Here is a 52,431-nt window from a genome sequence, read left to right as displayed (position 1 = left end):
AGGTTGCGGCTCTTCACCTACAAACCTTATTTTTACAGCTGGGAACTTTGCTCTCGCTAACTATTTTAGAGGCTACGGCTCTTCGCCTGCGAACCTTATTTTTACCGATGATAATTTTGTTGGAATGGAATTTTATTCATGGGATAGGAATTCATACATAGTACTTCTTGAGGTGTTAGGCATTCCAGGTTCGTGGTATCATCGTGCCTTCTATTCTTGCCAATTTATATGATCAGTAGCCTATTTTCTTTACCACTTTATACGGTCTCTCCCAATTCGGATCCATTTTCCTGCATTCGAAAGTAGGTAGGCTAGTTTCAGTGTTTCTCAACATAATGTCGCCTACTTGAAACTATTTTCTTCTGACCTTGAAGTTATAGTAGTGAGCTACTTATTCAACGAGAGCTACATTTTTAATTTCAGTTATTTCTCTGAGCTCATCGATTAGGTCCAGGTTGAGTCTCAATGCCTCATGGTTAGCTTCTTCATTGAAGTGTAGCGTTCTATTTGATCTTAAGCCTATCTCCGCGGGGAGTACGACTTTTATGCCATAAACAAGTGAGAAGGTTATTTTTCCTATTGCAGTGTGAGGTGTGGTTCGCAATGCCCACAAGATTCTTAGCAACTCTTCCAACCAAGCCCCTTTTAGTTCTCTTACCTTTTTCTTGAGAGCTATTAGAATTTTCTTGTTTATAGCTTCCACCTGGCCATTAGTTTGTGAAGTCTTCACCGAGCTTCGGGCCAAGGATATCTAAAGGTCTGTGCAAAACTTCTTAAGTTTCACTTGAAATTGTGTATCTTTGTCCGTGATAACAATGTGAGGAGTTCTAAATCTACACATAATTGACTTCCACATAAACGACTCCATTTACTTTTCTATGATAGTTGCCAAGGTTTCTACCTCGATCCACTTGGTGAAGTAGTCTACAACTACTATAATGAATTTTTTTTTCATTGTGGCTATGGGGAATGTTCCGAGGATATCGACCCCCAGGTCACAAAAGGCTAAGGTCCTATCATGATCTAGAGGGGTTTTATTGGTTGTCATTGTATTCTTTTGGGGTGCATCTCCCAGATGATGGCCTAGATTTTTTTTAGATTCACCTCTATTCTTCTTTCTGAGATCATGAAACCCATGAACTTACTGGCTTGCACACCAAAAGCATATTTATCTGGATTAAGCTTCATGTTGTGGACCCTCAATGTTGTGAATGCTTAGAAGAGGTTTCACACATGTTTTTTCATGGATTCACTTTACTAGCATGTCATCTACGTACACCTCCAAGTCGTGGCTTATTTGCTCGTATAATATATTGTTTACCAACCTTTGGTAAGTTGCAATCATGTTCTTGAACCCAAATAGCCAGTAAAAAAATAGATCTTCAATGATGAATTTTTTCTTAGTGGTCGTGGTTTAATAGGACCTGATTGTAGCTTGAAAATGTGATCATGAAGCTCATAAATTTGTGCCCAGCGGATGTGTCAACTAGACAATCTATTGACGGTAAGGGAAGTTATCCTTGAGGTATGCCTTGTTTAGGTTGGTCAAGTCGATGCATATCCTCCACTTGTCTATCGCATTTTTAACCATTACCACATTCGAGATCCAATCTGGGTACTCTACTTCCCTAATAAATCCGACGACCAACAATTTAAAGACCTTTTACCTCACTGCCTCTATTATTCGTAGTGTGAATTCTTTTTTTTCTGCTTTACAAACTTCACCTTTAAGAGCACATTCAACCTATAGACAATTACCCGCGGATCTACGCTTGGCATATCCGTCGCGGACTATGCGAAAACATCTGAATTCCCCCTCAAGTATTAGACCAATATAATTTTTTCTTCCTCATTTAGTGCTAACGAGATCTTAACTATTCTTCTTTGGTGTCGCAGAATAGCTATATGGTTTCAGTGTACTCCGTTACTTTGGGTTTTTTTATCTTGATGCTCCTCTCTTACATCTAGATCATCGAAGTTGATGACTTGGCTAGTTAATTTTTTCCTTTTGTAAACATTGCCTCTTGGTTAGAGGCTCATTTGCCTGTCTGACAGACAGCATGTGACATTACCTCGTCATGCATTGGTCAGATCGCAAGAAGTCGACGCTGGTACTTGTTAGGAATTTGATCTTTATGCAAAAGTTCGTCATCATTATATTCGCCATCCTCATGATTGGTTTTCCAAAGATGGCGTTGTATACTATCGGGTGGTCGACCACATAGAATTAGACACACTTTGTGGTCATATGCTCGCTGTCACCTAAGGTGACCGATAGCATGATCGCGCTTTTTTGCCTCGATAGGGTGGTTCGCAAAGTCATACAGGACACTTCTCAAGATATGACTTCCATCGTACTACTGCTATCGATAAGTATCATTTCAACTTCGAAGCCTGCGACCACAGTTGAAACTACCATTAGGTCGTTTCTCTCATCGTTACAAATTAGCTCCTCATCGTCACTCCCAAACTCCACATCTATTTTTCCTAGTGTCGCAGCCTCTTCGGAGCACTGAGTGACATCACACTTCTCATTTGTGCACACCGTTTTGTGCTTGACTGCACCAAATCATTATTGGTGCCTACAATTACATGAATAGTGCCTCGCACCCTTTGCTTACCCTTAGGATCCGGTCCTTGTAAGTTTTAGCCTTGCTGCGGACCTCCCTGATTTATAAACTCAACAAGTTTGCCATTCCGAATCACTTTTTTTATAGTGTCCTTTAGCGTGAAATAGTATTCTGTCTTTTACCTTATTTCACCGCGGAAAGCACATTAGCCCCTAGAGTTCATCTTTCTACCGATACTTTTCATCAGGGTGGTTTGGGAAGGAAGCTCAAGCTCTTTACTTGGTTGAGGATGTAGGCTCGCATGACATTTAATGAAGTGTAAGCCTCAAACCTTCCTTCGGGAGGGTAACGCTCAGCATGTTCTTACTAGGGCCTCTGCGAGTTTCTAAGTATGTTACATTGGGCTAAGGTCCGGTGCGGCCTACCAATCTTGACATGTAAGGATTGGTTGATGGGAGTTTGCCTACTGCGCTATCCCTCTCTACTCTTGGGTTATCGGTCCTCCATTTAAAAATTGGCTCATGACGCTCTATTAATTTCTTCTACCTCTACGAACTTATGATCCTGCTCGTACAGGTCGGCTAGGCTCTGCAACTTGTTGTCTGTGAATGAATACTGTGCATGGTCGTTCTGCACTCCTATAATAAAGGCGTTTATCACCCACTGGTCTTCCAAGTTTTTTGTGTTAAGTACAGCTGCATGGGACCTCTTTACGTAGTCTTGAAGGGACTCACCCTCCTGCTGCTTTACTGACATCAGCCCGATAGGTGTGTTCATAATCGTTCGATAGGCTCTGAACCTACCGAATAATATTTGCCCCAATTGTAAACCGAGCCTTATGGGAGGGAGGCATACCAGTCATTGGCACTTACTTTCAGCGTTGTAGAGAATGCCTTGCATTTGGCTGCGTTTGACACTCCTAACATGTTCACATAGTCATTTTATTGCATCAAGTGGGCTCATGGGTCTTTTCTTCCTTCAAACATATCTTTAGGTACCTTGAAATCTCGGGGCAAACTTACTGCTGCGGTTTCTAAGGCGAGTGGGCTGTTGGAGCAGAATAACCAGTCCATATCTTGTGACTCAGATTGCAATGCTCTAATGTTGCGATGAAACTTGTCCATCTAGTTTAGCCATTCCTTTACCTGGGTACTCGGGGCTTTATCTTGGTGTTGGTGTTTCCTTTGGACCCCGAGTTGTCAGCATATGCTTTTCTACGCAGTTTCTTATTTTGCCTTAGTAACTCTTGCTGAAAGGTTTGCAATTCCATAAACCGTGCTTCTTGTGTAGCCATCTATTCCCTCATGAACTTTATCATCTCTTAGAGGGTTAGGAACTGCAGTGGGAGTAGTTCCTAGTTGAGAGAAGAGGGCATTCCCTAACCCAATGAGAGATTAAGGTCCAGCGAAGGGGAAGGCCATTGGTAGACTGCATTGTCAAAGTTTTTGGGTTTGTCTTGCCATGTCGAGGGCCAGAACTCGACGCTCCTACTTGACAAGAAGAAGGGATAAAAGGAAAAGTCCCATTTGGGTGAGTCATTTGGCTTTTTAAGGTTCAAGAGAACTGAATCAAACTGGAGAAAATCTGCCAGTAAAAAATTGTTCACGTTCACCGTATCAATTGTTGAGTAATATTGTCTTGTGTCGTATTAAGAGAAATGTAAGGGGTACTTATACATGTTCTTTTTGCTACTATTACAACTCACAATAGGGCCCACTATTTTGTCTCGGTCTTGGGGTTGATGGCACTGACATTCTTTGTCTCTAGTGTTGACATGCATTGGGCATCCCTTGCCTTATTGGACACGTGTCTGTGGAGCACGTGGCCTGTTTTGATCATTGGACTGACACCTCCAGCGAGCTCCGTACCTGCTGGTCACAAGTGGGGGTCCCTTGTAGGGCTCGCGATCCCTTCTGCGAACATAGCTCGCGACCCCGTTCCTGTAAAGCTTATGCGAGCTCTCCTTGCTAACTATATTTGTGAACATCCAACATCCCAGCGGGGTCCCCAACGAACTATCTCTATGGTGAACATTCTTTTTTCGGGTTGGAAACCCGGGCCCTATTGGGTCATTTAGGCTGACGGTTACCAAATCCTAACAAATATAAATTCATTATTCATGGTTAAACACTCATATTAGTGAAGTTCTTCTTTTTTACTAAAATATTTTTTTCATTATCTCAAAAATATAAGATAGAGTAAGTAACAAAAGTTAGTTAGAAAATAAGGTTTAGAAATTAACGAGACTAAGTAGATAATCTAAGCAGCAAAATGAAAATGGAAAATAGTACACCATAAACTCTCTCATCTTCAACCTTTCTCTTCAATTTGTTGAGCAATGTATGTAGTGTAACAACCTGATTTTAATAGGTGTTGAAAAACGTAATTTCATAATCAAATTTGGTAAAATAGAGTCAGTAAAATTATGAATATAATAATTTGTGTATTTAATTTGAAAATATATATTTACGGACAGTTGAATAGTTAAACAGAAAAAGCGGATAAATTTAACATAGAGTCTAAATTGAAAAAGTACAATCGTTATTAAATTTTAAGCTAAATCAAAGCATGTGGCTTATTTAACAATTATGCAAGAACCTAATGGTTATTTGACCATTAATAAATAATGTTAGTGGGTTGATATGATTATATTCATCTATTATCACTAAATTGTTTTTATTGAAGTTAACTTTACATTAATAATTAGTTAATGGTGATTAATTAAGCTTAATTGAGTTACTAGTCTAAGTATAAATATCAAATGTTAGTGGGAAATAGACATGCTCTCTCTCTCTCCAAACCGTAGCAATTTTAAGAGATAAAGAAAAGTCTTTCATTTTCCATTCGTTCACCAAATTAATTAAGGTAAATGAATTTTCTCTTTATGAGTTTTACAAATTCTTAATCATATAAGCTTGGTTTAACATGCCTATGAGTTAGAATTTTGAATTGATTAATGTTTATCAAGTTGTCATTAAAGAGTTGTTAGGATTAAAGCTTGAAGATGATGGATGTTTAATTGTCAAGCTTAGATTTTGTTAGGATTGTATCTGAAGATAGTGAAATTAGATTGGAATTAAAAGTCTAACCATATAGTTAATTTTTTATATTAGGGACTAAATTAAATAAATTAAAAGTTGTTAATAAATTATGCTATAGATTAAAAGTACAAGGTCCCTAGTGAATAAATATAAAATCGAATTTTGATTCAATGCTAAATATCAAGATATATGAACATTTCGAATATAGGAACTAAAATGAATAAAATACAAATTATGCTAAATTGTTGTGTTTTCATGTGTTTGTGCGAAACTAATATTATTTCTATTATCAAATTTATCATATGTAACTAAAGATGACGTCGGGCTATTTCAAGATAAAGGAAAGGCAATTGTCGTAGACAAGTAGTCTATTCCGATTTATGCTTTCATGATTTGATTTTAATATATAAACTTGATAGGTGTAAAATTGAGCAAAGTAATATTTAGATGCTTGTCTTATGATTTGGTAAGTACATGCATTATGGCTAATTGATGAATATATGTATGTATAATGATATGAATAAGATGTTTTGGTGCAAAGATTTGAGTAGGAAATATTAAGTGATTTTACGCAATGGTATATAATGGTTTGAGTGTGATTTGAAATTGTTACATAATGTCCTTTTAACATGAGAATTATATATGCTTTGAAACATTGAATACCCTATTAACGGTCTTGGATAGAGTCAGGTATAGTTGGCATGTCATATGATTTAGTGTATGGGGTTTTACTTCGGCTTATATTGATGAGGTGCGGAGCACACATTTTACTTCAGACATACTGATAAGGTGCTAGGCACATTTATATATTACTTCAGTTTATACAGATGAGGTGCGAAGCGTATTATACTTCAAACGTACCGATGAGGCACTGAGTGCCAAATATATTGGTTTGATGGTTGGTTGATTCATGTATCCGTCTTGAGTTTGTGTCTGGTTAATAGGGATTATAAATATGAAAATTGATAAATGATAATAAATATTGAATGATGACGTTGAATTTGTAAATGAACATCGTAGTATTGGTAATATCATATAAAGGACCATGCGATATGATTATTACAAGCCTTGAGCACCGATATAAATATAAAACGAATCACTAGATTTGAGTATGAAATGAGAAAGTGAAATTGTTGATATGATATTCTTTAATTTACTTGCAATTGAGATGTAATTATAGTTGAATTCAAATATTGATATATAATAATAATAATAATAATAAGAAAAAAACATGATATTAAAAGCATGAGACAAGAAATGTATACATGATATAATTTATGGTTGAATTTCATATGAAATGTATACGAGCCTTGTTGCTTAGCGTATGATTTTATTTGTTTTTGTGTGTAGGTCTTATATGAGAGCTTAGTAGATCCAAGGTCAAGTATCCAATTTCTCCCACTCAACTTAGAAATCATCTTATGTTATTTTATATGTATGCAAGTGTCTTGGGTCTTATGGCATATACCTGGTTTAGTTGGTATGTTTTAAGTTTATATTTGGTACTTTTGGCATTATGACATATAAAATTTTTAAGGTTAAGTTTTATCACTTGAATTGTGATTATCTATGCTTGTTTAAATAAGTTTGAATGTGTTAATTAGTAGTCTAAGTCTTAATGCTTTGGATACTAAGATTTGATGATGTTTAATTGTGTTCACATGTGTTAAATTGATGATTTTGTATTGGTATAATATTCGGGGTACGTTTAGGTACAAATTGGTGAGGTTTGAATATTTAAATATGTGCATTTTTGTCCATTTGACCATTAAGTCTCGAGACAGAAAGAACATGTCTTAAGATCGTTGAAACAAATTTCATTTAAATTTTGCATTCAAGAACTTGAGGTCTCGAGATATATTTGTATAGTTTCAAGACATTTGATCTTAGGTTTTGAGACAAGTGGCATTTGTCTAGAGACAGATGAACATCAAAGTTATGTAGATTTTGTCCTGCTTCAAGTCTTGAGATAAAAACCCCTTGTCTTGAGACAATCAAACATTTTAGCAAAAATAGAAAAACATGAGAGGTTAGTCTCGAGACATAAATGACCTTACCTTGAGACACAATGTGTAGTGTCTCAAGACTGTTGTAGTCACATTAGTAAAACAAAAAGTAATATAAAATATTTATTTAAATCACAAGATCGGACGAGAACAAAAATATGTGTATATATATAATAATAAAAGAACAGAAATAAAGACTAGATACTCGTAGGTAGGTAGGAAAAACGGACTGGTAGTTGAGGCCTATTTTCACAGTTTCCTTAAGACAGATTCGGCCTCTCCTTTAGTGCTGGAGAAACGTTGGTCGACTGTCTCCCAGGATATAACAACAAGATGAGCACAGCAGTAGCATGGCTACAGTGATCAACGAACAGTAGCCTTGCCTTCGTCTATCACCAAAAACAGTTTGAAAAATATGTAGGGAAAAGATCTCTCGAAATTTTGGATAATCCAGTGCATCTCTTTTCCTGCAGATTATTTGGTTTTAAATGAAGAACTTTTGAAAATTTTTGACTAATTGAGCATGAATTTGAAATTTGGTATTTGAGTTTGGATTTAAGTCCTAACTCTGATATTAACCCATATAATTTCGTAAATTGATGAAATGAAGTCATTGAGTTTATAAATACATGTATATGGATTATATGATGATTAAATTGAATGTATTTTTGTTATAGTAGCTTGAGTTGCTTCGAAAACATAAAGCGACATTACGCGTTCGAATCAGACGATTGGGTCGGGTGTGAGTGTTACCTAAGAATGATAATCGTTGAAGGAGGATCCATCCTGAGTAAGACGATGCATGATCTAATTTGCTTCTTTACAAACAATATGAAGTGAAAAAGAATGGAAGATTATAAAGAAAAAACATAGCTATTTAGTAAATCAGTAAAAAATCAATTACTGATGAGAATACAAAATGTGACTGCACACACGATTCCCCTCTCCCCCATCTTTTTTAATTTTGGATGCCAATGAAGCCTTGGTTTCCTATTAAGGTTGAGGTTGAGGCTTTAGAAACTTTGAATATTATTTTAGTTGCAATGGTTAATTTTTGTCACAGTTATTCGGATGTATATTATTTAACTTGTAATTGTGATTATATTTATATTTGTAACTTAGAAAAATAATATTTTATTATGTGATTTACTAGTAGTGTATAATTTCAAACACAAGAAAATGCGAAAAACATTTTCTGTAAGTCATTTCCAGTGAAACAAACTTACCTTGAGAGTACAAATTATGATCAGACATGTTACCTATACCACCGCATGATTTCTCCCTTCTAAACATAAAGAGTTGGATGCCAACGAAGCATTGGTTTAATGATAAGGTTGAAGCTCTAGAAACTTTGGATATTATTCTAGTTATCATTCTGATCATACTTTGCAATGATTGATTCTTGTAAATTATTTGACTTGTAATTGTGATTATACTTGTACTTGTAACTTTTAAAGAGATGATGTTTCATCATATGATTTACGGACAGTGTATAAATATGCACTATCAGTGTATCAAATATAATTTCATATAACTTAAAAGGACTAACACTCATTAATTACGATGGTTGTTTTACTAAAAACAATTTTTTGTCATTTCAGAAAGATTTTAATAATCTAAACAACCAAACAAGAAAAGAAAAGAGTTTCAAGTCTTTTTCTTCAATCTCTTGAACAATGTATATAAAGCTTTATTCCACCCAAAAATGAAGGCTGAAGGAGAGTAGGCACTAAGTAAGAAGAAGCACAAGTTATTTTGCTTCTCTTTGAAATCCAAGAAGTAGCATTTATGTTTTATGCTGGACCACTTTTAATTACTGCATCCAACACACACTCACATGATGTCAATGCTCAACTCAGCTTTATGATTTGTTCCCAAAAATTTCAAAACCCCAACTTGTAAAACCCTAAATTCACTAAAATCGAAATAACTTAGAATTCAAAAATTCAAAATCCAGCCTGCCTGCCTGCCACCTCTACTTATATGCCTATCCTTTTGATGTATTAATATATGTATATTAAGTTTTTTACTTTTTTGGGTTTATATCATGATTTTACTTTTATATTACATCCCTTTCTCCATTTTGGTATTTACAATTTTTTTTTTGTGCAATTTTAATATTTAAACTATACATTCGTTGTAGATTTTAGTTTTGTTTATATAATTTTATTTTTTTGACATTTTTATATTTTTAAAATTTTAATTAATTTTGTCACTTTTAGTATATATTTTACTTTTATAATTTTACCTTCTATTCTTTTTTGAATTATTTATATTTTATATGAGGTTTTATAATTTATAATTTATGTAATTTGTATATTATAAAAATAAATTTAATGAAATTTTATAATTTATATAAATTTAAATATTATATATTTCAATTTTAATTTTTTAATGGATGCGAGATCATCAATTGTCATATGTAAAAGAATGACATGTGATGTATTTTCATAAATTAAGTATATCACAAACTTAAATATAAATAGTACATAAAAAATTAAAATAAGATTAAAAATAATTTAAATATCAAAGTTAAAAAAAAAAAACAAGTATAGTTTAAAATAGTCACGTAAACCGACTTATGTTTTTTCGTTTATGGGCGCTTGCCTTGATGTTCTTATTCTACACCATGTTAGATTGTTTATTATTTTTATTGGACATTTATATGCACGTATACCTATTAGATTAATACACTAAAAATAAAGTAAAACATATTTAAGAAAAACAATACATAACCAAAAATTATAAAATAATTTTTTTATATATTGAAAGTGCTTTTATTATTTTACATTTTTATATATTTGTAACATAATTTTATTTTATATTCAGAGGAGAATTTAGGGATTGGCAAGGGTCGGCCTAAAATGAAAAAAAATACTATTTAGTTTTTTTTTAAATTTTTAAATTTTAATTTAGTAAAGATAAAATTATACTTTACCCCCTTAAAATTATAAAAATTTGATTTAATCATTTAAAAATTATAAAAATTTAGACTATTAAAAATTAAAATTTCATTTCGATTCCCTCTAAAAAAATTTTCTGGCTTCGCCCCTATTTACAATAACATTGTAAATGTGACAATAATTTAATTATAATAATCGTAGTTATAAAAATAGTTGATGTGTTATATATATATAAGAATTAGTTCATATTATTCTTTTTTAATGTTAATGTCTAAACTTGTTAAATCTAAGTAATATTTACAAAACTTGATAGATAATATTAAAATAAATAGGTAAACTATAAAATTAATCACTTTTATTTGTCTTAGCTTACTTTTTAGTCACTTATGTTTGAAATGTAACGTTTTAGTCACTTACGTTATTGTTTTGTTACAAAATGATCACTCAACTGTTAAACTCCGTTACCTCCCTAATGACAGTCCTACGTGGCAATCCAAATAGATTTTAAATGTCGTCAAGTTGTTGGGATGAAAGTAGGTTTTTAATTAAATAAATTTAATTTGGACTGTCGTTAGAAAGGTAACGAAGTTTAACGGTTGAGTGACCACTTCGTAATAAAACAATAACGTAAGTGACTAAAATATAATATTTTAAACATAAATAACTAAAATATAATATGAAGTAAACAAAAATGACTTTTTTTATAGTTTACATTAAAATAATCTTATATAAATGGATAATGATAATATTAGTAATAGTTGCGTGTAGAATTTATGCTTAGACTTGCGTTCTGATTTTCTTGTCAAAAGGATTAGCTAAATATCTCTATATTATTAAATTAATAATTATCATTAAACCAATATTACAATTATATAACAATTAAAACTTAATTTAGCACTATAATTTTGAAGTAGTATCTTTAATTTTAGTATTCCTTGTTAGATTTCGATGGTCATTTTTAACATTAATAAATTAAAAGTATGTCAAAAAATTGAGTATTAAAGAAATTGGTTATTGCTATAAAATAAAGAGAGATGGAGAGAATAAAGAACAAAAAAAAAAAATAGAATACACTTTATTGATCAAAAGGAATAATTTACAATGCTTCGTCAGAGTCTCTATTTATAAGCATAAGAGTATAAAAGAAGTAGATATCTAATTCTAATTTAAAGTACATCAAAACTTTATCTTGATCATGATGGACATCCACTTAATAAGATATTCATAACAATTATTCTTTCTTTTCTTTTTTTTTTTTGTTCATTTGCTATTCTTAGGGACTGTGATGAGGTATAATACTATATTTATATTTTAAAATTGGATTAGTATTTGGTACACTGATAATATATATATTTTTATTTCACAAGTAATATTAAAAAAATTGTCAAGTATTTTTTTAAAAAAATATATATTTTAAAAATTTGACTATTCACTTATAAGACATTTGTCAACTCTTTAACCCTGTTTGTGGAGTCTAAAAACTCTACTGATAGCGTACTAAATATTTTTTCATTAAAATTTATTTATATTTAAATTATTTTATTTTTAAAATTTGAAGAAAGTAAAATTTAAACAAGGAAATCTAATGATGTTATGGCAAAACTCAAAAGATGTTTTTCACAAAAAAAATCACTTATACCTTAGAATAAAGATCGAAGAATAAAAATTATGTATCTACAAACTCTAAACATACATAATTTTTTAAATATTACATAATTACTTAAATTATCATTTGAAATTTATTTACTTCTAGAATATTATATAATTAACCATATTAATTGCACAAAATAAAAAAATTAAATGTATATATTCATGTTGAATGCACTCAACGAGAAAACTAGCATTTGATAACATTGACATTGTATAATTCTATACCTTCTTAATGAACCAAATAATGAGACATCATTTAAAGTAAAAGTTAGTTGATTTATATATTTTTTAAAATGGATGCGAATAACGTTTTGATTTAATGATAAAGTTGAGAGTTCAAAAATTTTAAATATTATTTTTTATCTTTTAATTTTGGATACCAATGAATAGGAGCGAAACGATAAACATTTGATTTAAGGAAAAGAAAGGTAAGATAAGAATATAAATTGTGGGAAAACCTTAAAAATTTCATGCTAAAAGGGTCCAAATGTATTACAACAATAATATAAGAATCTAAAACTTTATCCAAGGGGAGATGGAACTTACTTGCCTCCCTTTCAATTAGGGGCTGGAGAGGACCCTGCTTGCTACTATTAGATTCACCCATGCTCATTTGCGTCCAAAATTAAAATGAAAAATAAATAAATTCAAATTCATGGTATCACGGCCAATGAGACATTAGTTTAATGTTAAGGTTGGATATTATTCTGATTATAATTATGCTTGTTATAGTTTTTTGAAGGTATAGGTATATTATTTGATTTGTAATTCTAATTATATTTGTACTCACAACTTCAAAAAACAAGATGTGTCATAATGTATTTTATTGACAGTGAATAATTATGATGGATTCTAAGTACATTAAATATAATTTCATTATTTATATTAATATACCTATCACATATGTATGTATGTAGAAATCATATCTTTAAAATATAAGTGTGCGTTTGGATATAACATGCAATAAATAATTAAAGCTAATGTTTAAAACTAATTAATAATAACACATGCAATATGTACAACATTAAAATGAAAAGGATTGGATTAAATTATGAGTAAAAAGAAATTTAAACACGTAAATAAATCAAATTAAGAACATTAAATACATTACAATTGTTGATAATGGCGTTGTCATTAATCTTAAGTTAATATCAAGTTAACTTGTGACACCAACTCAATCAATAACATTATCAATATATATACAATTGATGGAATCAAATATTCATAATATAATTAAAAGATTAAAATAAAACTTTAATTTAGTGGTGAAGTTAAGGATTTATTAATGTAAATGGCATGGATTTAAATCTCACTATGTAATTTTTATTGGTTTTTATAAAAATTAAAAAAATTAAAATACCCTTGAATTTCGCGACACCAACTCAAGATACACAATGTAGGTGAGAGACAACATTTTATGTAAAATATTATTTTTTAAATATTTACTTAGTAATTATTATTGTTTATAATTTTTTTGAACACGTATTCATAAATTAAATATGTTAATTTGGGTTAGTTTATTCAAGACGCGAGGCACATGAATGTGAATTTGTGTTTGCCTTTGGAGAAGGAAACAATTTGATGCACCAATTAGCAAAAGCAAGAAGACGACTTGAAGGAGATAAATATTGGGTCGAGGACTTACTTGGGGCTTTGATGTCGGTTGCCTTTTGAGGAAGAATGGTGATCGACAACTGTACGCTTGATGAATTGAGGGGTGACATGGCGTATTGGCTTTTGGGTCACGATGGCCTCCATCGAACGGTGTGGAAATGTGAGTGAGTCTGTGGGAGCTGAGAGGGCCCCTTGATTTCTTTCAGCTAGTTATTTTTTGCCCCTGTTTTGTTTTTGTTTTTTTTAGCGGGCTTTTTCGCTGGTTTTCTGGTTACTTTTCTAATATACCAACAGGGCTTCATTCATGAATAACAATAGGTTTTCTATAAAAAATATAAATTCATGAAAAAGATAAAAACGTCATCAAAATAATAATTGTAATAATTTAATAGACATGATAAGTTAATCTTTTTCCAACTGAGTTGATACATGCTTAACTCGTGACACTAACTCAGTCAGAGACTTAAATAATACTATAGACTTTTAGTAATCTAAATGAAAACGTGAGAAAAGAAAAGACTATCCCACAAACTCGTTCAGTCTTTTGCCTTTCTCTTCAACCTGTTGAGCAACGCATGCATGGCTTTCTTCCACCCAAAAATATCATTTTTGAGGAAGAGTCCATGTTGATTAACAAGATGTGCAACTTAATTTACTTCTATGTGAACATGACAAAAAAAAAACAGTAATTAATTACAAGAATACAAATTATGACCTCACACTGCATGATTCTACCCCGAGATCAACTGATTTAATTCCCATTGCCAACAATCCCCATTATGTGATTGTTTTACTCAAGTAAAAAAGAAAAAAGATTTTTTGATCTTTTTTAAACTTTAGATGTCAAAGAGTAGGGGCAAAGCAATGAAATTTTGGTGAGGGGATGGAATAAGAATATAAATGGAGGGACTTGAAAATTTCATGAAAAATGGATTAAAATGTATTAAAAAAACAATATGAAAACGTAAAATTACAATAAATCCACTTTATCCAAAGGTAGCCCTTGCTTGGCCCTTTTGGATTCACCCTCCAAAATTAAAAAAAAAAATCAAAATAATATCTAGGGGTTAGGCCCCTGCCTACCTCCTTTTGGATTCTCTTTGCTAATAAGACATTGGTAGACAGTAATACCATCCCACGAACTTTTACGGTTTTCTATTTTTCTCTTCAATCTGTTGAACAATTGCATGCAGGGTTTTTATGTTGTGTAACTTAATTTACTTTACTATGAATATTGTAGAATAAACAAGAACAAAAGATGATACAGAAAAAAAAAAGCATAACTATTTAAAAAATAATTAATTACGAGGATACAATTTATGATAACCACATTATTCTGCCCTTAGATCAACGCTTTAATTCCCATTGCCAATAATCCCTTAATGCAAGTAAAAAATATGATTATTTTCGGCAATAATAATATCAATCTATGGCATGTTTAAGTTCAAATCTTATTACACATATTATATAAAATATAAAAAAGATAAAAACATTTTTATTGTAATATTTCTTACTTTGTAAAAGGAATGAGTTGAATTGAGACCTAGTTAATGGGTGATATTAACTTAACCAAATACACCCCCACCGAATGAGTAAAAAACTATAGTAAAGCTTAGATACTAATGTGGTGCGTTAAGTTCAAATTTACATATTTTAAAATTGGTTTAAAGGTAAAATTAAGATATTAAAAATCATAAATATTTATTTATTCTATAAAAAAATAATATTTTAATAATTTCAGGTGACAGAGGGTGAATGAAATGTGTAATATTTATAAAATAAATATATTGAGACAAACTTTGATTTAAAATGAAAAGAGAAGAAAAAGCATGATTAAATAGCTATGATAAGAAATCAGAATTGAGAAACCAATTTCATTTGTGCATTAGTACTAGGAAGGAACATAGACCTCTTTGTAACCAAACATCAAAACATTTTATCTCTCTCTCGCTCTGTGTATTGTTTTGTCGTGATGACGCGTTTTAATGGCGGCTAAACCTTCAATTCTTCTTCTTCTTCTGCCATAGTTTTCCTTTCTTTTAAACAGACAAAAAAAAAGTTTATATATAACATTCCTTTTCCTTTCTTTTCCTTCCATATTTTTACTTTGCTTTGCTCCTATCCTTTCCCAATGTTTTTCTTCTTCTTTCTCCTTTCTTTCGTCCTCTCTTTCTTATTCTTATTCTTTTCTTTTCACTATAAAAAACTCCATAAACAACAACTACAAGAAGAAGGCAACCCCCAGAATGAATCTGCCCTTTTGAACTGCTGTTTTCCCGATATTGTTGATACGAGGGCACAAACCCGGGGAAACGACTCTACTCATTTGCCCCATACTCTTCTTCTACAGATTATGCCTTCCGATTCTGCAAAATGGGCTGGTTTGTTTACCGGGGAAAACCAACAAAAAGGGGATGCCAGTCGGGTCGGGTCGGATCGAGATGGGGAGCGGTGTGAATCAGGTGGTGAGGATCAGAGGACGAAGAAGAAGAAGAGAAGAGGGAAGAAGAAGAGATTGGATTCCAAAAGTGAAGAAGGAAATGGTGACGGAAGGTGTAGTTGTTCAGCGCAAGAGAAGAAGGAAAAGGAAGAATCGGGTCGGGGGGATCCGGGTTGTCGGATCAAACCGGAGCTGGTTTGCTTGTACCCATTTACATCAACTGGTAGTGCTACGCAGAGGAAGATTAAGCAACATTATGACCAGCTTGTTAAGTGTCATCAAAACAAAGGATTAACATTAGCTCAGGTATTCTTTTTTTGCCTTCTTATTATCACCTTAATTTTTTTTAAAGTTTTGATGTTTTTCATTTATCTGTTTTTTTAGCTAGTAATAATCAAATCTTGTGTAGTTTGTTGCTTAAATATATGGCTTATCTTGATACTAAAGCAAGTCTCATTGTTGCTTCATATTTTAATTAATGCTTTTTTAGTTCTCTAACTATCATTAAGCCATCTGGAGAATAATTTGGTCAGGTCTTTTCTCATTTCAATCAATATTTTAAAGTTTAAATATTTGTTTTCTTTGCTTAGGAGGTAAGACTATCCCATTTGTAATTTTATGAACTTGTGTTATATCTTTTCTGCAATAAAATGTTAATAAAGAAAGAGAAGAGAGGGAGGAGAATCTGAAAACTTTTGCTTGAATTAAGTGAGGAAATCTAGGCCACATTTGGGCATTACTTGCAAACAAGGGCTTATTGTAACCGTTATTTAAGACGGTCCTCTAACTATATTGTCGGTTCTAAGTGAAATGAGCTTGAAACCGATGCTTACGTAGGGAAGGAATCAGTGAATTGAAATCTAGGCCACACTTGTACATAACTTGCAAACAAGGGCTTAATGTAACCATTACTTAAGATGTTCCTCGAACTATATTGTCGGTTCTAAGTGAAATGAACTTGAAACCGATGCTTACGTAGGGAAGGAATCAGTGAATTGAAATCTAGGCCACACTTGGATATAACTTGCAAACAAGGTTTTATTGTAACTGTTACTTAAGATAGTCCTCGAACTATATTGTCGCTTCTAAATGAAATGAACTTGAAACCGATGCTTACGTAGGGAAGGAATCAGTGAATTGAAATCTAGGCCACATTTGGACATAACTTGCAAACAGGGGTTTACTGTAACCATTACTTAAGACAGTCCTTAAACTATGTGGTCGGTTCTAAATGAAATGAACTTGAAACCAATGCTTACGTAGGGAAGGAATTGGTGAATTCCCATAAAGAACCAACCAAAGTTCGAGGGCGGTCTTAACTAACCATTACAAGAAACCCTTTTTTGCAAGGTCTTTTCATTTACATAGCTTTGATGCGCTGGTTTCAAGTTCTTTTCATTTACATATGAAAATAGCTTTGATGCTGTTACAGATACATTGAATGTGAGATGTTGGCTTTCTTTCTTTCTGGCATTTGACGGGCAGACAGACATATGTTCTTATTTTGATTACAGAAGTTTAGAAGATAGATTCTGAATTAGTCCCGAAACTTCTAGATTATGCATGAGTTAATCCTATGAGTATACTTTAAAAGTTATAGTATCAAAGAAAGTTGCTTGTACATGGTGATCATAGTTTATCCTATGAGTATACCTTACAAATGAAAGTTGATTTTAAATAACTTCTCCAAGGCAAATTCTTAGGCTCACTTTCTTTATTTAATCTCCCCTGCCCTTTCTTTATAAGGAAAATAAAATTCTGAATTCTGATACCTTCTATGGAATTTATTGTAGTTCTAATACCCACAATTGTAACATGCCATCCACCCTTTATGTAGGTTGGAGAATTTGCTAATTGCTTGATGGAGGCTAGGAATGAGTTGCAGCACAAGTAAGTTCATAGTTATTGTCATGTTTTACTAAGCTACATCTTTATTTTGGCTTTTTGAGTGTTTCCTTTTAGTTTTATTGTTATTGTTTCTGGAAAACATGCTGCTCGATTTTAATCTAATGTAATTAGCTTGCGCACTTTTTTTTTTAATTTTTTCCAAGTCCTTAACTACTTTTGTTCTGTTTATTCTCAGAATATTGAAATGCTTTCTATTTCGTTCTTCACTCCTTTAAGCTCGAACATTTTCTTAATGTTTTACCCTCGGCACCGGTTCCTATTCCTTGCCTCAAATTTCTACCATTAATCTGTTCTTTTAATGTTGGCTATCCTATTTAATTTACTGCTACGATCTTACTGCAGGTCTGAGGTGGTCAAACGTAGGTTCACAATAACAAAGGCTCTACTATTCAAAGCAGATCGATCATCATTTGATCGCCTGAGACAGCAAGTGAGTAACCATATGGAGATTAACTTATGCTTTTGGTGTGAGCTGGTTGTTATCATTAATCTTGATTCCCTCTAATAAAGATTTGCATGTTTAGATATACAAGCTAGAAATGGAACAGAAGAGATTAGAAGAGGATGCATTTGTCTATAACTGGCTCCAACAGCAACTTAAACTATCTCCGGCTTATAAGAGGGTACAATTCAGAGCTTTATTTGTTCTGTCATAGCTTCGTACCGCTTCTGCAACTAGATGAGTAAAAAGGATTATTGAAATCTTTTTCTGCTCCCCTATTATGTTAATTCAGTCTCTTATTGCAATCAGAACAGACATTATCATGGTTCTAATCTCTCTCCTTGTCTTCCAGATGCTAGAAGTTTGTACTTGCATGGAGTCAAAGGGCAAGTCCAGTGAGCCAATGGAAGACCCGGATCCTGAATTTGCTGACATTTCTTTTGAGGAGTTACTAGCTCAGGAAAAGAAGGATTCGTTTTGGTTGATTTCTCATCTTTTTAACTCCTGGTTTGTAAATTTTGTTTTCACCACTTACGATTTGACCTTTCTTCGAATGTTCCGTGCAGGCAGAAAAATGGGAAATCAAAATTAAGCTCAAACTGATGACTTCATTTGTTTAGCTAACTTGACTTTAAACCACACCACTTTTTGTAGTATGTACCTTCAAATACCTAACACTATTATTTTTCCCCAAGTTTTTGTAGCAAATCATTGTCATGACTTTTGTTTTTAACAGGCTCTCTCATGGAAGCTATTAAATGACAAAGCTCTCATCATTCTCCACCATGTTTAGCAGCCAACACTACCTTTCGAGATCGAGACATTGGCTTATTCTGTAGCTTAAAACTTTATATAGCATCAATGTGCGGGGGCTTTAGTTGATATGGTTGAGGAGTTGAGGTGTGAGTAAAGCTAATTATATATATAGCTTAAACATCTGCATCAGCTATGAATAGAGGGGTTGGTGTTATTGTAGATTATACAGAACTTGAAGATGTATCCTACTCTTTAATATCAAGTTTACTGTTTTAACGTAGTTGATAAATGCCTTCGGTAGCTATTGTGTCTAACTGCAGACTCATGTATATTGTGTGTTCTCATGTCATATTATGTTCAAGGTATTATATAATTTACAACCTTGAGATAAAAAATAAGAGGACCGATAATGGAGCAAGTAATGAACACCTAAAAATTAAAGGGGCCGATACTCAGCAATACAAGACTTTAGAGACTTTTATTAATTTAAATCACATTCTACATCTCTGAGTCTTTCGTTGTTCTCTTTAATCTATTGAGCAACACATGCATGGTTTTTTTCCACTCAAAATGGAATTGGCTAGTTCCCAACGTTAGAAGACTCTAAAGACTTTTAATAATCTAAATGACAAAATGAGAATAGACAAACTATCCACACATTCTCTGTGTCTTTTTTCTTCAATCTGCAGTGCAACACATGTAGGGCTTTCTTCCACCCAAAATTAATCATCGTCAAGGGAGGTAACATGTTGAGTAAGAAGATGCATGACCTGATTTGCTTCTCTACAAATATGGCGAACAAACAAGAATGGAGCCATAACTATTTTAGAAATCAATTAGTTATGAGAATGCAAATTATCACCATACATGTTACCACCATATGGTTTCCCCTCTCTTTTTTAAAAATTGTTGGATGCAAATAAATTCATAGAAACTTTGGACATTATTTTGGATATTATTCTGATTATGCTCTAGAATAATTAATTCTTACCATACTTATTTAGATGTGTATTAATCGACTTAAAATTGTGATTATATTTGTATTTGTGACTTAAAAAAAGTGATTTATCCATAGTGTATACTTTTGCACAATAAATGCATCAAATATAACTTCATTATTTATATAATAAAAAATTAACATTAATAAACGACTAAGATATTTTTTTACTGAAATAAATTTTCATTCCCTCATAAAGATAATAGTACAATCAATATAATGTAGTAAGTAGTAAAAGTCAGTTAAAAAGTAACGCCTAGAAATTAAATAGATCAACAATTTTGCAACAACAAAAGAAAGAAAGAGAAGAGACTATCATACAAACTTTCTCGGTCTTCAATCTGAAGATGGCACAACCTAATTTACTTCTATGTGAACATGGCAAAACAACAAAAATGAAAGATAACACAGAAAAAATATAATTATTTAAGAAACCAATTAATTAGGAGAAGAATACAAATTATGACCCTATATGTTGACACCATATGATTCCCCCCACTAGCTTCTTAAATTTTGGATGCCAATGAGACCTTGGTTTTATACTGGTTATGCTATGCAATCGTTAAATCTTGTTATAGTTATTTAAATGAGTAGTCATCGTGAGATTTATTGATGGTATATAAGTATGCACTCTATTTGCATCAAATACAGATTCATTATTTATATAATTAAAAAAGATAATATGGAAATTAAGATATGGAATAAGTAACAAAAGCAACACCTAGAAATTAAAGGGATCAATTAGCTTCTAGCAATAGAAAAGTTTAGAAACTTTTAATAATATAAACGTCAAAATAAGAAAAGAAAAGGCCGTCCTACAAAATTAAGCCACGGTTAGACACAACTTGCAAACAATGGTTGATTGTAACGGTTACATAAGATTGTCCTCGAACTATGTAGTAATCTTGTGGTTGGTTCTTTATGAGCATTGGTTTCTATTGCAGTAAATGGAATGCATTTCATAAGCTGGTCATTTAATTCTTTAGAGAATACCTACAATGAGAGGATTAATCAATGTTGGTGGTGGTTGATACCTTGATTACGACAAAAGAAAAAAGGGTTTGTTAGTTAAGCTCAACATTAGTAACTTGTTATCTTCAAATTGTGCTCAGCCTTCTGCCCTCATATTTCCACCAACTTAAGACCCAAACCCCTTTCCTCTTTTCTTTCGAAGCCTCTGTTTCTCTTTCTTTCAAGGTTTTTTTCCTCCCAGGCCATTGATGCCTCACCCCAAGGTGTTCCCTTCCCGGCTACTTCTTCCTTTACTTGTTTTCATGTTATATTGTGTGTTTTTGTACAATTTGTTTCCTTTCGTCTTTGGTGGGTGTTTCTTCTTTGAATTGTCATCTCCATAAGTGCCTAGGGTCATAGGTTATTATACAAAATGCATTAAGAAGTATTGGGTGTCTTTCCAACAAGGAAAAAGAACAACTAGAGGAATTATTTGGAAATTGAAATTCATGGATTTGGTAAGGGTTGAGTTTGTGTTGGATTAAGGTCCTAAGGATTCTCATTAAATTTTGAATTGCATGTTTTCATTTCATGAGTACTTTAATACAGTGATGGATCGTGAGATTAAGTTTTAAGGAGCCTAGTAAAATATTTAAAAAATTTAAGAGTTCAATGAGAATTTTTTTAAAAAAAATTGGGGGTTTAATTGAAGTTTTTGTGAGATTAATGAGAATTTTCAAAAATTCTTAGAGAACTTAATTGAAATTTTAAGTAATATTAGAAAGTATAATGAAAATTTTTAAAAACTTGAAAAATTATCTTAAAACTTTGACGGAAAATGAAATTTTTCTAAAAAAAATTGAGAGGTCTAATTAAAATTTTCTAAAACTTTTTTAAAAAAGAATCAAAATTTTCCAAAATTTGCGTCTAGGCCCGAAAAGGATCTGCCTCTGCTCACACGGCAGGCCTTTGATATTGATGCTAACGTGGGCATGATACAACTGCCAACAAGTTCTTACAAAGATGATGTTGAATTTTGAGGCGGAGTTGGTGTGGCACAAAGTCTCATCTTCCTATTTAGTACTGCTAGAACCATCAATCTGAATGAATTTGTGTATTCCATTCGCAACAGTAACATATAGAGATTTTACAGACTTTTAATAATCTAAAAAGGTAAAGTATTATATATGTGTTCCTGTTTTGGTCATTCAATTTAAAAAATTTTACTTTAAGCACTAACGTTTCATATTTTCCTCACTCATCATTAAATTGATAACGGAAAATCTTTTTTCAATTGGTATAATAACACATTTACTCCTTAATACTTACATATTCTATCAATCTAGAATTGATCCTAATTCTAAATAATTCAATAAATTTAACCTTTCATATTTACAAGTTCTAACAATTTGATCCTTAAACTTCCTGACCAAAGTTTTCAGCTTTTAAAACATTAGCATTCCACGTCTATAAATTTGTAAAACCCAAAAATAAAAAGAAAGAAAAAGAACAGATTTAATTGATAGACACACATCTAGCTCGTGCAATTTATCCTAATAATTAATTGATTCACGAATTTGATTGTATATATTAATTAATATATATTTTATGATTTTGTATAAATTGTATAATCAATATTATAATTAAGTTTAAATCATTTTATATATTTTGTGTTTCAATATATTATTTGATAAAATTAATGTCTTAAATCATTATTATATATATATGGTATATATAATTTCCTAGATTAAACATACATGGAAAGGTGTTTATAAAATCTACTTGTAAAAAATATTTTATTTTAAAAAAATGTTTCTAAAATTTGTTTAATTTTCTAAGAAACCTGTTTTCAATTTTTTAAAAGTTTAATTTTTATTAATCTATTTAATAGTTTAAATTTTAAATTCAAGTATGCTTTTGGCAAAAAAAAAAATCTAAGTGTGCTAGCTAAAAGATTAAATTATTTTTAGTTTATTTGTAGTTGGATGGTTACCAATGTAGTTTATCCTAAAAAGAACACTAGAAACTCACATCTATAAATTACAAAATGATTAAATATATTTTAATAAGATATACACACATTTAGCCTGTGCATTGTACAAGTCTATTTTATTGCATGGGATATAAAAGGGTGTCTTTGTTTTCTTAGGATGTCCCTTGTATTGCTTACAAATCATATACTTATTGGGCTAAGTGATAAAAATTATAGGTAGCATTCTAAATTGATAGAATAGGTAAGTATTGAGGATTAAATGTGTTATTATACCAATTAGAAAAAGACTTTACGTTATCAATTTAACGGAACAAATTCAAATGCTAGTACTTAAATTGAAAAAATTTAAAGTTGGGTGACTAAAACAGGAACGCAGACATAGTTGAGTGACCATTTGCCTAAATGACAATGTGAAAAGAAAAAAAGAAAGGAAAAGGCTATCCTACAAATTCTCTCATTCTTCTGCTATTCTCTTTAATATATTTAAGCAATGCATGCATGGATTTTTTCCACTAAAAAATGATCGGTTGGGAGAGAGTCCATGTTGAGTAAGAAGATTTAAGAAATCAATTATGACCCACATGATTCCCCCTCTCATTTTTTTTTTCTTTAATTTGGATGTCAACGAGACTTTAGTTTGATGCTGATTATGCTATGTAATGGCTAACATTTGTCATAGTTATCCGAATGTATATTATTTGAATTGTAATTATGATTATAATTTTTAAAAAATTGATGTATGATCATGCACTATAAATGCTTCTGGATCATCATATGGCGGAGTGTTTCTTGAAAATCGCTTGAAACGATCCTATTGGTTGAGGAAGAAACACCATTTTTGAGGTTGAAAGACTTTTCATTTCTTTTTCTTCTGGTTTTTAATATCATGGTTTGTTGCGAGATGTTTCCGTTTATTTGTAATCTTTGTGGAGATGTTTTTGCCCCCAACTTAATAAATCTTTCCACCGTTTATTTCAAAATAAAATCTTGTTCATAGGGATACTATTTAACTTGTACTTGTATTTGTACTTGTAACTTAATTGATTGATAATGTAATTAAAAAGAAATAAGATTCAAAGATTCTATCAACTTCTTATGATCTTGGACAGTAACAAAAATGAATTAAAAAGTAACACCAACTAGTTTGCAGCAACAAAAGACTCTAGAAATTTTTAATAATCTAAATGGCAAAAGCAAGTAAAGAAAGAAAAGACTATCCTACAAATTCTTTCTTGAATTTGAAAATTTTTGCCTAAATCAAGTGCGGAAATGTAGGCCAGAGTTGGACACAACTTGCAAACAAAAATTGATTGTGACGGTACTTGTTTCTATTGAAGTGAAAGGAGACTTATGAAAGGGTTCCACTTAATTTGTTAACAGATATCTCTAGACAATCACATTTAAAATGGAAATAAAATAAAATAATAACAACTTCATTTGAATTTAGAATTGAAAAATTAGATGGATGCAGCTACAGAAAGGGTGAATGTGAGATGATGAACTAAAATTTTCCAGCACTGGAAAAGAACTAGATTGCTGGCTTTCATTTGGCAAGATATAATCCAAAGTTATTCATATGTATACAGAACTTCAACTCAATTGGTGTTTTAACTGAGTTGATAAATACATCTCGATTGAAATAACAAAAGAAGATACTATTCTACTAATTCTCCCGGTGAGCATGGACCTTTTTCCACTAAAATTAATCAGTTGAGAGAGAGTTTATCTTGAGCAAGAACATGTACAACTTAATTTACTTCGGACATGACGGAATAAATAAGAATGAAAGATAACATGAAAAAATATATAACTATTCAAGAAATCAATTCGTTATGAAAATGCAAATTATGACACCACAATATGTTGACCACCACATGATTCTGGTGTATAATTATGCATGTTAAGTGTATCAAATATAAATTCATTATCTATGATTCATGTTCAGAGTTTGCGACTGTACTTCTTAATAATATTGTCTCTAAGATTCAAATCCGCATTCTCCCTTTAAAAATGTAATATGTCTTATTATTGCATCCAACTTATTATTATTTCAAAAAATTAATTTTCATCTTAATTAGTTAAATTTTAAATTTACATATCAATTTTGAGTACAACACTTTAGAAAACAAGATGTGCAGAATAATTAAATGGCATTGAAATGCAGCCAATATTACCATAATTTAAAAAAGGAATATTTGTAACTTGTTTTGAAAAAGCAAGGGTCAGCTGAGCTCTGATTCTTTATCTGTTTATCCCAACACTTGCAGACAAAAGCAAAGCATGGCATTCAAAATGCGAACTTCTCACTCGGACTTTGGATTAAATTTTAAATTTTCCCAAAGATAAAAAAGGGGCTGAATGCCGTCCACTTTGTTAGCTAAGCCCAACATCAACTACTTGTTATCTTCAACAGCCATGGCATTGTGCTCAGCTTTCTGCCCTCGTATTTCCGCCAACTTCCGACCCAAACCCTTCTCTTCTTTTCCTTCAAAGCCTCTGCTTTCTCTTTCTTTCAAGGTTTTTTCTTCTCAGGCCACTGATGCTTCATCCCAAGGTATTCCTTTTGGGGGTTACCTCTTCCTTTACTTCTTTTCACGTTGTTTTGTGTGTTTTTGTACAGTTTGTTTCCTTTCTTCTTTGAATTGTCCTCCGTAAGTGCCTAGACTCATAGATTATTATACAAAATGCATTAAAGGGTATTTTGTGTCTTTCCAACAAGGAAAAAAAAACAACTTGAGGAATTATTTGGAATTTGAAATACATGGATTTGGTAATGGTTGAGTTCATAGATTATTATACAAAATGCATTAAAAGGTATTGGGTGCTAAGGATTCTCACTAAATTTTGAATTGTATGTTTCCATGAGTACTCTCATGGCAGGTCCTTTGATATTGATGCTAAAGTCGGAAAGTAATACTGGCTTAACTTGTTTCATATCTGTGTATGGTACAATTGCCACTAGGTGCTACCTAACTCTTACAATGATTATGTTGAATGTAACAGATAAATTTTCAGGCAGAGTTGGTTTTCTGGGTCTTGGAATTATGGGATCGCCAATGGCACAGAATCTCATAAAAGCTGGGTATGACCTGGTTCATCTTCCTAATTACTACTGCTAGAACCATCAAACTGAAATGAAATTGTCTTAAAAGATGCTGCTTTTATTCACAACAGCAGACTATGTAATTTTCAGTTCTTAAGCACCAGAGTTGATTCGACTCTAAAATCGATCCTCTAACATGTTGCAGATGTGATGTGATAGTATGGAATAGAACGAAGAGCAAATGTGATCCTCTCATCAGCCTTGGTGCAAAGTGAGTTTTGAATATCCCTGCTCTGAAATTAGGTTTTCATAGCATTACCATGTTGTTATCCTTAACATTTTCCCTCTTCTTCACAACATATTGACATGCATTCTTATATAACATGAGCCAATACTAAGTTAAGTAGGCAGATTGGTCATTCTGTTGACTGTTGGTAGACGTGCTTATAGGGTCAGTCACTTCCCTTACAAGACAACCACTTTATATTCTTTAGTGGATATGACTGCGGTCTATGTTTTCTTTTTCTGTCTCTTTTCTCAATGCATTTGCAAGCTGAATGAAAAGAGGCTAAAGAGGATACCTGACTTTATATATCCTCTACAAAAGAAACAAATGCATTCTATAATTCTTGTCTGAATCTTTCAGCCTTTGTGCTTCATCTGCAGAAGCAGCTTTGTGTTGTTATTGGTGTTTCTGACTAGAGCTTTTCAAGATAATCAGATTTAATCTTAAAAGTTATTGAATAAAAGGTTTTTTTTTTTCCTGGTGTGCAGGTATAGGTCCTCTCCTGAGGAAGTAGCTGCAAACTGTGATGTCACTTTTGCCATGCTTGCCGATCCTGAAAGTGCAGTGCGTATGTTTCTGTTATAAATTTCATTGCTACATATTTTTTGCTTGACCTATTATTAAGATCTGGCAACTCATTGTTGCTTTGTACCAGATTGATGTTGCCTGTGGAAAGAACGGAGCTGTGAGAGGAATGGGTCCAGGAAAAGGGTAACCTTTCTCCCATATTCTCATATGAAAGCATTTTAGTGTAAAACCGTCTTCTTCCTTTAGTTAGTTGAAAGGTTTCCAGACTTGAATTGATGACATATGGAATGGCATTGGCATTGACAGCTATGTAGACATTTCAACGGTTGATGTTGCCACTTCTAAATTGATCAATGAACATATCAAAGCAAGGGGGGCATTATTTTTGGAGGTAAAAGTTACAATCAGGCTTTCTGCTTTCTATATTTCTTGCAACTCATCCTAAACACAAATAAATTGAGTATGCTTCAGCAGTTTGATAATGTTAAAATTTCTATTAACTAAGCTTCATTTGCTTCCTTTACAGGCTCCAGTTTCAGGTTCAAAAAAGCCAGCGGAAGATGGACAACTGATATTCCTTACTGCAGGTAAAAAGTCTTGCATTATCTTTTAGTATGTTAAGTATGATGTTGAATCCGATATGAAATAAATCCCAACAATGTAGCAAGATGCTAAATTACTTGCAACATTTGATGTTTGATTGTTATATCATAGGTTAGCTTAGCTTCAGATGTATTCCTCTTAAAACTGAGGCAATAGCTTCCTCTTTCAGGTGACAGATCTTTATATGAGTTAGTTTCTCCACTGTTGGATATATTGGGCAAGGTATTTTGTCTCGTCTCGTCTCTCACAACACACAAATATTCATAGGTGGCATCTTGAAACCTGTAATTGAACTAGTCATTGCAAGTAATTCTTGATATATTTGTTTCTTCCCCAGTCAAGATTTTACCTTGGGGAGGTCGGAAATGGAGCTGCTATGAAACTTGTTGTTAACATGATCATGGGAAGGTAACGTGTAGTTCTTTAACCTTTAAAGTCCTTTGTTTTGATGCTTGGGATAGCTAGTATGGTGACAATGCTTTTCTTTTGCCACTTTGTAGTATGATGGCATCGTTTTCCGAAGGAATACTTCTTAGCAAGAAAGTAGGACTCGACCCAAGTGTTCTAGTTGAGGTATTCCTGAGATCCAAATGCATAATTGGATGATTGAATGTTCTCTGTTGTTTTTTTTTGGGGGGTTACATTATCTTGTTGTATTGCAGGTGGTTTCGCAGGGTGCAATTAGTGCACCAATGTACTCGCTTAAAGGTCCATCAATGGTTAAATCTCAATATCCCACAGCCTTTCCCTTAAAGCATCAACAGAAGGTATGTGAGTAACCCAAATAATCCAACATATTTCGAAAGGCATGCTGTTAATATTTCATGTTGTAACAGAAGCTAATGTTGACACAGGACCTTAGACTTGCATTGGGATTGGCAGAATCTGTTTCTCAGTCCACTCCAATTGCAGCTGCTGCAAATGAACTGTACAAGGTTGCAAAATCATATGGCCTCAGTGATGAAGATTTTTCAGCAGTTATTGAAGCATTAAAAGCTAAATCTCAGGACACTGCCTGACCGTATGTTTTTTGTTTGTCATTCTTGGGGTACAAAGCTGATTTAGACATGCTTTTTCATGTATCCACCTATTGATGAACTCGTATCCAAGATTCTTACCCTATATAGTTGATTTTAAAATAAAACGTTTTTGCATTTGCTGGAATTCAACCATCCAAAGTAAGTCACAATATTACATTCCAAAACCAGCAATAACCCCCACTTTGCCAAGACAAAGCCAATGAACATAAAGCATTAACTACAGAGACTAATAAACAAGGGAAAATAACCATCCAAGGCTCTCAATTTCACATAGTTGAGAAAAATGGAAAGTAGAAGCTAAAATGGAGAAAGGAACTTGTCTCCAAAAGGCTCTTAGTTATTTACTGCAAAAATAGTAAATAAAGGTAACAGTACTTATAGTTGTACCAGGGCATTTCTACATCAGGTTCTCTGATAGTGTCATGAAGATGCATTGCAACGGTAATGGTTTTCTTGGGAGTAGATATCTGGAGTATCGAAATATCTACAGGCTAGATCACCAATTTTACTCCTTGCAGAGACTACTTAAAGAGTTAACAGTACTGGACTTCTAACAGTGTAGGGAAACTAACAAGCCAAGCCTACCTTCAATGACAAACAATAAAGTGATTGTAGATGGGAAATAAAAGTTTCGGTAGCAAGTATCTTTGACTTGACATAGTCCACATCAAGGTTTTCCCCTCATCCAGTCTGTAATTCGCATAGGTCTTGTGTTCTTTCTATATACTCATCTTAGTCGATTTTGACGGATGAGTAGATCCTCCTAACAAACCAAAAGCACGCATAGAAGCCAATTGTCCCAGTCAGGACGAAGAAGGCATATGAAACTATTACCATGTAGCCAAAATAAAGGAGGCCTGAGACAAGCTTTGTGATCTCCAACTTGGTAAAGAAGTAGAAAATAGAGTATAGGAAAAGGTAGAGAGCAGAGGAGCCAGCTGTCAAGTAAGATCTCCACCACCAATGGTAATCTTCACTGCACAACTGGAAGTAGCATAGCACAATTGTTATCTCGGCGCAAGTGATTATTAGAATAACAAACACTATGAAAAGGAAGCCAAAGATGTAATAGAACTGGTTCAGCCAAATTGACGTTAAGATGAAGAAGAGCTCAATAAAAACGGCCCCAAATGGAAGAATGCCTCCAATGAGTATAGCAAAGACTGGCTTCATATACCATGCCTGCTCTGGTACCTGCTTGGGAATTTTGTTGGTCTTCACAGGGTCTTCGATGGCTGGCCTTTTGAAACCCAAGTAACTGCCAACAAAGACTAATGGAACTGATATACCAAACCATAAGCAAACAAGAGCAAACATTGTCCCAAATGGCACTGCCCCAGAGGATTGCTCTCCCCAAATTAGTGCATTCAATACAAAGAATACAACAAAGAGGATACCGGGAAACATAAATGCAGTTTTCAAAGTATTTCTCTTCCACTCTGTGCCCTTAAACATTTTGTATAGACGTGCTGAAGAGTAACCGGCAAATATTCCCATGAAAACCCACAAGAGAACCATAGCAGTCATAAGTCCTCCACGATTGGAAGGAGATAAGAAACCCAGCAATGCAAATATCATTGTCACAAGCGTCATTGAGAAGACCTGGACACCTGTACCAACATAAACACAGAGTAAACCATAATTGATTGGAGCCCTAAAGATATCCCCATGTACAAGTTTCCATCCTGTTTCTTCCTGCGCCTCATCTTGGGTTTCCAACTGATTATAGTTTGAAATATCTTTATACAATGTTCTCATCATGATCATGGCTACCATGCCAGAGAGGAAGAGAACAATCATCAGAGAGTTTACGATGGAGAACCAGTGAATCTGATCATCATTCATCAGAAGGTATGTGTCCCAGCGAGAAGCCCATTTGATATCACTCTCCTACAAAAAGCCACAAGTTAACCTATACACTAAGACCAGCACTGAGAAAATACAGACTGGATAGGCCGGTAACTTGTTCAACTGAAAACCGGGGTCCATCCAGTCCAGCACATCCCCAGAAACCAGGATCTAATGAACCGCTAGAAAACAGTTCAATCGGTAACAGAGGACAAAAAACAGAATTAAACCTGTAACACTGGTTTTTGTTATTTTTTGCTTTCTATTAAAATTATTTTTGAAAATAATAGGATTTGAATTTTTAACATCTTAATAACATATTAATGGCAATATTATTAAGCCAAATAAGCATTTATGTTAACCAGTTATTATATTCAACACTTAATTTATAAACGACATATTTAATATTTATTTTACATTTTAATTGAATAATCCAATCGGACTAGCTGGATGTCACACCGGTTTGATATGAGGTCTGGCTTTTCATTTCATTGATAAGAAATACAGTGGAAAGAAAACAATGAAAGAAAGATAAAGGAAATGCAAATACCTTGAAAGTTATATCATATGTAAACACAACCTCCTTGCCTGCGTCAACTTCTTGAGGAACAGTACTACCTGGAATTAGATTTTTGGTGTCCTTATTGCATGTTGCTATCTGGGGATTCTTCTCATCCCATTCTTTGTATTCATGGTTAATGCTGTAAATAAGAGCCACACAATGAACAAATTGTGGCATACATAAGCCAGTTATTTGACAACAAACAGAAAATGACTCTGATACTAACTAGTTTCTTATATTCCGTTACACAAATGTAACATAGTTCCAATACCTCTTTTTCAATAGCATATTTCAAAAGAAAAATGCAAATTACTAATTTAACTATATTTTAAAGAAAAACTCTCAAGTAGTTAAGAACTTTCAGTGAGTACAAGTATTCAGAATACCTATTATGATGAGTTTTGAAATTATGAAACAAAGAAATAATGGACGTAGAAGAACACAAATTACATGGTTTGGCATATGTTGTATATTTATTAAATCTTGAGGTATGATTCAATTGATCTTCATCAAGAATATCCAAGTAAAGCATACAACCAAAATATCTCGAAAGAACATTATATTTCGTGCAATATTAAACAGAAAACCTACATAGAACAATGCTTATGGCTAGTTCAAAATCCAAATCCACAAAAGCTACTAATTAACAAAGTTTGACTAAATGTCAAAACAAATGCAAAATGAACAAAAATAGACTCAAGACATTGGTAGAAAACCTGTTAGGGGTAACCTCAAACCCAACAATTCGAGCAGCATCGGTCTCAGTATCCCTATGAAACATGACTCTCAAGCTCAAGTGGTTGTTGATAAAATACTTCTCCTCCTTGCTCTGTAAAGGCAAAATGGTTAAGATTAAGGTAAAGAAAACATAAAACTTTGGAATAATGCTACGGCCCCTGACCATACCCCAGCATAATTCCCTTTGAATCCAACACGGAAACCATGTTCATATGTTGTTGACTGACTTCCATCTCTCCTTTGTCTAAGAACAGCAACTGGAAGATTGTCAAGAATCCTATGCATCAAGTTCAGATAGTTCAGTATAAACAGGCAGCACAAACTTGTTAGCAGCGAAGGAGAGGGAGAAGTGTCGCAAAGCAACAAACAACAAAGGTAATAGAGGTTAAAAAAACACCATAAAGAATCTCCATGAAGAGAAAGGAGCAAGGAAACTGAATCATAGTCATCATCTTTGTTACTTACATATTAACTCGATATTCATCATCAATTTTTTCCTTGAAATTCTTCGCAGATTCAGCATCAAGTTTTTTTCGACAGACTACTTTGCAAGGCTGATCCTCCCTCATTTCAAACTAAAGGAAAAGGCAGGATGAACAACAAAATAAGAATTACGGATATAATCTATTAAGCTTTTCATTATATACCACTTGTCACCAACAGCAAGTACATAACACCAAAAAAGGTTACAGAGGCTCACGGTGTAGACTGAATTCTCTATGCGGTCACCACGTAGTACCTCCCCCAAATTTTCGGCACTGTTCACAATCTTGGCTGGTTTACAGTAGTCTAAGTAGTAATGATCATATGGTAGTTGTGTCTTTGTAGATGACAATTTGTTCACCTTAACATACAGGGGATCACCCTGTTCAGAATCAGACAAAGGACAATTTAAGGCATGATACAATTAATAAGCTAAAAGTGAATTACAGTGTTAAGGCATGATAAAATTATAAGCTATAAGCCATGTTAAAAACTAATCATAGCATCAAAATTAATTACACAACGAATTTAAAACTAGATCACTTTTAAGAATTCAAGCAATGATTAAACCATAAGATCCTTGCAAGAAAGCAATACTGGCCTTGCACTTAAGGCAAAATAAGTTGCACATTGTTTATGAAAAAATGATATAGTAGCCAAAACAAGCAAGGCTATTACAGCGAAAGGAAAATCAAATCTACTTCCAAAAGGAAGAAAAAAAAAGAAAGAGAAATGAAAACCCAAAAGAATAAAGAGCACAACACAGATCTGAACAGAAAAAATGAAACGCCAACACATTAAGATCAAACCATAAAAACCCAAAGATCCAACACCAATCTCCATTAACAAAATGAAAAAAAAATCAATGGAAAATCAACACACAACATTAATGATAAACTCAGGGAGGGAAGGGAGAAAGAGGGGCACCCTTTGAAAATCACGAGGGGCGACCCCAGGGAGATAGAAGGATTGTGCAGTTGATGACAACAGCCAAAAAACGAAGAAGACATTCTTCCATTTCGTACCCATTTTTGCTACTCTTTTTGGTTTCACTACTTACAGGAGATAGAATTGAAAAATGTCGGGATGGAATGGAGCTTTGAAAAATGGCGTGTCATACAACTAAACTACACCATAGTGCATCTACCAAGTACATGCTTTTTTTGGGTTTTCTCCTGAAGAGCCGATGCAATTTATTACGTTCAGTTCATGGCCTGTTCCAAAATCCAACGGTCTAATTCAGATTTTAGTCCCCCCATGTCTTTCTTTTTTTGCCAAATTAGTCCCCTCTATCTACCATATTGAATTTTGAAATTTTAATATTTTTTAAATTAGCATAAATACAATACTTAATTTTATCTATACCCTTCCAAACTCTTAAATCAAAGAAAAATAATACGCTTAAGTGCGCTTGAATCTATATCAGTAACAATGATATGAACAGAGTTAAAAGCTTAATTTTTAAAATATATTTTTTATTTAATTAGAGGAGTTGTTGTCCATTTTATGGTGTGAGCATAATCCTATTCCGATGGATTCAGGATGTGAACTCAATCCTCTAAACTGATAACATTTTAGTTGGTGTCAAATGTAGATTTTCTTAACATAATTTCAAGTGTTTAGCTAAGGTGTAAGTGTATTATTGATTAAATATAATTGAAACAATTATCATTACTAATAATTTGAAAATACTAAAAATCTTAAATTTAAACCAAGTAAGAACAGAATTATATCAAAATACAAATAATGAGTGGTTGGTAATGAAATTTACGAGTAGAGAAGGAAATGATGTGACTGATAATTTAATAGTCTAAAGTTTGGAACGTGCAACAAATAAAAAACAGCCTTTTCAAATGGAATAAAAATAAACAGATTTTGTGATAAGTACCATTAACCACCCTATCCTTTTTGTTGTTAACAATCCATGACTTAGTCAGATGAACATATGGTGATCTGAAAACGGTAAATTTTGCATTTTAACTCTCATTCGGAATGTTGCAACAACAAATTAACCCATCACATTTATAACATTTTTGGAATATTTTCAATCAAGTTATCAAATTTTAGATTTTGGTTACTAAAAATACTTAGTTTAATTATATGTTCCATTTAGCATTACTTTTTTTATTCTTATTTCTTCTACAAAGAGATGAACATATGGTGTAAGGGTACTAGTTTAATTTACAAGTGAAATTAAAAAGTAGAAATGCTGTTTCTCTCTATCCATTTCTTTTTCATTGCAACATTAACTTAGTCCATTTAAATGTCATCATTTGCCATACTTTGATGCCATTTTCGAAACCATAATATAGTTTCAATTGATTTTAGCTGTCTTCATGCTCCAAGCATTCAACTCCAAAATCTTTATGGATTGGTTTCCATTGTTGAAAGCATACAAGTGGGCAGCCTCGTTAATTGCTAACGTGGGATAAACTCTAGATGTGATGCAAACTTTCCCACCTCCACCAAAGCTCTCCACTATGGAATGATCTATCTGTTTAAAAAAAAAAAAAAGGGTCCCAAAATGATGAAATGGTTACTTCCAAGCTCAGATGAAGAATCAACTAAAACTTACCAAGCTCCTCAATGACAACTTGTGCTGTCGATTGTCTACATCTAGGAAAGCTCCATATGTTGTCATGTCGTTATCTTGATTTAGGGAAGATCTGTCAGATAGATGAACAAAGCCAAGAGTTAATGATTTTAATTTGTTTAGTTTGGGAGAAAATTGAAAAGGGGTTTGAGAAGATTTTTTCAGACCTGGATTGGTCACTGCACATTAAAACCACATATTTGTTATGGCCTTTGAATATTCTGAAGAACACTGCAGTCCTCTCTTTCAGGCCCTCCGAAGCAAGAACTAGCAACCCAAATGGACCGAGACTCCCTTTAACCGATGCACCCTTTCGGCTACATAGGAGCTGTGGGTTAGTCCAGCTTGGTTCTAGCACCTCAGCTTTCTCAAAGTCTTTTATCTCAAACGAGACCTCAACATCTGCCTGTACAAATACGAACGAAAAGGACGATGAATGAATACGAGGCACGTGGTGAAAACCCATTGTCTGGTTTTTATGACCAGCAACAATGAATAAAGAAAGTAGAAGCAAAACAAACCTGTGCAGCAGTGACACCAGGTACTTCAATAACAGATCCTCCCTCGAGCAACTTGTTTGCCAAGCTAACGTGGTTTGCACGTAGCTTTTCTATTTCAACTACTGGCCATTGCACCAATTGTTTCCCAGATTCATCCAGCCAAATTTTCCTAGGAATTGCCTGCAGAATGAGACACCATAACGGAGATTTGATTATCGACTTTCAACTTAAGTTAATAAACAATGAATAACTAAACCAAAACGTACGTGGACTCCAGACCATCCTTTCTTGATATCATCGGCCACACTTGATGATTCATTGATCCAACTCGTTAAGATTCTCCGATTCTGGACATTGTCAAAGAAAGTCTTGGAAGCATAATATTTGCCATAATCGTATCTCAACCCCGAATCACCCTCCACAGATCCCTCGTCCGGTGTATAAATGTCCTCGACATTGTCATACGAGCCAATAGTGTAGCAGTCATGCTTGGTATCATCCAAGCTAACCTTGAGGACATGCTTGACATTAGGGCCATTAAGAGAGGTGTCGACACCATTTTGGCCATGAAGTAGAGCAGGAAAAAAATCAGGGCATTCCCACATTCCAGTGTTGTCAGCAGAATGCAATGGGGTTTTGGATTGATACCAGTTCACAAAATTTTTGCTTTTGTAAAGGATGGCTAAGCCTTGGCGGTTCACTTTGCTTCCAATGATGACCCTCCATTCCTTGTTAGGGCCTAACCAGGCAGTCGTTGGATCTCTAAACGAACTTGCATTGATATGATTCTGAGCGGTGGGTTGCATCAAAGGGTTTTTAGCAGATTTAACCCATTCTGTAAGGTAAGGGTCGGATAAATTCTTGGGGATGGCTAGATTCTGAACTTGTCTGTTTTGGGAGTCAATTCCAGTGTAAAGCATAGCTGGTTTGCCACTAGAGAGGATAGTGGCTGAACCGGACCAACAACCATTGATATCAGATGGCTGGGATGGATAAATGGCTGGCTCGTGAGGGGTCCAATTCACAAGATCTTCCGATGTAGAGTGAGCCCATACAATGTTGCCCCACACTGCTCCTTTTGGATTGTATTGATAGAAGAAGTGATAAAGTCCCTTGTAAATCATAACTCCTATAATTTGTATATAATACATTAGATATACAGAAAATCAGGAAGCAAAAGAAAGAAAAGTAATAGTAGAAGGAAGTACAAACCATTAGGGTCTGTTCATCCAGAGGTAGCCATCAACCAATGCATACCAAATGACAATAAAACAATAAAAAAAAGAAACAAATGGTTAGATACAAAGAAAAGCAAATAAAAAGAGGAATTGAGAGAATTTATTATGTGAACATATATCATATTACCATTAATCCAATTTTTGGGAGGTTGAAAATGATAGCCAGTTCTATAAGGTTGATTTGCAGATGAAGAAGATTGAAAAGTTTGAAGGTGTTTGTAAACATGGTGTGAAGCTTCAAGCTCCACAATACCCAAGAGAGCAAGGACAAAAAAGAGGCCAAGATTAGAGTTAGCCATTTTATGCTTTGGAAAGGTGGGACTGTGATGGGTGAGAAGTTGACAACACTATTTATAGGAGAAAGAAGTGCATAATTTGGCAGGATGAAGTGGTATATATATATATATATATGGAAAATGAAAATTCTAAAATTTTCATTCAAAAGTTTGGTAGACAAGTTGCAAAGAACGTGCTGAATTTTTTTTTTTTCTAATTTTTTGTCCAACTGATAGGCTAACTATATGGCAACATTATTATTTTATTATTTTATATATAAACATTATTCCTTAAATATTTTAAAATCCATTCAATATCTTTATTATATTAATTTAAAATATTTTATGTATAAAAAATTGATTTTTTTACTTAAAATCAACAATTATATCATTAAAATATTAATTATAAAAAAAATAAAGAATGTAAATTAGGACTTAATCTAAGAATAGTTTTATTTTATTTAATAATTGATTGAATATTTGAAAATTTTATTGCATATGATAAATTTTAAAATAAAATTTGGATGGGATGGCCAAAGAGTGTGTAAAAAAGTGCTTAAATATTAGGGTAGATGTCCCCCAACTACAGCTTAAATTATAATTTAGCTTCTAAATTTTAAAATGATTTAATTGAGAGTATTAATATTGTATTAGTTAAGTCCCTTTGTTAGTTTAGTAGTTATTTTTTATATTAGATGTTCGATTAAATATGACTTGGAGTATATTTAAAATATATTAATCGAAATTTAAACACAAATGGAACTATCATGTTGATAACTTGGATTCAACGGATTAATAAAAGAAGAAGAAAGAAATAGTCCCTTTAAATTTCAATGACAATATTTGTTTTTTTGCAACGTATCAAATCTAAATTGTTCATATAGTGAATATATGTGTGCTTTAAATATGCTTCACATCAAATTTATTCGACTTGACTTTTAACAACCATTGTGACATAGAAAGACTTGATAATATAATTTTAATATTTACGGGATTCCATTAATTTAAAATCTAGAATAAAGAGATACGGGTAATTAATTTCAAATATTATGTAGGTTATTAAATTTCGTCAATTTTGTTGAAACTTCACCAATAAATAAATGAAGTTGATAATTAAACATTTTGAAGAATAAGCAAGTCCCATGCTATAATAGGAAGAAAATCATGTAGGATCTTATCTAATATCATTAACATCTAAAATTAATTCCAGTTTTAGGGGTTACCAAATTTCTCATTTACTACCAAAATATCGATTTATTACCAAAACAAGTTATCAAATTTTAGAGTTTGGTTACTAAAAATACTTAATTTAATTATATGTTCCATTTAGCATTACTTTTTAATACAACCATTAATCATATCATTTTTGTTGTTAATTTGGGGAAAATGAAATCAAAAGCACCCATAGAATAATAAGGAACATATCAAATTGACCCTTTTTTATTTTTATTTCGTCTACAAAGAGATGAACATATGGTGTAAGGGTACGTACTAGTTTAAATTACAAGTGAAGTTAAAAGGTAGAAATGGTCTGTAATAACATGAAATTGTTTCTCTCTATCCATTTCTTTTTCATTGCATCGTTAAATTTGTCCATTTAAATGTCATCAGTTGCCATACTTTGATGCCATTTTTGAAACTATAATATAGTTTCAATTGATTTTAGCTGTCTTCATGCTCCAAGCATTCAACTTTGAAATCTTTATAGATTGACTTCCATAGTTGAATGCATACAAACGGGCGGCCTTGTTAATTGCTAACGTGGGATAAACTCTAGATGTGATGCAAACTTTCCCACCTCCACCAAAGCTCTCCACTATGGAATGATCTATCTGTTTAAAAAAAAAAAAAAGGGGGTCTCAAAATGATGAAATGGTTACTTCAAAGCTCAGATGAAGAATCAACTAAAACTTACCAAGCTCCTCAATGACAACTTGTGATGTCGAATGTCTACATCTAGGAAAGCTCCATATGTTGTCATGTCATTATCTTGATTTAGGGAAGATCTGTCAGATAGATGAACAAAGCCAAGAGTTAATGATTTTAATTTGTTTAGTTTGGGAGAAAATTGAAAAGGGGTTTGGGAATTTTTTCCAGACCTGGATTGGTCACCGCACATTAAAACCATATATTTGTTATGGCCTTTGAATATTCTGAAGAACACTGCAGTCCTCTCTTTCAGGCCCTCCGAAGCAAGAACTAGCAACCCAAATGGACCGAGACTCCCTTTAACCAATGCACCCTTTCGGCTACATAGGAGCTGTGGGTTAGTCCAGCTTGGTTCTAGCACCTCAGCTTTCTCAAAGTCTTTTATCTCAAAAGAGACCTCAACATCTGCCTGTACAAATACGAACGAAAAGGACGATGAATGAATACGAGGCACGTGGTGAAAACCCAATGTCTGGTTTTTATGACCAGCAACAATGAATAAAGAAAGTAGAAGCAAAACAAACTCACCTGTGCTGCAGTGACACCAGAAATTTCAATTACAGATCCTCCCTTGAGTAACTTGTTTGCCAAGCTAATGTGGTTTGTACGTAGCTTTTCTATTTCAGTTACTGGCCATTGCACCAATTGTTTGCCAGATCTGGCTAGCCAGATTTTCCTAGGAATTGCCTGCAAAATTAGAGACCGTAATAGCGATTTGATTATAGACTTCGTAGCTGTCAACTTAAATTACTTAATAAACAAGCAATAACTAAACCAAAACTTACGTGAACTCCAGACCATCCTTTCTTGATATCATCAGCCACACTTGATGATTCATTGATCCAACCTGTTAAGATTCTCCGGTTCTTGAAATCGTCAAAGAAAGTCTTGGAAGCATAATATTTGCCATAATCGTATCTCAACCCCGAATCACCCTCCACAGATCCTTCATCCGGTTTATAAACGTCCTTGACATTGTCGTACGAGCCAATAGTATAGCAGTCGTGCCTGGTATTATCTAAGCTGACCTTAAGTACATGCTTGACATAAGGGCCATTAAGAGAGGTATCAACACCGCTCTGGCCATGAATTGGAACAGGGTAAAAATCAGGGCATTCCCACATCCCAGTGTTAGCAGAATGCAATGGGGTTTTAGATTGATACCAATTTACAAAATCTTTGCTTTTGTAAAGGATTGCTAAGCCTAGCTGATCCACTTTGCTGCCAATGACGACCCTCCATTTATTGTCAGGGCCTAACCAAGCAGTTGTTGGATCTCTGAATGAACTTGAATTGATTTGATTTTGAGCAGTGGGTTGCATCAAAGGGTTTTTAGTAGATTTAACCCATTCTCTAAGGTAAGGGTCGGATAAATTCTTGGGGATGGCTAGATTCTGGACTTGTCTGTTGAGGGGGTCAATTCCAGTGTAAAGTATTGCTGGCTTGCCCCCAGGAAGAATAGTGGCTGAACCAGACCAGCAACCATTGATATCAGATGGCTGGGATGGAAAAATGGCTGGCTCGTGGGGGGTCCAATTCACAAGATCATTTGATGTAGAATGAGCCCACACAATGTTGCCCCACACTGCACCTTTTGGATTGTATTGGTAGAACAAGTGGTAAACTCCCTTGTAAATCATAACTCCTGTAATTTAATAATATCATCTTAGAAATGTAGGATAATACATTAGAATTATACTGCAAATCATGAAGCAAAAAAGATGAAAAAGTATCAGTAAAAAAGTGCTCACCATTAGGATCTGTTCATCCATAGGTAACCATTTGCCAAATTCCAAAGTCAAAGCAGATCAAATGACAATAAAACATGAACCAAATAGTTAGTGGTACAAAGAAAAGCAAATAAGGAAGTGACTTGAAAGAGTTTATCATGTGAGGAAACATATATATTACCATTAATCCAATTCTTGGGAGGTTGAAAATGATAGCCAGTTCTGTAAGGTTGATTTGCAGGTGCAGAAGATAGAAGACCTAGAAGGTGTTTGTAAACATGGTGTGAAGCTTCAAGCTCCACAATTCCATGTCCAATCAAAAGAGCAAAGAAGAAAAAGAAGGCAACATTAGAGTTGGCCATGTTTTCCAGAGTGGGATTGGGATGGATGAGAAGTTGACAACTCTCATTTATAGGAGAAACAAAAAATGCATAATTTGCAGGATAATGATGAAAATGAAGTGAAATATACCTAGAAAAACGAAAACTGAAAGCTGTCATTAGAAAACTTGAAGGAGAAATAACAAAGAAATTGCTGACATTTCCATTGTATTTTAGTCTGTCAAATCCATGACCGCATTAGTTTACGTGAAGATGTCCCTTTTAATATTTTATAACTCACTGTTTTACGGGTTGACTTTTATTATAACAACCTTGATTAATCCAACCACTATGAATGAAACATAAACTAAAGTTGTGGGAAATTTACCTTAAAACCGCCTCTAAAGCTGCTACTGCTAGGGTTATATTTTTAGCAGCCTTAGATATGGTTATATATGTGGCTTCAATTAAGGCTTAATCTAAGCTTCTTACTCTTTTATGTATTAAATATTAATAATAAATATTTAAATATAATTAAGCAAGTAGTATAATTTACATGCCCAACACCCTCATGTGCTTTTCATCGAAATGAAACAGCCTCATGTGCTGATGGTAAGAATATTCTGGTGTATGGCATCAACGTCTAATACCTACCAATTTTATTTCTACTTTCAATTATATAATAATTTATTTGAATGGTAAATTAGGTTTGGGTTTTAAAACAATTAGGCTAGCTAACCATATGGAGAATGATTCTTATTTCGGTCAAATTAAGACACATATAAAGAGTGATGTTGCGATGGTAAAATAGGAAAAAAACAGAAATGGCATTGCGACGACACGATAGGAGACGTCGTGACATGACAATAGTCAAATTCTGATTATATGTCCCTGTCCAATTCTGATTAATATAGATTATTTAACCTATGAATTTAGCCTATAAATAGATTTTTTTTTACCTAGAAAGATTAACCCATAACACATTTAATTATTAGCTTTTACAAGCTTTCAAGGAATTTTGTGTTTAAGTTGCAAGTGTTCTTATTTTTGGGTTTCGAGATATAATTTTTAACTTCATTTTTATACTCTTTGTTTTTGTCGATTTAGTGAAATTATCTTTACCCGTAATTTTATCCTCTTCAGAAAAGTTTTTCGCGTAAAATTATTTTTCTTATTCCATTTATCTCCAACAAACCCTATCCTATACATATTAGACAACCATGTTTAAAAGTTTCACCTTACTTAATTTTGAACAATAATTTTGTAATTTCGCTTCTGAAATAAACAAATTTAAATCAAACAGGTTGATTTTTCCTTGGGGAGGGGAGGGTTGACTATAAATACTTGTATATCAATAATCTATCTATTTATATAATATATGTTTTTAACTAATGATCTTATTATTAAATTGATATTTAAAAATAATTATAATATTTAATTTAAAATTATTGTTTCATATAATTGGATATATTAAAAATTAAACACTTAGATAAATTATATATAGATATTACATGTATTATTAATTTTTATATTATAATAACAAAAGTAATCTAATCGTACATGCCGTTTGTTTTCAAATAAATATAATAACAGATTATTAATATAATATAATTATAATTATAATTATCTCATTATTAGTGTTTTTAAATAAATACAAAATAATTTTTATTATTAGTAGTACTATAGTCATTATCATTTAATTAAATTTTGGATTCATATTAAATTATGCTTGTATTTTGTAAAAGAATTGAAAGGGTAAACCAATGTGTTACAACTTAAAAAGGTTACATTTGATTACAGAAAATATTTTCTATCTTCATTCTTCATAAAATAATTTTTAAAAATTTTACTCTAATTTGTTTCTTCATTTCTTTAATTTTTTATTTTTTGTTTGAACACTTTTTCAGTATATAATAATATTATTGCAAAATTATTTTTTTGTTAACTCAATAAATAACATAACAAGTAAAAAAAAAGTTTCCAATGGCGCCATTAACAAAATAATGAAAAATTGTTTAATATATTATAAAAAATACTATAATTGTTATGAATGCTATTAAGTAAATATTTAACCTTTTATCTTTCATCTCTCTTAACCTTCTGTCGAAACTATTTTATTTTTGAGAAAAAAACAAAAATTAGGTGTCGATGAGAATGAGAGTCGCCACCAATCTTTTATTGAGGTGTGATTGGATCACCTTAAAACGACTTTGGTCTACGAGTTTTAGAAAAATAGGTTCGAGAGTCCGTTACGTACGAAGAAGGATTAGCACCCTTGTAACGCCCAAAAATTGGTACCAAGTTGATTAATTAGTGTCTTAATGTCGAAAATTTAAAAATATGATCCTTAATAAAAATTTAAAAACGTTACGTATTAAGACTCTTATCATTTCAGAGAAAGAAAATGTCACACCCAATGCGTTAGGGCACGACATTCTAATTTCCTCAAAAATGAATTAGGCCAAAATACTCGTGTGATAAAATTTTAAAAGAATATCCATTTATTCAAGATTTAAGAAATCGCGGCCCAATACGTTAGGGCACAATTCCTCCAAAATCCCAAACTCGGAATATTTCTTTTATTATTTTTAAAAAAAATTCATTTCGAGAAATCAATGCGTCACATCCAATACGTTAGGACACAACGTGTTGAAGTCCCAATAATAAGTTCTTTATTTTTTTATTAAAGAGAAATACTCGATTGTTAGATTTAACGAAAAAAATCGGAACCCAATACGTTAGGGTTCAATTTCATTGAAAATCCTAAATACAAGCATTATCTCAATTTTGAAAATTTTAAAATCGAGTAAAAAAATGATGTAATATTATATTGAATGCATGTATAAATGTCGCAATAACAAATAACAATAATAAATACGACAATTGTATAGAAATAAGATAGACAAATAAATAAACAAAATTTAAAAAAAAAAAAAACAAGGACATGCAAAGTATCAAATAAATGAGCAAAATAAAAAAAATATAAAAACATAAATCAACAAACATATAAAAAATGAAGAAAAGAAAGTACATAATATATACATTGAAATTATGGAAAAAAATATAAAATTTATATAAAAAATATATTTAAATATATAATACATTCATGAGAATAAAGAAAAATATACATATAGAAATTATAAAATATGGATAGAAAGTATAATATATATACGTACATATATATATAAGTTAATAAATATATAGATCATAAAGATAATGATTACATATATATATATAGAAATTATAAAATATGTATAGAAAGTATAATATATATACGTACATATATATATAAGGTAATAAATATATAAATCATAAAAATAATAATTACATATATATAAACTTAAAAAAGGAAAAAAGAAAATATTTTGAAATTAATCAATTCTAAAAAATGACTAATTTTAAAATGTGATAAAAAAACTAGGGCAAATTCGTAAATAATTGAAGTCTCAAGGACCATATTGAACGCGCAAAGAATGCAGAGGGGCTGGAAAGGAAATTGTCCCTTCTCCTCTAAACGACGCCGTTCAAATTAGACCAAATTGAAGTAAAAATAAATAAAAGGGTAAATTAAAAAAAAAAAAAAAAAAAAAACTTAATTACAAAAACATTAAAAGGCAGAGGGGCTAAATAAAATAAATAAATAAAATTCGCAGTGGTATCACCTTCTCCCTTTTTTAAAATCGTAAATAAGTAAAAAATAATCGAAAGAAAAAAAAATAGTAAGTCACCTTTAAAAAAACTGCCAATCGTTCTCTTTTTTTATTTCTCTTTTTTTTTTTTACAATGAAGGGAGAGGCCTCTATTTATAGTTGAGCCTCCCCAAATCCAACGGTACAGATCAATTACATCAACGACTGAGATTAAAGGGTATCTACAAATTAAATCTCTAAGATTACAAAATCATATCTTCTAAGATTATATATCATATCTAAGATTGCATGTCATATCTAAGATTATATATTATATCTAAGATTGCATATCATATCTAAGATTGCATATCCCTGAAGATTATGTTTCCATAAGCTTGTAGATGGACCTTCAACCTTTTCAAGTAATGGGCAATTCCGATCGAGCCAAATGATATTACTTTGGGTTTTTTTTTGTGAGCCCGGGCTAAAATTGGGTATTACAGTTGCCCCTCTTTGCTCGTTGTCGTGTAACAGGAACGGAGCAAAGACTTTAGAAATGGCCAATTTTTGCCCAGTCATACTGGATCTTAGTGCTCTTCTTCTTCAAGCAGCCACATTCCATCCTACTGCATATTCAAATGTATAAGAATTGGTGCTTCAATCTACTCCACTGCAATATCAAGGAGATAGGACTTACAATCTTCAACCTATTCCACTGCTGACCAGGGAGATATGATTACTGGCTTCAATGTACTCCACTGTAACCACAGGGAGGTAAAATCCGCCATTTTCGATATGCTCCACTACTGCTTAGGGAGATAAGATCTGGAATCTTCAATATATTCTACCGTTGTCCAGGGAAGTAGAATTACTGGCTTCAATGTACTCCACTGTAACCACAGGGATGTAAAATCTGTCATCTTCGATCTGCTCCATTACTGCTTAGGGAGATAAGATCTGAAATCTTCAACCTATTCCACTGTTGTCCAGGGAAGTAGAATTACTGGCTTCAATGTACTCCACTATAACCACAGGGAGGTAAAATCCGCCATCTTCGATCTGCTCCACTACTGCTTAGGGAGATAAGATCTGAAATCTTCAATCTATTCCACTGTTGTCCAGGGAAGTAGAATTACTGGCTTCAATGTACTCCACTATAACCACAGGGAGGTAAAATCCGTCATCTTCGATCTGCTCCATTACTGCTTAGGGAGATAAGATCTGAAATCTTCAATCTATTCCACTGTTGTCCAGGGAAGTAGAATTACTAGCTTCAATGTACTCCACTGTAACCACAGGGAGGTAAAATCCACCATCTTCGATCTGCTCCACTACTGCTTGGGAGATAAGACCTAAAATCTTTAATCTATTCCACTGTTGTCCAGGGAAGTAAAATTACTAGCTTCAATGTACTCCACTGTAACCACAGGGAGGTAAAATCCGCCATCTTCGATCTGCTCCACTACTGCTTAGGGAGATAAGACCTGAAATCTTTAATCTATTCCACTATTGTCCAGGGAAGTAGAATTACTGGCTTCAATGTACTCCACTATAACTACAGGGAGGTAAAATCCGACATCTTCGATCTGCTCCACTACGGTTTAGGGAGATAAGATCTGAAATCTTCAATCTATTCCACTGTTGTTCAGGGAAGTAGAATTACTGGCTTCAATGTACTCCACTGTAACCACAGGGAGGTAAAATCCGCCATCTTCGATCTGCTCCACTACTGCTTAGGGAGATAATATCTGAAATCTTCAATCTATTCCATTGTTGCCTAGGGAAATAGAATTACTGGCTTCAATGTACTCCACTATAACTATAGGGAGGTAAAATCCGCCATCTTCGATCTGCTCCACTACTGCTTAGGGAAATAAGATCTAAAATCTTCAATCTATTCCACTGTTGTCCAGGGAAGTAGAATTACTGGCTTCAATGTACTCCATTGTAACCACAGGGAGGTAAAATCCGCCATCTTCGATCTGCTTCGCTGTCAATGCAGGAAGGCAAGATCTGCTATCCTTAACCTGCTCCACTACAACCGAGGAATGTAAGGCTTTGTTTTCAATCTGCTTCGCTGTCGATGCAAGAAGGCAAGATCTGCTATTTTCACTGATCTATTCTCTGGGGAACATGACCTGTATAATGAACCTAATTATGCCTAATGATTAGGATGGCATGATCAAAATCCATCAAATGCTCCTAACTAGACATGTGTGAATGGTGTTTGCATGAATGCAAAATTTTATTTTTCCGAGAATGATCCCGCTTAGGTTGTCATTACTCGAAGTTTATTAAGGCTTTGTGACTGGTGTGCTACAACGCCTTCTTACTTGACTGGCTTTTCTAAAGAAACATTTAGCCAGGTTGCCCCCCACTGTGAACCTCCAAGTTTAATCCATTGGGGCGCAAAAATTCATACCATCGTTCTCCCACTGTAACCCAAGAGTATATGGCTTTTCTTCAATCATCTCTTATCACAATTCAAGGATACAGGATCTAAATCTTTCTAGTCTCTTACACCATTCCCAGGGTGTCGTACCAAAGGCTCATGTTCCAATGAAGGCTCTCTTCCCGAGGCAACCTTTTTCTGTTGCCTAGTGATCATTACTTGCTTGTTGATTTAGGCTTTGTCATCAACACGACATCTTATTATTTTGTTCAACCAATGTTTTTGACAACAAAATCCAAAGCGAAAGTCCTAGTTTAGACTCTTCCTTTTCAGATTTCCTACCTTTAAACCTGGTGGGTTCTAAATAATAGTCCTGTTTCAGGCTCCTGTATTATTTAGAAACTTCTAGAGTAATATGCAAAACTTCCCTTGTGAAAGTTTTATTAGTCCATTGATCATTATTCCAATGCAACATGCTTACAAAAAGGTCATAACAAGGGATAAGAACAAATTATAGTAAAAAAAGATAACAAAGAAATTGATTGGGAATGTGTATCTTTGAAAAGAATGAAGTATTCCAAGAATAACAAATTCAATAGTATGAAAATTGGGTGCCCCAGATATCGCAGCTTGAACTTCTCTGTACAAACTTTTTGAAGATCCTTCTGAGTTTGACATGTGTTTAGGAAATCCACAGTACTCTGCCAATGCCCCAAGATTTTGCCTACTCTTTCCTGTTGATTCAGATATAACTAGATCACCACATGCCCCAACCTTATCAAGATTCGAGTTGCTCTGATCACCTCATGCCCCGTTTTGATCAATATTTGAGCCGCCCTTTTCGGGTTTTCAACTCAAATCCCCTTTGGTCTCAAGGCGTCCTTTGCGGATTTTCACCTTGGCCTCTCCTTTTTTTTTTTGAAATATTTTTTATTGAATCTGAACTCGTAAGATTAGGCATGTCCTTGTTATCCATTCTGATTAAAGTCGATGCTTTTCCAGATAATGTAACACCCCTTACCCGTAGTCAACACCGAAATAGGGTACGAGGCATTACCAGAACCCATACGCTTGTAAACGTATTTAACCGAGTTATAAATTTCATCTAAATTAAATTTTTTAAAATTATTAACTTGCTTTTATAATTTTCATAATATATCTTCAAAATATTATGATCATAATAATTAGGGCCTACGAAACCCGATACATACTCATGCAATTTAATGCTTCATTTCCATTTCATTATTTCGATATTTCATGTACCATCATTTTCATGAATTTTGTACATACCAGTAATAGTTCATTTCAAACTCATGTTATCTCACTTCAAAACTTTACACGTTATACCATTTAAATATCAATCGTTACATTTATTTCAGATCAATACCAATAATAATTCAATTCTATATTTTCTAATACCCTTATTATTTTCCATATTTATCCCGTTGAATTTCTCAGAAATTCGATGGATTTTTAGATGTACACTTTTAGTGTACAATTCCGGGTCCGTCAATTCATATTCATGTGCACACATTTCCATTTCAGTGAGCACACTCCCGCGAACCTTACAGCGGGATTACCAGTCCAGGCTAAATCCCCTGCAATATAAACTCATAGAGTATTGTCGGGATTACCAGTCCAGGTTAAATCCCCTGCAACGACAATTACTCTAATGAGCTTGGATCTGAATTACCAGTCCAGGCTAAATTCATACCCTAATTCGGATTATCCGTCCGGGCTAAATCCATTTTCCACATATTCTTCGGGAAGGCTATATCAAGATCACCCGTTCGGGCTAGATCTTTTTCACACATATTCTTCGAGAGGGCTATATCAGGATAGGATCACCCGTCCGGGCTAGATCCTTTTTACCGTCAATTCCTTTTTAGAGATCCATCGAATTTTCCTTTCATTCAACCGGGATTTATTTTCTCTTTTCATTAAGAATATCAATACTTCATCAATTATTATACAATAAACATCCAAATCATATTCACATCAATAAAAATATATTTCAAGCATATAAGCATATAATTCAAGTTACACGAACTTACCGGGCTAAATTGTAAAAATACTAAAATACAAGAGCATTTTGGTAATTTTCCATTTTCTCGATTTTCTACTCGATCTTGATCTAAATTAATTTTTCATTTTAATAAAACAACTCATTTCATACAATTTGGTCATTTTTGACATTTTTCTAAAATTGCCCCTAAAGTTTTACTTTTATTCAATTTAGTCCTCAAACCCAAATCATGTAAATTAACCATTTGTAATGCAAATCCATAATATTCATACATTTATTTTCCTCCTCCTCCTCTCCATTCCACATCCTTAATTTATATAACATGCTTATAAGTAATATTGTCTATAATTTTCACTATTTTCTTGTAAATTTAATCAAAGCTGTCCATTTGAGTCATAGTCACTAATTTATTTGTATATTGAGCTACAGAAATCCAAATTAAGATCCGTTAATTTTTCCTGAAACTAGACTCACATATCTTCTTGCCATAAAATTTTAAGAATTTTTGGCTTAGCCAAATGGTACATTTTATTCTTTAAAGTTTCCCATGTTTCACTGTCTGACAATTCCGACCACTCTTCACTAAAAATGAATTATCTAATTGTACAGAATTAGGATGATGTTTCCATTTGTTTTCATTGGAAATAGACTCATCAAATATTCTAATAATATAAATTTTATCCCATAATTATTTTTTTACAATTTTTAATGATTTTCCAAAGTCAGAACAGGGGAACTCGAAATCATTCTGACTTTATCTCACATAACCTATTATATCTCATAATTTGTAATTTCATTGCTTACACTGTTTCTTCTATGTGAAACTAGACTCAATAAGCTTTAATTTCATATTTTATTCATCCTATAATTCGATTTTCACAATTTATGGTGATTTTTTCAAAGTTAACCTACTGCTGCTGTCCAAAACTGCTTTAGTGCAGAATATTGACTACTAAGTCTATAACACTCTTATTTTCTTTTTTTACACTATTTCTCAACAATTTCTCTTATTTTCTCTTCACTAACATATCAAGAACATATAGCTTTATATAATAAAACCCTACATTAACATCAATCTCACACTTTTTCAATAATATCAAACTCAAAAATATATCGAAATCATGATGTTCTTACCTTGCTCAATTGACTTCAATCTTTAACTTAATTTTCTCTCTCCTCCAGCCTCTATTTCTTGAATCTAACTTGATATTCTAGCTCCCCATAGTCTCTTTGTCAATTTTCTCTCTTGGTGGCAATGGAAATTTCTTTGATTTCTAAGTAAAAATGGTGGATTTTTTGTGAAAGGACCAAATTGTAAAGAAAGCAAAGCTTTCTTTCTTCCCCTCTTCTTCTCACGTTAATGCATGCAAAAATGGTGGGGATGGCTACTTTTCATCCTTCTTTCCACATATATATATACTAAATAAATTAATAATAAAATAATATCATTTAAAAAAATCAAATTAAAATATTAATAAACTAATATTTATTTATTAATCTAAAATATCTCCAACATCATCATTATCTTCTAGATTTCTTTCTCTTCTAATTGACCATTTTGCCCTTTATGATCTTTTAAAATTCTATCATTGAGTCATCACTTAATTTGGTAAAATTGTGATTTAGTCCCTCAAACTTCTTCATCTTTTTCAATTTGGTCCTAATCCATCCATTTTTCTTAATTTCTAGATTATTCCACCCTTAAAATATTTACACCATTGGTCCTTCAACTTTTTCATATTTATACTTTAACCCCTCAACTTTTAAGTATTTACTCTTGGGTAACAAAACTTTTCTTAGTTTGCGATTTAATCCTTTCTTGAATTAATATGTTATAATTTACTTCTCAATATTGCCATAACTCAAAATTGCCCCTTTTTTAGCACTCTATTTCCTTATTTTACTATATCAGATATATTATCTTACTTTCCTTACTCTAGAAATTTTCGGGGTATTACAGATAAGGCCTTCCACATAAGGTCCTTCCTAGCTTGGGATGAAGTTCTTTTTGTATGGGAAGGATCTTCTTCAATACTAGGTCCCTCTCAAGGAATTCTTTAGGGCGGACCTTTTTTGTGAGCTCGCATCATTTACTTTTGGCGCATTTGACCATGACGGATAACTTTGAACATTCTTCCTCAATCGGTATTGGATCCAAAATCTCAGAGAGAAAGAATATTGTCTTCAATAGGCAAAACCGCAATGGACCCAAGAGAAAGACATTGCCCTGGTAGATTTTGTTTTTTTTTTGTCATCCCCTTTTTGGCGATATGGCTTTAATCATGAACAGACTGCAAACTTTTAATATTGTGCTGTTGTTTAGTACACTGTCGACTTTGTGACATTGACATATGAAGCAGCTTCCACCCATTTAGTAAAGTAATTGACGACCACAAAGATGAATCAATGATCGTCAGACTCTTTTGGCTAGATTGACCAAATGACCTTTATGCCCCACATATGGAGAAGTCAAGTATCCCAATGATTCTTTGTAGGGTAAGATCCGTTTCTCGACTTGTTCTACCATCCTTAACAGGTCCGAAAATAGGCTACAATCTATGTCATCTTCAAAGTCATGAGATCCCTCTAAACACATGTCTCGCTCAAAAGGAGATTCTGAGTCTGTAGCAGCGTCACTCATGTCGTTGATATCCAAGGACCTATAGTAAGTACAAAAGAATATACAAAGAATGTACGAATTTAAGAATGATTATTTGTACAATATAATTATGAATGTGGAAGAAAATCCAAAAGAATGAAAGAATAATTATTTAAAAAGAATAAAATATATTGGCTAAAAAAATGAATGCAAAGATGTATTTTATTAGAATAATGATGTTCAGACATGAGCCTATTTCGCAAAGGCATTTTTATCATTTTTAGGCTAAAAACAACAAAATTGTTCTGAACATTACTCTAAATAAGCTCTAAAAAACTACAGAGATTTCTTTCGCAGTTCAATTACTTAGAACACTTCTAAGTTGATAAGGGCGAATATCTTCAAGGACCCTTGTAAATTGTCTTAAAAAATGGCATTGATGTGAACGTCTCTCAACATTTCTTCATACACCCCATTCACCTCCATTATCAAATGTGATTGGGTAGCGGATTTTCTGCACTAGATGAATCGCCAAATTTGACAACGCCCATACTGATAAGCCTTTCAACCAGTTTTTTAAAGGTAATGCAAATTTCTATAGAATGCCCCGTAATTCCTGCATGATAATCACATTGTGCACTTGCATCATACCATTTGGGATACGGGGGCTGTAGAGGCTTCACATGTAAAGGAGAAACAACATGTGCATTGAATAAGCTTTGATACAGCTCTTTGTACGACATTGGAATTGGCGTGAACTGGAGCTTTTCAGTACCTGGCTTCATGCCTAATTCTTGT

The 52,431-nt window shown here is 32.9% G+C and overlaps 5 protein-coding genes across 5 annotated transcripts; 2 read left to right on the top strand and 3 right to left on the bottom strand.

Moving 5' to 3' along the window:
- Positions 1–15,600: 15,600 nt before the first annotated feature.
- Positions 15,601–19,610, top strand: LOC107916372 (uncharacterized). The gene is made up of 7 exons (XM_016845637.2): positions 15,601–16,530; positions 18,062–18,114; positions 18,475–18,562; positions 18,657–18,755; positions 18,927–19,054; positions 19,141–19,227; positions 19,311–19,610. The coding sequence occupies exons 1-6, from the start codon at positions 15,916–15,918 to the stop codon at positions 19,175–19,177; spliced, it is 1,020 nt and encodes a 339-aa protein (XP_016701126.1). The 5' UTR covers positions 15,601–15,915; the 3' UTR covers positions 19,178–19,227; positions 19,311–19,610.
- A 5,890-nt stretch (positions 19,611–25,500) lies between these two features.
- Positions 25,501–28,895, top strand: LOC107916375 (glyoxylate/succinic semialdehyde reductase 2, chloroplastic). The gene is made up of 12 exons (XM_016845640.2): positions 25,501–25,825; positions 26,275–26,353; positions 26,520–26,585; positions 27,089–27,164; positions 27,256–27,311; positions 27,435–27,519; positions 27,655–27,715; positions 27,901–27,953; positions 28,069–28,139; positions 28,232–28,304; positions 28,394–28,498; positions 28,586–28,895. The coding sequence occupies exons 1-12, from the start codon at positions 25,630–25,632 to the stop codon at positions 28,748–28,750; spliced, it is 1,086 nt and encodes a 361-aa protein (XP_016701129.1). The 5' UTR covers positions 25,501–25,629; the 3' UTR covers positions 28,751–28,895.
- LOC107916373 (transmembrane 9 superfamily member 7) lies at positions 28,863–33,577 on the bottom strand. Its single transcript, XM_016845638.2, has 7 exons — positions 33,330–33,577; positions 32,620–32,784; positions 32,385–32,494; positions 32,088–32,196; positions 31,898–32,010; positions 31,170–31,320; positions 28,863–30,661 (listed from the first exon to the last, which is right to left on the bottom strand). Exons 1-7 carry the CDS (start codon positions 33,429–33,431, stop codon positions 29,504–29,506), a joined length of 1,908 nt encoding a protein of 635 aa, XP_016701127.1. The 5' UTR covers positions 33,432–33,577; the 3' UTR covers positions 28,863–29,503.
- Positions 33,578–34,510: 933 nt separating this feature from the next.
- LOC107916374 (beta-fructofuranosidase, insoluble isoenzyme CWINV1) lies at positions 34,511–37,080 on the bottom strand. Its single transcript, XM_016845639.2, has 7 exons — positions 36,861–37,080; positions 36,708–36,716; positions 35,762–36,624; positions 35,517–35,675; positions 35,163–35,401; positions 34,978–35,068; positions 34,511–34,896 (listed from the first exon to the last, which is right to left on the bottom strand). Exons 1-7 carry the CDS (start codon positions 37,030–37,032, stop codon positions 34,717–34,719), a joined length of 1,713 nt encoding a protein of 570 aa, XP_016701128.1. The 5' UTR covers positions 37,033–37,080; the 3' UTR covers positions 34,511–34,716.
- A 1,338-nt stretch (positions 37,081–38,418) lies between these two features.
- Positions 38,419–41,208, bottom strand: LOC107916376 (beta-fructofuranosidase, insoluble isoenzyme CWINV1). Its single transcript, XM_016845641.2, has 7 exons — positions 40,849–41,208; positions 40,689–40,697; positions 39,723–40,582; positions 39,466–39,624; positions 39,108–39,346; positions 38,924–39,014; positions 38,419–38,840 (listed from the first exon to the last, which is right to left on the bottom strand). The coding sequence occupies exons 1-7, from the start codon at positions 41,165–41,167 to the stop codon at positions 38,661–38,663; spliced, it is 1,857 nt and encodes a 618-aa protein (XP_016701130.2). The 5' UTR covers positions 41,168–41,208; the 3' UTR covers positions 38,419–38,660.
- Positions 41,209–52,431: the final 11,223 nt, after the last annotated feature.

Source organism: Gossypium hirsutum, chromosome D10 (assembly GCF_007990345.1).
Source record: "Gossypium hirsutum isolate 1008001.06 chromosome D10, Gossypium_hirsutum_v2.1, whole genome shotgun sequence".
NCBI lineage: Eukaryota > Viridiplantae > Streptophyta > Magnoliopsida > Malvales > Malvaceae > Gossypium > Gossypium hirsutum.
The sequence above is the reverse complement of the archived record's forward strand: the minus strand, read 5'-3'. Positions and strand labels throughout refer to the sequence as shown.

Coding starts and splice junctions, on each gene's coding strand:
- LOC107916372 (XM_016845637.2), top strand. CDS start 15,916: ATGTTTTTCTTCTTCTTTCTCCTTTCTTTCGTCCTCTCTTTCTTATTC. Junction 16,531..18,061: donor AAGGATTAACATTAGCTCAG/GTATTCTTTTTT, acceptor CCCTTTATGTAG/GTTGGAGAATTTGCTAATTG. Junction 18,756..18,926: donor TATCTCCGGCTTATAAGAGG/GTACAATTCAGA, acceptor CTTGTCTTCCAG/ATGCTAGAAGTTTGTACTTG.
- LOC107916375 (XM_016845640.2), top strand. CDS start 25,630: ATGCCGTCCACTTTGTTAGCTAAGCCCAACATCAACTACTTGTTATCT. Junction 27,165..27,255: donor TTGCCGATCCTGAAAGTGCA/GTGCGTATGTTT, acceptor GCTTTGTACCAG/ATTGATGTTGCCTGTGGAAA. Junction 27,716..27,900: donor ACTGATATTCCTTACTGCAG/GTAAAAAGTCTT, acceptor TTCCTCTTTCAG/GTGACAGATCTTTATATGAG.
- LOC107916373 (XM_016845638.2), bottom strand. CDS start 33,431: ATGGGTACGAAATGGAAGAATGTCTTCTTCGTTTTTTGGCTGTTGTCA. Junction 32,785..33,329: donor CCCCTCGTGATTTTCAAAGG/GTGCCCCTCTTT, acceptor GATTCTGAACAG/GGTGATCCCCTGTATGTTAA. Junction 32,495..32,619: donor TAGAGAATTCAGTCTACACC/GTGAGCCTCTGT, acceptor CTTTTCCTTTAG/TTTGAAATGAGGGAGGATCA.
- LOC107916374 (XM_016845639.2), bottom strand. CDS start 37,032: ATGGCTAACTCTAATCTTGGCCTCTTTTTTGTCCTTGCTCTCTTGGGT. Junction 35,069..35,162: donor ATGTGCAGTGACCAATCCAG/GTCTGAAAAAAT, acceptor TCTATCTGACAG/ATCTTCCCTAAATCAAGATA. Junction 34,897..34,977: donor AGTTGTCATTGAGGAGCTTG/GTAAGTTTTAGT, acceptor TTTTTTAAACAG/ATAGATCATTCCATAGTGGA.
- LOC107916376 (XM_016845641.2), bottom strand. CDS start 41,167: ATGACAGCTTTCAGTTTTCGTTTTTCTAGGTATATTTCACTTCATTTT. Junction 39,347..39,465: donor CTGGTGTCACTGCAGCACAG/GTGAGTTTGTTT, acceptor GTATTTGTACAG/GCAGATGTTGAGGTCTCTTT. Junction 39,015..39,107: donor ATGTGCGGTGACCAATCCAG/GTCTGGAAAAAA, acceptor TCTATCTGACAG/ATCTTCCCTAAATCAAGATA.